We start from the raw sequence: 72,089 nt of genomic DNA on the forward strand, positions 1-72,089 counted from the left end.
AATGGCCACTTTACTATATTAATCCTACTGATCCATAAACATGGGATATCTTTCTTATGATATTATCTATAATTCTCATTTCTCCAATGTGCTTAGTAGCTACCAAACTCTTTTATTTTTTGTGGGGGTGGAGTGTTTTAGGTAGGGTTTCAATTGTGATTAACATCATGACCAAAGGCAACTAGAAGAGGAAATGAAATGTTTATTTCACTTCCTCTTTCAAGTCACACTTCATCACTGAAGTGATTCAGGGCAGGAACTAAAGATAAGAACCTGGTGGCAAAACCTGAAGCAGAGGTCATTGAAGAATGGTACTTACTGGATTGTTCTCTTTGACTTGCCTTCCATGCCCCATCATATTACCCATCTGGGGTGCTGTTCAAATCAATAATCAATCAAGAAAATGCACAGCAGGCTTGCTCACAGGTCAATCTGGTGAAGGCATTTTCCTCAATTGATGGTCCCACTTCCACAAGGCCTCTAAATTGTATTATGTGACATATAGAGGCCAACACAGAAATCACATAACAATCACATTAATATATACGAAGGGAAATCTAACATCCACATATAAGCAATAACATAAAATGTTTGTCTTTTTGCACCTAGGGTATCTTAATGACTCTGAGAATGAACAGGATGATTGAATCTGGCTCCATTCATTTAACCCAATTTTTTTAAACAGATGAATGACGTTACACTTTGTAAATGTAGCAAATTAACTTATATGGGTGAATTTTGTGGCATATATATTTTTAGTTTTATGACTATCCAACTCTACTGATTTCCTTAAATGCCTGTACTACTTTGTACCCCTACCAGAAATCTCTTTCTCTGCATTTTTATCACCATCTAATGTTGTTTTATTATTTTTTCTATTCTTACTTACGAAGAATAAAATATGAAAGTAGTTCTATTTCACATCTTAGTGACATTGAACATTTTTACACGTTTTTCAACCGTTTATGTTTCAATTTTGAGAAAAATTTATGTAGGTCCATGTACCATATAGCACTGATGTTACATGGGCAGCAATGATTAGATTGGACTCAAAGACTGCTCTATGAGATGGACCGTACATAGACATGGTATGGAAACATAGCAATACTCACAGAGATTGTGGCAGTATGTACAACCTCTGCATTAGATCAAACAGGACAAAATCCCATCAAAGCGGAAGGGATATTTGCCAATGTCTCACCCATCACCAGACAACTGTTGGCAACAGATAGATTCCAGGTGAAAAATAATCAGTTTTCTTAAGTGTTGTGTCACTGAACATATCTACCAAACAAGAGCAGTTCATAGTCTTAGGAGTGGTTACTCTAGATAAGATGAGTTCTATGTTTTTGTTTATTTTTTTACCCTTTTAATTGAGAAGTAAAATATGAAGTTGGATGTGTAGAACATGGAGGAGGATCTAGAAAGAGTTCAAAGGAAAAAATATATGATCAATAATTTGTATACAATTTTCAAATAATATAAAAATCATTATAAGGGGTAAATGATTTTAGGCATCTGCTTTAAAAATAATACTCCACTTTAATCACTGCTGAAACTTGAAAGCTTCCTAAGTTTTTAAAAATGAAGCTTCATAGAGAACTGATTCCTTCCTAGTAACTTTTTAAATGCTCAGTAGTAGCCAGAAATGCCCTTTCTATATAAAATCTTTCACAGCCACAAAAAAAAATGTGTATAGAAAAGGCAGGAAGTCAAAAGAAAGCAATGGAATATTATGGCCATTAATTCATAAGCAAGTGGGAATTGCATAAAAGCAGGACCACAATTTACATGTCAACTGCAATGAGCAAAGGCATATGAACTTACTTGGAAGTGGCTCATTTTTTTGATTAGCAAAAAGAAGTAGTTTGTTTGAATTAGTAAACTTTCATTGTAGTTAAACAGTGTTTGTTAAACTTTATTGCCAAATGTAGTTTTTACCTTCACCAAGATAGTGAATATAAATGTTTTCTATATATATTTGCTGAAGGAAAATAAATTTAGTTGTATTTGTTCCAAACTCAGCTATAGAAAAACTGTTATAGCAGTTTATAAAGTTGATAAAAACGAAATGAAACACAGGCCTGAATATAGGCAGCTTTTCATTTTTCTTTTAGGCAAAATTATGTTTTCTTCAAATCTATTTTCCATTACTTCCCTTCATTTTTTTTTCTGTGTACTTCCTACCAGTTTTCTTCCAACTTCATATCTTGTGATTTTACCTTTTGGAATACATCCATTTAGTGCAGCTGGTATGGGTCACGGGGTTAGCATCATCTTCTTGAGCATGGGTAGCCTCTCAGTGGGTTAATTCTTCTATAAAATGATCTTTCCTTCCTCGAATAGTCACCATTGACATTTCTAACTTCTTAAATGTGAAACTTCTTGGAGCACTAACTCAGAAAACTAGCTCAGCAAGTTGTAGGCTTTCATGAAGTCCCTTTTCAGCAATGATGGGTTTTTTGCTGCATTGATCATACACAGCACTTATCAAAATATTCACAGCTGTGATTTAATATGTGCAGTGGACAAGTTATATACAGAAAATATTATCTTACCACAGATATCCATTACCTTTAGCCCTGACATTATTTCAAGTTCATCTTCAATGATAATCCCTGAGCCTTTTGAGAAGACATTTGTTGGAGGCAAACACTATTTTATGTATTTTACTGTTCCTGTTATCAATTGTCAGTTTCTGTACAAATACACATGTGGCTTCCTGACCTCATGTGTTCCTGACCAGAATGCATTTCCTAATTTGTGAGGTTGAAGTTGACAAAACAACGTGTTCTCTGGCCTCTATAACGGTACACACACCTTACACATGCAACACGCACACACATACACAAACACACACACACATACAGACAGACTTGAAAATGCCTGAGATCATCAAAAAAAAAAAAAAGACCCACTTGCATGATTTTTACTTAGTCATCAACTATGAGTCAATGTTGAATTTACAACCCCTGTTTGATATCAGACCACCTTGGGAAGTCTACCAGTGTAAAGGAATTCCCTGAAAAGTAGAAGCCTGGGAACTGTTGGTCATGAGCTTTCCCGATGGCAGATTTACAGGAAAACTGACCATTTACGGATGGATTCTCTAAGCCAGTTTCCAAGATTTCCCTAGAAACCAAGGAAAAAAGAATTAGTAAAGAAAAATGAACTTGATTTTGTTTTTTACTTTCTGCCAGAACTGCGGAGAGTTAGTTTAGGGTGGAATGTATGAAGTGCATGTTTTTTTTTTCTTTTTTTTTCTTTTTTTATTGAGAAAAGGAGAAAAAAAAAAAACAAGTTTCCACCTCCTCCCAGCCTCCCATTTCCCTCCCCCTCCTCCCCCCCATGCCCCCTCCTCCCACCCTTCTCCCCCTCCCCCCCCACTCCTTTCCCCCTCACTCTCCAGTCCAAGGAGCAGTCAGGGTTTTCTGCCCTGTGGTAAGACCTAGGACCTCCCACCTCCGTCCATATCTAGGAAGGTGAACATCCAAACTGGCTGGGCTCCCACAAAGCCATCACATTACATAGGATCAAACCCCCGTGCCATTGTCCTTTGCGTCTCATCAGCCCTCATTGTTCGCCATGTTCAGAGAGTCCAGTTTTATCCCATGCTTTTTCAGTCACAGTCCAGCTGGTCTTGGTGAGCTCTCAATAGATCAGCTCCACTGTCTCAGTGGGTGGGTGCATCCCTCGTAGTCCCGACTTCTTTGCTCATGTTCTCCCTCCTTCTGCTCCTCATTGGGACCTTGGGAGCTCAGTCCAGTGCTCCAGTGTGGGTCTCTGTCTCTATCTCCATCCATCACCAGATGAAGGTTCTATGATGATATGCAAGATATTCGTCAGTATTGCTCAAGGATAGGGTCATTTCAGGTTCCCTATTCTCAACTGCCCAAGGAACTAACTGGGGACCTCAGGTTGGGCACCTGGGAGCCCCTCTAGGGTCAGGTCTCTTGCCAACCCTAAAGTGGTTCCCTTAACTAAGAATTGTGGTTCCGTGCTCCCCTGTCCAACCTTCCTTTATCCCAATCCTCCTGCTTTCCCAAGGCCCGACCTCCTTCCCTTCTAACTTTTCTCTCCCCATCTCCCCTTACCCCCAACCCACCCCACCCCAAGATCCCAATTTTCTCCCCGGCAATTTTGTCTACTTCCCTTAGCCAAGAGGATAACTATATGTTTTTCCTTGGGTTCCCCTTCTTACTTAGCTTCTTTAGATTCACCTATTGTAGACTCCGTGACCCTTATTTATGGTTAGAAACCAATTATGAGTGAGTACATCCCATGTTCATCTTTTTGGGTCTGGGATACCTCACTCAGGATAGTGTTTTCTATTTCCATCCATTTGCATGCAAAATTCGAGAAGTCATTGTTTTTTACCGCAGCGTAGTACTCTAGCGTGTATATATTCCATACTTTCTTCATCCATTCTTCCATTGAAGGGCATCTAGGTTGTTTCCAGGTTCTGGCTATTACAAATAATACTGCTATGAACATAGTTGAACAAATGCTTTTGTCATATGATAGGGCATCTCTTGGGTATATTCCCAAGAGTGGTATTGCTGGGTCCAGGGGTAGGTTGATCCCGAATTTCCTAAGAAACCAAAACACTGATTTCCATAGTGGTTGCACAAGATTGCATTCCCACCAGCAATGGATGAGGGTACCCCTTCCTCCACAACCTCTCCAGCAAAGGTTATCGTTGGTGATTTGACTTTAGCCATTCTCACAGGTGTAAGATGATATCTCAAAGTTGTTTTGATTTGCATTTCCCTGATTGCTAAGGAAGTTGAGCATGACCTTAAGTGTCTTTTGGCCATTTGAACTTCTTCTGTTGAGAATTCTCTGTTCAGATCAGTGCCCCATTTTTTAATTGGGTTAATTAGCATTTTAAAGTCTAGTTTCTTGAGTTCTCTATATATTTTGGAGATCAGACCTTTGTCTGTTGCGGGGTTGGTGAAGATCTTCTCCCAGTCAGTAGGTTGCCTTTGTGTCTTAGTGACAGTGTCCTTTGCTTTGCAGAAGCTTCTCAGTTTTAGTAGGTCCCATTTATTCAATGTTGCTCTTAATGTCTGTGCTTCTGGGGTTATACATAGGAAGCGATCTCCTGTGCCCATCTGTTGTAGGGTATTTCCCAGTTTCTCTTCTATCCTTTTCAGTGTGTTCGGGCTGATATTGAGGTCTTTAATCCATTTGGACTTGAGTTTTGTGCACGGTGAAAGATGTGGGTCTATTTTCATTCTTCTACAGGTTGACATCCAGTTGTGCCAGCACCATTTGTTGAAGATGCTTTCTTTCTTCCATTGTATACTTTTAGCTCCTTTATCAAAAATGAGGTGTTCATAGGTTTGTGGGTTAAAATCCGGGTCTTCTATATGATTCCATTGGTCGACTTCTCTGTTTTTATGCCAGTATCACACTGTTTTCATTACTGTAGCTCTGTAATAGAGTTTGAAGTCAGGGATGGTAATGCCTCCAGAAGATCCTTTATTGTATAGGATTGTTTTGGCTATCCTGGGTTTTTTGTTTTTCCATATAAAGTTGATTATTGTCCTCTCCTGATCTGTGAAGAATTTTGATGGGATCTTGATGGGGATTGCATTGAATCTATAAATTCCCTTAGGTAGAATTGCCATTTTTACTATGTTGATCCTCCCAATCCAAGAGCAAGGTAGATCCATCCATTTTTTGGTATCCTCTTCAATTTCTTTCTTCAATGCCTTAAAGTTCTTGTCAAATAGATCTTTCACTTCCTTGGTTAGATTTACCCCAAGATATTTTATGCTGTTTGTGGCTATCGTGAATGGTGAAGCTTCTCTGATTTCCCTCTCTGCTTCCCTATCCTTTGTGTATAAGAGGGCGACTGATTTTTTGGAGTTGATCTTGTATCCTGCCACATTACTAAAGGTGTTTATCAGCTGTAAAAGTTCTTTGGTGGAGTTTTGGGGGTCGCTTATGTACACTATCATATCATCTGCGAATAACGAAAGTTTAACTTCTTCCTTTCCAATTCGAATCCCCTTGATCCCATTATGTTGTCTTATTGCTATTGCTAGAACTTCAAGTACTATATTGAAGAGGTATGGAGAGAGTGGACATCCTTGTCGTGTTCCTGAGTTAAGCGGAATGGCTTTGAGTTTCTCTTTGTTTAATTTGATGTTAGCTGTCGGCTTGCTGTATATAGCTTTTATTATATTTAGGTATGACCCTTGTATCCCTAATCTCTCCAAGACTTTTAACATAAATGGATGTTGAATTTTGTCGAATGCTTTTTCAGCATCTAATGAGATGATCATATGGTTATTTTCTTTCAGTTTATTTATATGCTGGATTACATTGATAGATTTACGTATGTTGAACAAGCCCTGCATCTCAGGAATGAAGCCTACTTGATCATAATGGATAATTTTCCTCATGTGTTCTTGGATTCGGTTTGCCAGTATTTTGTTGAGGATTTTTGCGTCGATGTTCATGAGTGAGATTGGCCTGTAATTCTCTTTCCTGGTTGAGTCTTTGTGTGGTTTTGGTATCAGAGTAACTGTAGCTTCATAAAAGGAATTAGGTAATGACCCTTCTGTTTCTATATTGTGGAATACATTAAGGAGTATGGGTATTAGCTCTATGAAGTGCATGTTTTTATAAGTAACAACAGATACTGCGATGGAAACTCCTCCTTAACTTGCTTGAGTAAAAAGACTTGGTAGTAAGCAACCTGTAGACAGCAGACTCATTTAGTACAAATACACAACCTGAGTTGGAAGCAACACTGCGGTGGAAATCTTAGCGATGCAGCTGTCTTTGACTCTTGCTGTCACTAGAAAGTAATCATTTGTCTATGTACCTCAAAGGAAATGTTATCAAAACATATTTGTTTCGGAGAATATTTTCTTTGGTATGATCAGCTATGCATCTCTGGTGAATAGTTATTCGATTATGCTTCCTCTAGAGACATGGCAACCAGTCTCTTATATAATTTTAGGCTGTATTTGCTCAATTAACTTTGAAATCAGTGTTTTCAAATGGGAATCATCTTTGTGTTACAGACACAAGACAATGCTCATAATTACTTTGCATTGTCTTTATTATGAGAAAAATAAGGAGGACAATGTTACTAGTATCTAAGAAGCACCAGCTGTTTAATACTTTCATTTGCAAACATCACCTTCCAGAACAAAAAATTAATACAACTCAGAATGGTCTATTTACATTATTGAGATTTTGGGTTTTATTTAGAACACAAGATTAAATGAAGAGTCTAATGTATTATGTACAGAAACAGGAAGTTTTAGTGTTTTCAGGTCTTGGATAGGTGTTCACAAATAAATCCACCTGAACAAGCATTCATTTTTGAAGCCTAATGTAGACAGTGATAGTTTTGTATCTTTAGGAGTTTGGAGTATGTCAAATGAAATGCTAAAAAGAAAAAGAAAATAAGACTGGCGCCCTCAAACCATTTTGCCTAAGTGGTACATGCAAGGGTAATTAATTAGTTAGAATCATAAAATTTATTTAATTAAAAATAGTTTGCCATATATTACCAATACTTTCAGACGTGTGTACACAATGGCAGGAAGACTGGCTCAGAGTAATCAATGCTCCATGTATTTGCAAAGTGTAGAAGTTCTTCCAGAGCAAGTTCAGAGTGTGGGAAGTCTCTAATATTTCCTACTCTGTTCTGTACTGGGAAATGTAACTATTGCTCTATACGTTCCTAGTTGTAAAAGTGAATACTCTTTGTCATTAGAGAAAACCAAATCATGTAGCAGAGGGTCCTGAGAACCATGACATTCCAAGATAATTTAACGGTTGCAACTTTTTGAATACACACTCTCAATGTTGTTTCACTGACAGCAGGGATGCACCTCTAGCTGTTGGTATCAAATCTGCTCCTCTGGTAGCTTGTAACCTCCAAAAAGATGTCTTTGTATCCACTGAAGACCTGTATTGTTTGGTGGGTGAAGAGTCTCATACTGCAAATGTCCTATATGCGGACATGTACCATGAGTTTTTAAGTGCTTTCTTTGCTCCTGGATTCTTAATTCCAAATAATACACTCGTATAAGTAATAAAAAAGTCGGAAACTAAAATGTGGCATGCACACAATGGAGAGTTTCATAAAATCTCAAGAATTTGTAAAGAATGAAATATTTCAAGGTTTTCTATAACAACTTTAACAATAACAACTTGATTTCAAATTCTTCTTTAGATATCAGTTCCTAAAATTATTCCAGAGAACTGTGATTTCCTGGGTGTACATTCAGAGGTTCAGTCTTTGGGGGCTTTCATTACTCATAGTTCTGAAGGTATCTAGTGCAGGAGACCTGCATTGCAGGTAGCTGTGTGCTGAGACTATAACCAAAGTAAATTGAATCTCTATAAACAGGGGGAAATAAAAACAAAACAAAACGAAATTATGTTTTAAGGATTGATTTAGCAGTAATAGTCTCTTTTGAAAAGTTGAAAAGAAGCTTTTATTTATTGTGTAGCATGTACATTACAGGAAACAAACACAAGATGCCAAGAGCAGTCACCCAGTCACGAGCAGCTCAGCTTGATGCGTCCCTCTGGATGCTGCAAGTGTACATACATTTGGTAATTCTGGTTGTACAGTATGTACCATGCTTGTCCCCACATAAAGAGTCTTAATACAATAGATGGATAGAGTAGATGAAAAGAAATATATTCTTTCTTCTTTACGGATGTAAGTGACTTTTTTCAACATCTGTCAATGAGAAAAGCACAAAAAAGAATTCAACTCCAAATCTGAATTCTGAATATTTTTCTAGATTTGCAAGGAATGCAATTTCCTGTTGTTATTTCTCCTCGGTAGAGTCTTTTTTCTAAAATTCCTTATTTTTCATTCACAGTCTCTCAACTACACAGTATTTTTAGAAACCCAATATACTTTATAAGCTTTCTGGTAGTTATAATGAAATAATTTGCATTGTAAATAATAAATAACTGAAGCATATATAGTTTTCGATTGTTTAATACATAAACCTTTTTAAAGACTATTTTATGAGTTCTTCATTCAATAATTGCTAGTTAAATACCTTAAACTATTACTAGAATTTTAGGATTCATTGTTGATTATTTCAGACTCCAGAGTGATAGTCATTAAACAATAAAACCCTCTCTAATGATCATATCAATTTTGATGAATTGTACATATATCACAAACTTGTTAAAGACATAAAGGAAAGTTTGATGATATTTGAGAACAATGTGATAAATACACAAATCGTAATGAAAGGAAACAGAAAAGTTTTACACCAATGAGAAACAAGATATTAGTAAATACATATGAATAACAGCAATCTTATAACACAAATCTCAACTCCTAAAGAATGTTAATCAAAACCTGAATGAGAACTCTCTCCCTGATCACCAACTTCTGCCCTCACCTGACCCCAGTTTGCTCATAAATTCTATTTTATTTTCCTCTCTAAGGAGATCAATGCTTTTGGGAGCAATGAGACCCCAGATCCTGAATTTCTTGTAATCCCCTGATCTGAGTGCCTACAGTTGCTCTGAGCACGAGACCTTCAGGAGTTCCTGATGGCAGGAGAGTGGTTTCAGGTGGGTTTGGCTGGGGCGTGGCTATCTCTATATAATCTGCCCCTGAACACAATAAAGGGGGCATTCTTTGGGAATTCAAGGATGACCCCTCTCGCTGTCTCTCTGTCTGTGTGTGTCTGTGTATTTTAACCTCCAGCTCGCTTACCCGAAGCTCGCGAGCTGGGTGCCAGCGCACAGAGCACAGACACGGGGGTCGCGGTGCATGGCACAATGCATCTCCAAGACCCTTCATTTTTACCTAATATCTCTGGGTATATAGATTGTAGCCTGGGGCTTGATTATAATTGACTTAACAGCTAATATGCACTTATAAGTGAATGCATAGCATATTTAACTTTCTAGGTCTGTGTTATTTTGCTCATTATGATTTTTTCTAGTTCCTTCCATTTGTCTGCAAATTTCATTATGTTATTTTGTTAACAATTGAGTAATACTACATGTGTAAATGTATCACATTTTCTTTATCCAATCTTATGTTGAGTGACATCTAGGGTGGCTCCAGTTTCTGTATGTTGTGAATAAAGCATCAATCACCACAGCAGTAATTTTTAAGACCGCTCTATGTTGTTCATGTTGCTTTCAACATTAACATGCACACTAATTTCTTTTATAGATAATACCAAAGGATATTGACGGAGCTTAAGGAAAAATTTGAGCTTGAAAGCAGAGAGTTTTCTACTTACTAAGAAAAATAGACTATGTTGAAATACAGAAGTAACAACCACCATGTATTTGAAGAAAATACCTACTAAACAACAAATTATGTATACTAATGGAAAAGGCAGTGAAAATTTTATGTAAAGAAACCTAGATTCTTTCTTGGCTGTGAACCTAGTCTCTTATGAATGAACCATCTCTCCAGCTCAGCAATGGTGGAGCACATCTTTATTCCCAGCACTTGGGAGGCAGAGGCAGGCATATTTCTGTGGGTTCCAGGCAGACCTCCAACCTTATCTGTAAAGGTAGTTCCAGAACACTTAGGACTGTTACACAGAGAAACACTGTTGCAAAATAAACAACCTAAAATTCTTGATTCTGTAGTAATTACCTTTTAAAATTCTGTGTCTCAATAAATCCCTATTAGCTTCTCCCTTCTACCTCCAATCTTGTCCTTAATCTCTTTTTAAATAAAAGAATACTACTTTAAAAAATAAATGATTTGGAGATTGAATACACGTTAGTGCTTTTTTTCAAACAATATTATTTAGGAAGAAAATACATTAGTGAAGAACAAAAAAGATTGGCCAGCCAGCAATTCAGTTTGCATATATAAAGTGAAGAAAGAAGAAAAGTAGGCAGATGGTATTTCCTTCTTTCATCTTTTTCTAATTTTGTGTAGATACAGACTTTTAAGAATTTAAAGTTCAAATCCATTCATGTTATGGTCATGTTTGCTTCTATTCAATTCTAAAATCCCAATAAATTGAATCATTTAATTTCTTCCAGGATTGAAAGTTTGGCAGGAGAAGTTGGTTAAGGGACAGGACACTCAGCATGTGTCACATTGTCTCCATCCATATTCCTGAGAACCATGAGCAAGTTCTCAAAACAAAAGTAGATTTCCTCCCTGGTTTCACCAAACAAGTGAAGCTAAGAAGAAGATAGTTGTGATGTGGTGTGTGTGATTACTATAAGGTGTGTGCTTATTTCAACCCCACCAGATGAGGAAAGACGCAACAGTCAGAGAACCGTTACATCATATAGAATCACTAAAATACCTGGTGTCTGCAGTGGTCATTTTCCCAGGAACTTCTGATAATATACTGAAAAGAGCTAATAATATGAAGGACAGGAATCATGGATTTCTGGAAGGACTCAAGACCATACTCAGCAGGGTAGGCCATTTCTACATGTCTTTGTTGATCCTGTGCCTGAAATTGGAAATTTTTAAATGCCAATAAATTCTGAAATACTTCATTTGCAAGAATAAATTTTTTTCTACAATTCACTGGCTATTATGCTAGTTAAGGTCTGCTTGCAAACCCAACTTTCTCCAAGGTTCTTTAATAATATTTTCACATAACAATGATCTCAATAGAAAGTAACTGTGCTGCATAATAATTTGAGAGATAACTTTTTGAATGGGTGGACACAACTTTTTTTATTATGATCTTGTGACAGTCATTGCCTAGCTCTTCTTCAGCTTAATACATTAAATGACATAATAATCAAGTATAAGGATTCAGAAAAAGGATATAAGATGTAGAATACATATAGCTGAAATATATAAGAAAGTCAGGTTACTTACTGTACCAGAACACATGAAGTATGAAGGACAAACCAGTAAAGCATTGAGAATATATAAAACCTAACTAACATGACAACAATCTTGACTATTATAGATGACTATATATTAAACTATATTTTTAATTATATATTACATTTTTAAATGAACTTCACAATCACAATACCTTAGTCACGATCAGAAATATATCTAACAAAATTGACATCAAATTTGTATCAGTAAACCAAGACCATACCAGTGGAAATTATTCATACCTATATCATATCCCCTTTTAAATGTAAAAGAACAGTTATAAACAATATTTGGGAATATAGACATAGTTCTTTCCATACTACATTCTGCTATTTGGGGGCACTGTTAATCAGGTCTTTCATGTTGTATCCTGTGTGCTAGGTTCATCTCAGTCAGCAGCTGGGTGAAGTGATTTTTTGAGGGTACTCACAGCAACCTTTCAGAAGGTCTTGCCACATCAAATTCTAGGAAATGTTTTGCTCTAAGGACTAGTTACTCTGAATGTATTGAATTTTATGTTGCAGTGTGCTACTTTCTTTACCATTTATTTAGAGGGAGAGAGAACATGGAGTTGGCAGGTAGAACATGGAAGACTTCAAGAAAAAGGAATAATAATCAAATAACTTGTATGCATTTCTAAGAGAATAACTGAAAATAGGTTTAAAGTTAGATAATTTCAAAAATCTAATGCTCAATCTTAGTCACCGTCTAAGCCTAAAATCTTTCTAAGTTCTTCTAAATCCTACTGAGTGTGATAAATTTCAGGGTAGGCCTGAATCTGTGGAACTGTTTCCTACCTCAGCTGGATGAAGTTCCCCAAATGGAATTTTTCACACCCTCTTAGGACATTTTGTTTCACGTCCCTTCTATCATTCTCTTTCTTAATAAATGTCTCACCAAGATGGACGGATTTAATTACAGTGGCAATAACTGAATAGATGACTGACTTCATATAACGTCACTCTAGGATGATTCCACATAACTTTGACGAAAAGTTAGGAAAGAAAAAAATTTTAAAATAAACACAAGATTGCCACATAAGGCTAAGCATAATCCTGAGTCTCAAGAATCTTTTTTGTATCATGAAAACCTGAAATTTACAGCCATATATAAAAACAAATTGAAGGCCGCGCGGTGTTGGAGCACAACTTTAATCCCAGCACTCAGGAGGCAGAGGCAGGCAGATCTCTGTGAGTTCGAGGCCTGCTTGGTCTACAAGAGTTAGTTCCAGGACAGGCTCCAAAGCTACGGAGAAACCCTGTCTCGAAAAATCAAAAAAAAAAAAAATGAGCAAAACATTCAACCAAATTATAAAATATACATTGTTTACAAATTGTTGAAAGAAAAAAAAACTGAATTTCTTTAACACTTTGAACCATGATATTCAGTAATCACAGCATTCTTTACATATAAAATTCAGCACGCTATAATTGAAGGCTCTCTCTGGGCAGTGTTTTCTTATAAAGACCTGAGTTGGATCCTCAGAAATAATGACACCTGGCATGGTGACATGCACTTGAATCCTAGCACTGTGGAGAAAGACATATAAAGATTCCTGGATGCCTGTCCATTTAGTTTAAACTAATTAGTGAGATTAAGATCAACAAGGCAATCTTTGTAAAATTATGTCAGCAGTATTACTGGCAATGGCATAATTTGCTGGTCAAAATAACTGCACACACATACAAATGCACATACATGAAGACATAGAAACACCTGAAAGCATCACAAAATCAACCAATATGCGTGTGTGTGTGTGTAGTGTATAAAATGTATGTGTGTGTATATGTGTGTGTTTACCTATTCATCAAATGTGCATTGAAGTAACAGTTACAGCCTCAGTATTACATGAAAACATCAGAAAATAAAATCTACTAACTTTAAGGAATTCCCTGAAAGTGACCAGAGGGGCAGTTGGTCATGAATTTTCTTGATCATGAGTTTAGAAAAAAGCTGTCTATTTGCAGGGGCTTCTGAAAACCAATGCTATCAGTTTCTACAATTTCATCAGAAATCAAGTAAAAGGAGAATTATTAAAGGATAAGGAACTAAATTTGTTCTTTACCTTCTTAATAAACTAAGGGAGGGTGTAAATTTCTCCCTTGACCCTGGGGAGATCCTACAATATCTGAAACTATTTAGGACACAGTTGAGATCATATCTACGTATGACTGTGTTGCTGAGAAATTGTCTCTATCATGAGCTTTAGGATCTGTGACCCCCATAGTATCCCTGCTTTCTAGTTCAGACAAACTTTTTGTACCATATAATAAATTTAAATAAAATTGATCTGCAGATTTATATTCTGGCTAGACAGAGGGTAGGAACTCATCTTTTTGGAGACTGCTGCTGAGCCAAACTGCTACATAATTGATGGATATGTTATAATGTGTCCACGGACAAAACTGATAGTTTGATAATCCAAAGCGTAGGGCACCGTCACTTTAATCAGAAAATAATCAGAATTCAGTCTAAACCATAGGATGATGGCTATCATAAGAGAACTTAGGGATGATCCAAGTATTTAAGCATCCATGATAGGCTGTGGGGAAAAAAAGTATGTCTTTGAAAACTAAATCAGTTTAGGGTGAAACAAGTACAAAGGCATCAAAGTGTGCTGTCAAAATACCCCTTTTTATTAAGAACATGTAAGGGAATGAGTTAGGTTGACTTATGTTTATATAATATAGGGGTTGCATCAGGATGGTTATAGGCAAACATGTTATTGAAAGCAATTGTAAATCTTAAGATGGAAATTTCAAAGTATTTCTAAGGCCCTCTAAGTAAAATTATTTGGTCAATAATCAACCTGTAGCCACCAGAATTGTACGATTAGACCAATTGCTAAAGAAAATTGAATATTTCTCTCAAGAAATTTTCTCAAAGAAAATTTTGGGATCCTATAATATAGAATCTATTACAAAATGGACTCACTTTCATGATGCCACCAGTCACTATGTAGATTATTTCAAGTTAATTACCTGAAATAGCTATAATTCAAGGATATGATAAGGACATCAGCAAATCTGGCAAAATGTGGAAAGTAGAGAAAATACGGCACAACAGTTACCATTGCAACTGACAAGAATCTGAAGCCACAGAATGACTATGATATATTGTAAAACAAGAAAAATAAGCTAAAAAGCCTAAAAATGTTATCTTCTGCTTTTATAAGTTGATTTTTCATAAATAAATATGATGTGCTTGTCAAAATGCCTTCTAAACCTTTGTGATTAGACCTCCTTATTACTGGAACTGTTACCTAATCTATTGAGATAAATATTTTACAATTTTAGTAGTTAATGTAATATATTTGTTAAAATACAGAATTAAAACAATCTGTAATAATTGACTTCTGTGATTAAAGGGTGAAATATTGAAAGCAATTATAATAACCAGAACCAGTAGGAAACTTTGTAGAAGGCATGGCAGACCTATAAGATCTGGAATTAGGGGAAAGTATTGTGAAAAAAGTTTTCTCCTGCTTACCTGGAAATGAGTAATCCACCAACAAAGATGGAGTTGTTGATTTGGAGAATGACTGGAACTCTATTGATAATATGGGGGGGGGGTGCAGTCTGATGACACATATTGACAAATAATTGTGGCAAATGTAAAGAGGATGTCAATCAACCCTGAGGAAAGAACGTCACTGATCTTTGGGCATTGATTCAATATGACTCCCAGCTCTGCATGGCTTTGGGCACAATCTGGTGGTATATATGGGAGGTGGAAAGTTGACGGAAGACAGAATTTGGTGACACAGCTTTCTTCAACTGAGGATCACACTGTGGTGGATCTTCTCAGAGATGCAGCTCACTATGACATTACCAAGCTCCGGTAAGTAACTATTCATTATGTACCTCTAATATATAGAGTCTATGTGAGCATTAGTGTATATTTCTTCAAGGTTGTTTCTACGGTATATTTTCTTTGGTGTGACCTATTCTGAAATTTTGGGAAAATTATATTTGATTATGCTTCATCTAGACACAAGTTAACACAGAAGTGAAAGACGTCTCTCTATTCTACTTGCTCAATTCATTTCTTCTAAGAGTTTATCAACTAGAATCTTCATTGTGTTGCAGAAACAAAACAGTTCTCAATTATTTTGTGTTGTCTTTAATAACAGGACAGTAAAGTGGGACAGTATTACTAGTATTTAATCATCATTAATTATTAAAAACCTTACAATTCAAAAGTTGCCATTTGAAACATAAAGAAAATACAAATACAACGCAAAGATGTTACAGAAAAATTATGCTATATTGAGAACACAGGATTAAATGAGTGGTCTGATTTCTTTGAGCACAAAATCAGGAAGTTGTAACTACTTTGTAAGCCAAGGTTGGATATCTACTGAAATAAATCAAATGGGATAAACTATCAAATCACCTAACTCTTAAGTAATGTATACACAGAAAAAGAGTTAGTTACAATAATAAAGTATTTTTTTTAAAAAAAATGAAAGACAATCATAAATTTTCTAGAATTTCAGATACATGCAGGTAATGACTTGGAGTCTCTGGCTCATGGTTAGACAAACTCCTTGTGTTTGTAAACCTGAGGAGCTCCTTTGGAGCAAATGCAAACTGTGAACTACCTCCCACCTTTCTAACTCTCTTTTGTAGACATCTATCTATTTCTCTGCATTTTCCAAATTGTAAAAGTGAATAGTCAGTTAAGGTACATCAACCCAAATCACATAGCAGAGGCCGTCAGAGCACATTCATAGCTTGTTTAGCTGTCTGCTACTTCCTTTGTATAGCTCATCTCATTGTCGTTTCTCTGACAGCCGGGATGTGTGTGTTGCTGCTAGTGTCAAGTCTGCTCCTTTGGGAGCATGCAGTCTCCAAACCAACTGGTATTGTGTCCACTAAAGACCTGTATGATCGTGTGGTTGAACAGTCTCACACCACATATGGCCTGGCTGCAGATATCTACCATGAATTTGTAAGTAATGTCCTTACTTCTGGATTCTTATCTAAAAGGGCCTTCAAAGAGCTGACCACTAATTAAACTGGAATGACTCATGTGTCCAATTACAAAACTTCACTTTTCCAGGTAATAGAAAGAATTGTGTAATGGAAAGAATGTGAAGCTTCATAAAAATCTCAAAAAATATTGTAAAGAATTTAATGATATTTTAAGTTTTCCTGTCCTAACTTTAGCAATAACAACTTTGAACTTCTTCATTGGAATTTGGATTTCCTGGTCAAATTTCCAGGGGTTCTGTCTTCATAGGCATTCCTTACTTACTGATCTGAAGATAACCAGTGCATGAGAAATGAAGTTCGCTGTGTAAAGAGAAAACAATCTAAAGAAAATTGAAACCATGTAAACAGTAAAAACGAAAATGAACAAAATAGCTACACATAAGTTTGTAAATAAAAGAATCACAGTTTATTGTCTCAGTAATGAGTGTCTTAGTAATACTGACCTACTGCTGTAGAAAGAAAATGTGTTCTCTCTTCCTCAGGAATATAATTCATCTATTCAGGTTGTGCGATTGAGGAAACAGCAAAGCAAATTTACATTTTCCATTGAGTATATAGATTACATATCTCAACATTTATAGGGAATATATATTCCCATAGTTATTTTTGTTATTAGTTTTTCTCATACCCTTTATTTTTCTCATAAATTTTCAGATTCACACATTTCTAAGAACCTATTAACTATTTTAATTCGCTGATAGGTAGAATTAAGTAATTTGTATGTTCTTAATAAATACCTTATGCAAGTACATCCTTCATATCATTAATAAACATTAAATATTTTCTAAATTCTTACTTCACTCTTTGCTGAATATTTCCTTAAAATATGCCTAGAATTTAATGATTCATTGCTGACTGTAACACCATGAGTGAATCCTACATTTATCACGAACTTTTTACGGCATTGACACTTGGTGATGCTTGAAAGCAAATTTATGAATGAACATAACATTTTTAAAAAATAAAAGACTAATTTTTGCAAACAAAAAACAAGATATTTTAAATATGTATAAATAATAGCAATTCTATGACTCTCAGCCTAGTATAACTGATCCTTAAAGATGTAGGTATTTACAAGTTTTGGTCCATTTTAGTGTTTTCTTTCCAAACAATGGCATTAACAAGCACTACAAGGGAAGAGAATGGAGGGTAGCCAGTTAATTTATTCATGTAAAGGAATAAAAGGTAAGCAGATAATGTTTCCATCGTTCTAGTGTTCCACATTTTGCTCTTAAATATCAAAAATCTGCAGGTTATCAAACTATCATGTTGGTTTTTATTCAATTCTGAATTCCCAAAAGTTAAATATTTAATTTCTTCCAGGATGTCAACTTTTTCAAGAGAAGTTGGTTTACTGAGAGGATGCCCAGGATATGCCACACAGCTTCCATCCATACTCCAGAGTCCCGTCAGGAAGTCAATGAAACAAAAGTATGTTTCCTCTCTCTTTTTTTTTTTAACTAAAAATGTCAAGCTATGCACATGTTAATTGTGCTGTGTGTGATTACTGAGCCCGTAAGATTTGTGATAATTTTAGACAGAATAGATAGAGGAAGATGCCGCTGTCAAGGAAGAATCACATAATACTTTTGTTAATGTTAGCACTCAGTAAAAGGCCTGCCAACTCACACGGTCCCAGAGTTGTAATTGTCCACATAAAAAACTATTTTTACCAGCACCTTCTGCTTTTCCCTGGAAAGTTTTGATCTGAACTGAACACACATTTCTAATATATTCATATAAATGTGAAGTAAATACAAATCCCTCTGTGTTTGTGATATAACCCTAAAGAATCTTCCTATGGCATCACGTGACTAAAGGAACAGTGTGTCCTCTTAAACTCCTAAACTATCCTGGACCCCTTGCTCTTTCGTCATTCTTTTTACAGTCCTGCCTCATGGATTTGCCTTTTCCTATGTCTTAATTGAAATTAAGCTGTTTAAGAGATTCCTCTGTAGAACATATAATATTCTTCTGGATGATTTATCTTTTGATAAGGTCTACATAACTCTGAAAATCTAATGTATATGTGTGCTGATCTCTTCCTTCAGGCTACGTACGTAAGCATTAGTTTTATCTATGTAATATTAATAATGTGTATCCATCTCACACATATAATTTATTCTCCAGTCATGAATTTATTCCCAACACAAGAAATTTTACAGAAGATATTTTCTGGAATATCATGTGTTTATAATAAAGAAATAAACTGAAGAAAACACTTGTACATATTATTTCCTAACCAACATAAATAGCATACTGTTGATACAGAAATAATTAATTTTGACAGTCTTTGATAATAGAACTCTTAAGAAGACAACAAACAGAGGCTCCAAACAGTATGCAGAATCCATTTCCCTTGAATATAAGAATTTACACTAATCTTCTATCATGCCATGCAGTTATTCTTAATCATTATTGCCTGATGCTCCTAGTAATATGTTGGTGATCAACACTTATCTGTCCATTTCGATTATAAACTTACTTTTCTCTGAAATTTTACTTGAGCTTCTCTCTAGTCTTTATTTTCATACTCATACAAACATCAAAGTCAACAACTATGAAAAGAACTTATTTTGCATGACTGTGTCTTTGACCTAAGAATTACCAGGTTAAAATTGCATTCTGATTTCTACTAATGCCTGTAATTAAAGTAATGCTTTGTAATAAATTTTCTTTCAAACATGTCAATAAATTGGCAACTTCTTTAGTGGCAAGAGCTCTGGGATCATGCAGATAAATGAGAAATAGGATTTTGCACAACATTTTGCTTGCATTCATCTGTTTTAATATTCTATTGTAATATAAAGTATTAAGTAAGTACATGAGAAACTAATTTTTTCAGTATTGTAGAAATTAATTGAACCACTAACTCCTGACATTTTTGGCACCTATGTTACTTGAGTCTTGTCTTTGGACACCTACTACGCTATGTAAAACCTGGTTTTCTCACAGACGGGTTAAGCCATCAAAGAGAACAGTTCTAACAAGTAAGACAAATGGTTGAAGGTTGAGGAAACACAAAATATGATCATTTGACATAGCCAAATTTATTAACATCCAATTAGTTTTATTTATCCAAGTGGAATTCACTAATTGTCATTTTATATTTATGCAATATTTCTATATTATGAAATCATTAATATAATATTAGTAATAAAAATACACTATAGATATTCTCCCTTGTTAAAAAAAACTACAAGAATCTATCTACCCATCTGTAAGTTACCTAGTTTAATATGAAGTCCAATGATGTTTGCTTAGACTGAAGACCTTCTGAAAGCAATCGTCAACATTACTAATGCCTGGGAAGAACCTCTGAAACATCTGGTGTCAGCCATACCCTCTCTTCCAAAACCTTCTGATAATATGTTGAAAACAACCAATGCTGTGAAGGCTAAAAATATTGTTCTTCTGGAGGGACTTAAGACCATACTCAATAGGGTAAGCTGTTTCTACATGGTGGGTTTGTTTTTCCTATTTATAAAATTCATGCATTATGTCATTCAAAAAGGCTTTTGAGACATCTCAAATACAAGGTTACTTAATAAGCCGATAGAGCAGTGATCTCTGTAGAAAATAGTAGTATGCCTCTTATTAATTTTGACAGTAACTTTGTTGAAGAGGGTAAATACTCCAGTCTAATTCAGAAGATCTTACACGCGTCACAACCTAGATATCCTGCACCATAATACATTAAATGAAATATTCTGCTCATGTGCAGGGATCCAATATAGTATGCAAATGTAGAGTGGATTTCCCTGTACAGAATAAAAGGATCAAGACTCTCTATCAGAACTAATATGGTATGAAGGGCACATCATGGAAAGTACTGTATGTAAAACTCCCCAAAGTGAAAGAACTCATGCTAGCCTTTTCATTGTCATTTAGTTAATTTCATGTACACAGGCAATAGTACCTTGCTGTTTCACTATTTGTCCACTTGTGTGAATGTGTCTCATCTGAGATCAGTGGAGTGTCAGAAAATACATATGCTTGCATCAATTTATGTTTAGGTATCTAATGACTTTACCTTAATTTCCAGAATTTCTCACTATTAATGTATAGTCCCCTATGTTCTACCAGAGTTAATTAAATATTTATGAGAAAGGTGCACTGGGAGATACATCATGTCTGTAAGTGCCTTCTTTCCATGGGTGAGGACCTGAATCTAGTTTCAGAATTTGTGTCAAATGTGTGACGTGGTATCTTCACTTTGTAACCCACAGATTAGGGAATCAGATCTAAGGGGGTCTGCCATGAACTGCAGGTAAAAGTAAGAGCAGGTCTCTCAAAAGTCAATGTAGATGTCACTGGAGGAAATTTACCCAAAATCGATCGCTGACATCCAAATCATATGTATGTATTTCATACACACATACAGAGAGAGAGAGAGAGAGAGAGAGAGAGAGAGAGAGAGAGAGAGAGATACAGAAAGGGATAAAAGATAATGTTAATAATACCTGTCCATTTAATTTTTAGACTCAGACTGTATATGAAGAAACTGACTCCCCTGTCTGGTCCGGACTGTCAGACTTAAAATCAGCTGATGAAGACACCCAACTTTTTGCCTTTTATAGCCTGGTCCGCTGCCTGAGAAGGGATACTCATAAGATCGACACTTTTCTCAAGGTCTTGAGGTGCCGAGTTGTCTTTAATAGTGAGTGTTTGTTTTAAAAACGAGTGCTAAATGCACATTCCTACAATGTCCTGCTGATAGAGTCCTTGTTGAACCAGAATTTTAATTCTTTTTTCTTCTCAGTTCATGCATGACTACAGTGGATTTCTTCTTGATAAATAAAATATAATTATTTTTAAACAAAATATTCGATGTGATATTTTAAGAAAGTCTCCTATTTCCATCTAATATAATATAGCTCATGTTTTTGTGATGTACATATAAAAATATAAAGTTTGACAAGCATGTAAGACAGCATAAAAGTTGCTTAAGTTTTTAGTAAATGAAGAGAGATCATTTATGTAATATCAAAGCAAGAGATTATTGCTACTCATATGATCCTAAGGAATAGATATCTGAGGTCATTTATAAAAGAAAACTATTCTGTGAGCAAATTTTTAGTCCAATAACAAGCAATACAGGTTCAATAATGTTGGACTATCCATAAGTACTACGAATTCAAATGTTCAAAAATGTAAAAGGACAGAAGTATGAAACAGATCTATATTTCTCTAGTGCCTTCCTGCCCCTTGATCATCCTTTGGACCACCTTAGGAAAGAATCAGAATTTTCCTCTTATGTAGCTAAGGATCTAAGACAATTCTAATATTTTAAAAGTCGAAAATAGAAAACATAGAAATATTTCTCACATATGTAGACACAGTGCAGCAGACCAGTGGACGTGGTGGCATGTCTCTCAGTAGTGACATTCTAATTGATGTCTCAAGGTTTCTGACAAGATTAAGAGGAAACATAGTGATATACAAGGTCAGCAAAGGAAAAGCCGAATAGATATATGAGAAGAATTAGCAGTTACTCACTTTGACACCAGAGTGGCTCTGCATTGGACTACTTCTAGGCTATTCAACTTATAAATTGCATATAAACAAATTATCCTAGCACAGGAAGAATAGCAGATATCAGATTAAAACAGAAAAAATAGTTGAATAATATTGATCTCATAAATTAATAAATCACATGATGAACCCTAGAGGAACAGCTTGAGAAGAAAGGAATTTGCTTTTTAAAGATTTTTTTCTGAAATTATGGTTATATGAATAAACAACTGTTATACTAAGATCAGTATAATACTTGATGCACTCAAATAAAAAATCCCAACACAATTCTTCACATACCTAAATGCAAAGAATATTCAACTTCATATGGAAAAAAAAAGAGTTTTAGGAAAGCTAAAACAATTCTGTACAATAAATGAGCTTCTGGAGCTATCAACATCCATGAGTTGAAGATCTTTTATTGAACCATAGTAATAAAAATAGTTTAGTATTGGCATAAAGCATTATGAACTGTCTCTTTGGAACTTATTCCCTATACTGGAATGCCTAAGAAGAACAATACTTAACCTCCTATGGAAAAACAATAATGTCGAGAATAGTTAAACAATCCTGTACAATAGAGGGAGTTGTAGAAATACCACCATCCTTGACTTCAAGCTCTATAGATTGTTTTTGGTAAGATTGGCATTTTTTTTATTTTTTATTTTTTTTTATTAAGAAAAGAAGAAAAAAAAACATAAATAAAAAACAAGTTTCCACCTCCTCCCAGCCTCCCATTTCCCTCCCCCTCCTCCCACACTTCTCCCCCTCCTCCCAGCCTTCTCCCCCTCCCCCCACTCCTCTCCCCCTCCCTCTCCAGTCCACAGAGCAGTCCGGGTTCCCTGCCCTGTGGTAAGTCCTAGGTCCTCCCACCTCCGTCCATATCTAGGAAGGTGAACATCCAAACTGGTTAGGCTTCCACAAAGCCAGCACATTAAGTAGGATCAAAACCCCGTGCCATTGTCCTTGGCGTCTCATCAGCCCTCATTGTTCGCCATGTTCAGAGAGTCCGGTTTTATCCCATGCTTTTTCGGTCACAGTACAGCTGGCCTTGGTGAGCTCCCAGTAGATCAGCTCCACTGTCTCAGTGGGTGGGTGCACGCCTCGTGGTCCCGACTTCTTTGCTCATGTTCTCCCTCCTTCTGCTCCTCCTTGGGACCTTGGGAGTTCAGTCCAGTGCTCATGTGTGGGTCTCTGTCTCTATCTCTATCCATCACCAGATGAAGGTTCTATGATGATATGCAAGATATTCGTCAGTATTGCTCTAGGATAGGGTCATTTCAGGTTCCCAATCCTCAGCTGCCCAAGGAACTAACTGGGAACCTCATCTTGGGCACTTGGGAGCCCCTCTAGGGTCAAATCTCTTGCCCACCCTAAAGTGGCTCCCTTAACTAAGAATTGTGGTTCCGTGCTCCCCTATCCACCTTTCCTTGATCCCAATTCTCCTGATTCCCCAAGTCCCCCCTCCTTCCCTTCTACCTTTTCTCTCCCCATCTCACCTTACCCCCATCCCACCCCACCCCCAAGATCCTAATTTTCTCCCTGGCAATTTTGTCTACTTCCCTTAGCCAAGAGGATAACTATATGTTTTTCCTTGGGTTCACCTTCTTACTTAGCTTCTTTAGGTTCACCTATTGTAGAATCTGTGGCCCTTATTTATGGAGAGAAACCAATTATGAGCGAGTACATCCCATGTTCATCTTTTTGGGTCTGGGACACCTCACTCAGGATAGTGTTTTCTATTTCCATCCATTTGCATGAAAAATTTGAGAAGTCATTGTTTTTTACCACAGCGTAGTACTCTAATGTGTATATATTCCATACTTTCTTCATCCATTCTTCCTTTGAAGGGCATCTAGGTTGTTTCCAGGTTCTGGCTATTACAAACAATGCTGCTATGAACATAGTTGAACAAATGCCCTTGTCATATGATCGGGCATCTCTTGGGTATATTCCCAAGAGTGGTATTGCTGGGTCCAGGGGTAGGTTGATCCCGAATTTCCTGAGAAACCGAAACACTGCTTTCCAAAGTGGTTGCACAAGTTTGCATTCCCACCAGCAATGGATGTGTGTGCCCCTTACTCCACAACCTCTCCAGCAGAGGCTATCATTGGTGTTTTTATTTTAGACAATCTGAGAGGTGTAAGATGATATCTCAAAGTTGTTTTGATTTGCATTTCCCTGATCGCTAAGGAGGTTGAGCATGATCTTAAGTGTCTTTTGGCCATTTGAACTTCTTCTGTTGAGAATTCTCTGTTCAGATCAGTGCCCCATTTTTTAATTGGGTTAGTTAGCATTTTAAAGTCTAGTTTCTTGAGTCCTTTATATATTTTGGAGATCAGACCTTTGTCTGTTGCGGGGTTGGTGAAGATCTTCTCCCAGTCAGTGGGTTGCCTTTTTGTCTTAGTGACAGTGTCCTTTGCTTTACAGAAGCTTCTCAGTTTTAGTAGGTCCCATTTATTCAATGTTGCCCTTAATGTCTGTGCTTCTGGGGTTATACATAGGTAGCGATCGCCTGTGCCCATCTGTTGTAGGGTACCTCCCAATTTCTCTTCTATCAGGTTCAGTGTGCTCGGACTGATATTGAGGTCTTTGATCCATTTGGACTTGAGTTTTGTGCATGGTGATAGATATGGGTCAATTTTCATTCTTCTACAGGTTGACATCCAGTTGTGCCAGCACCATCTGTTGAAGATGCTTTCTATCTTCCATTGTATACTTTTAGCTCCTTTATCGAAAATGAGGTGTTCATAGGTTTGTGGATTAGAATCTGGGTCTTCTATATGATTCCATTGGTCGACTTCTTTGTTTTTATACCAATACCAAGCTGTTTTCAATACTGTAGCTCTGTTGTAGAGTTTGAAGTCAGGGATTGTAATGCCTCCAGAAGATCCTTTATTATTTAAGACTGTTTGGGCTATCCTGGGTTTTCTGTTTCTCCATATAAAGTTGATTATTGTCCTCTCAAGATCTGTGAAGAATTTTGATGGGACCTTGATGGGGATTGCATTGAATCTATAAATTGCCTTTGGTAGAATTGCTATTTTTCTTATGTTGATCCTCCCAATCCAAGAGCAAGGGAGATCTTTCCACTTTCTGGTATCCTCTTCAATTTCTTTCTTCAATTCCTTAAAGTTCTTGTCAAATAGATCTTTCACTTCCTTGGTTAGAGTTACCCCAAGATATTTTATGCTATTTGTGGCTATCGTGAAAGGTGATGCTTCGCTGATTTCCCTCTCTGCTTCCATATCCTTTGTGTATAGGAGGGCGACTGATTTTTTGGAGTTGATCTTGTATCCTGCCACATTACTAAAGCTGTTTATCAGCTGTAAAAGTTCTTTGGTGGAGTTTTTGGGGTCTCTTATGTACACTATCATATCATCTTCAAATAATGAAAGTTTAACCTCTTCCTTCCCAATTCAAATCCCCTATATCCCCTTATGTTGTCTTATTGCTATTACTAAAACTTCAAGCACTATATTGAAGAAGTATGGAGTGAGTGGACAGCCTTGCCGTGTTCCTGATTTTAGTGGGATGGCTTTGAGTTTCTCTCCATTTAGTTTGATGTTAGCTGTCGATTTGCTGTAAATAGCTTTTATTATAGTTAGGTATGACCCTTGTATCCCTAATCTCTAAAATACTTTTATCATAAAGGGATGGTGAATTTTGTCAAAAGCTTTTTCAGCATCTAATGAAATGATCATATGATTTTTTTCTGTCAGTTTATTTATATGATGGATTACATTGATAGATTTTCATATGTTGAACATGCCCTGCATCTCTGGGATGAAGCCTACTTGATCATAATGGATAATTTTTCTAATGTGTTCTTGGATACGGTTTGCCAGTATTTTGTTGAGTATTATTTTGTCGACGTTCATGAGTGAGAATGGCCTGTAATTCTCTTTCTTGGTTGAGTCTTTGTGTGGTTTTGGTATCAGAGTGACTGTAGGTTCATAAAAGGAATTTGGCATTGACTCTTCTGTTTCTATATGGTGAAACACATTAAGGAGTATAGGTATAAGCTCTTCTTGGAAGTTCTGGTAGAATTCCGCATTGAAACCCTCTGGTCCTGGGCTTTTTTTTTGGTAGGGAGGTTTTTGATGACAGCTTCTAATTCGTCGCAACTAACAGGTCTATTTAGATTGTTCACCTGGTCCTGGTTTAACTTTGGTATATGGTATTTATCTAAAAACGTGTCCATTTCTTTTACATTTTCCAGTTTGGTGGCGTACAGGCTTTTGTAGTAAGATCTAATGACTCTCTGAATTTCCTCTGTGTCTGTGGTTATGTCCCCCTTTTCATTTCTGATCTTATTAATTTGCATATTCTCTCTCTGCCGTTTGATTAGTTTGGATAGGGGTTTATCAATTTTGTAGATTTTCTCTAGGAACCAGCTTTTTGTTTCATTGATTCTTTGGATTGGTTTCTATGTTTCTATTTTGTTGATTTCAGCCCTCAGTTTGATTATTTCCAGTCTTCTACTCCTCCTAGGTGAGTCTGCTTCTTTTTTTTTCTAGAGCTTTCAGGTGGGCTGTTAATTCTCCAATGTGTGCTTTCTCTGTTTTCTTTAAGTGGGCACTTAGTGCTATGAACTTTCCTCTCAGGACTGCTTTCATAGTTTCCCATAAGTTTGAATAGGTTGTTTCTTTATTTTCAGGGAAGACTTTGATTTCTTTCTTTAATTCTTCCTTGATCCAGGTGTGGTTCAGAAGTTGACTGTTCAGTTTCCGTGAGTTTGTAGGCTTTCTGCGGGTAGCATTGATGTTGAATTCTAACTTTAATCCATGGTGGTCTGATAAGATGCAGGAGGTTACTAATATTTTTTTGTAACTGTGGAAGTTTGCTATGTTACTGAGTATGTTGTCAATTTTTGAGAAGGTTCCTTGAGCTGCAGAGAAGAAGGTATATTCTTTCCTCTTTGGGTGGAATGTTCTATAGATGTCTGTTAAGTCCATTTGATTCATTACCTCCATTAATTCTCTTATTTCTCTGTTAGATTTCTGTCTGATTGACCTGTCCATTGGTGAGAGAGGAGTATTGAAGTCTCCTACTATTAGTGTGTGCCGTTTGATGGCAGCCTTGAGTTTTAGTAATGTTTCTTTTACGTATGTGGGTGCTTTTATATTAGGGGCATAGATATTCAGGATTGAGACTTCATCCTGATGAATTGTTCCTGTTATGAGTATAAAATGTCCCTCTCCATCTCTTCTGATTGATTTAAGTTTGAAGTCAACTTTGTTAGAAATTAGTATGGCCACACCTGCTTGTTTCTTAGGTCCATTTGCTTGATAAGCCTTTTCCCAGCCCTTTACTCTGAGTCGGTGGTTGAGGTGTGTTTCTTGCAAACAACAGAATGTTGGATCCTGTTTTCGTATCCACTCTTTCAGCCTGTGCCTTTTTATAGGTGAGTTGAGTCCATTGACATTAAGTGATATTAATGACCAGTGGTTGTTAACTCCGGTCACTTTTTTAGTAGTAGAGTTTGTCTGTTTCCCTTCTTTGAGTTGTGCTGGTGAAGGGTCTCTAGATGTTTGAGTTATTGTGGTCATTGTTGGACTCCTTGGTTAGTGATTTTCCTTCTATTACTTTCTGTAAGGCTGGATTTGTGGCTACGTATTGTTTAAATTTGTTTTTATCCTGGAATGTCTTGATTTCTCCATTTATAGTGAACGAAAGCTTGGCTGGGTATAGTAGCCTGGGCTTGCATCCATGGTCTCTTAGTTTCTGAAGTACATCTATCCAGGACCTTCTGGCTTTCATGGTTTCCATAGAGAAGTCAGGTATAAGTCTGATAGGTTTACCCTTATAAGTAACTTGACCCTTTTCCTTTGCAGCTCTTAATATTCTTTCTTTATTCTGTATGTTTTGTGTTTTGATTATTATATGGCGAGGAATTTTTTTTTTTTGGTCCAATCTATTCGGTGTTCTGTATGGTTTTTGAACCTTCAAAGGAATATCTTTCTTTAGGCTGGGAAAGTTTTCTTCTATAATTTTATTAAATATATTTTCTGTACTGTTGAGCTCTACTTCTTCTCCTTCTTCTATCCCAATTATTCTTAGGTTTGGTCTTTTTATTGTGTCCCAGATTTCCTGAATGTTTTGTGATGAGAATTTGTTGGTTTTGCTGTTTTCTTTGATCAGTGTGTTTATTTTCTCTATGGTATCTTCAGTGCCTGACATTCTTTCTTCTATCTCTTGTAATCTGTTGTTAGTACTTGTCTCTGTAGTTCCTGTTCGTTTACCCAGATTTTCCATCTCCATCCTTCCCTCGGTTTGTGTTTTCTTCATTGCTTCCATTTCATTTTTCAAGTCTTGAATCGCTTCCCTAACCTGTTTGATTGCTTTTTCTTGTTTCTCTTGGTTTTCTTGCGTGTCTTTGAGTGATTTATTCATTTCCTCTACCTTTTTGTTTGTAATCTCTAATTGTTTATGGCAGTTTTTCACCTCCTGTTTAAGGTCCTCTATTATTTTTATATAGTTCACTTTTGAGTCTATTTCTTCTAATTCTTCTGGAGTAGTGTGTACAATTCTTCTTATTTCGGGATCCCTGGAATCTGGTGGTGTCATGTTGCCTTTCAGGTTGTTGGAGGAATTCTTGCATTGGTGCCTTCCCATCTCTTCCTTCAAATGGAGCCAGGAGAGGCCTGGTGTCTTGGTCCAGTCTTTGCTGTGATTGACTCTCTGGGTGTATCTCTTCAGTGTAAAAGCAGGAACCGTTCCAGTCCAGAGGAACTCCTCAGCACCAAAACATGGACACCTGGTAGTCCAATGACCCGAGGACAAAAGGGGGAGCTTGGGGGGCAGGGTGGGGACGAGTAGAACACAGGACACCCTGCTGCACAGGCTGAAGGTGCATGTGCTCCCTTACTGGGGGTCCTTGAGGCCTGCTCCTTAGGTAGGTTCTCACCTCTCTGGGTGGGTAGCCTTAGTGTAGGAGCAGAAAACTGTTCCTGAGCAAAGGACCTTGCAGAAAACGAAGACTTGGGGGGGGGGTCGTGTGTAAGAAAGACAGCCCTGCAGAAGGAGCTGGGGGAGGGGGGGGTTGTGCTCTCTTCTGGGACAATCCGCCCCTGGATAGCACACACTCACCCGTCCAGATGGGATTCCTCAGCAACTAAACAGGGCCGTCCAGTTGCCCAATGATCCGGGGACAAAAGGATGAACGGAGCAGGGGGGGGGGGGGGCGGTATCCAGATGAGCACAGGAGAGCCTGGTGCATGCATGAGCTGAAGGTGCCCGGGCTCCCTTACAGGGGACCCTGAGGCCTGCCAGGTAGGCGGGCACTCACCGCTCGGGGTGGGTAGCCTTAGTGTAGGAGCTTAAAACTGTTATTGAGCACTGGTCCTAGCATACAGCAGGGCAGGGTTGGGAGGGGTGCTGGGGGGCTGGGTCATGCGAAAGAAAGCTCCATTTTCTGATATCTTCCCCCGTATCTTTTTTCAAAGTCTTAAAATCCTTGTCATAAAATTCTTTCACTTGTTGGTTAGTTACCCCAGGATAGTTTATATTATTTGTGCATATTGTATAGGGTATTATTTCTCTGATTTCTTTCTCAGCCCATTTATAATTTGTATATAGGAAGGATACTGATTTTTTTAGTTACTCTTACAACCAGCCCTATTACTGAAGCTGTTTGTTAGCTGTAGCAGTTCTTTGTAGAAATTTTTGGGTCCCTTATGCATATTATCATATCATCTACAAATAGCAAAAGTTTGAATTCTTCGTTTCCAATTTGTATCCCCTTAATCTACTTTGTTGCCATATTGCTCTAGCTAGAACCCTGAGTACTATATTGAATAGATATGAAGAGAGTATACAGCCTTCTTTTATCTCTGATTTTAGTGGATTCACTTTGAGTTTCTTTCTGTTTAGTTTGATGTTGATTGTCAACTTTCTGTGTATTGCCTTTATTATGTTTATGCATGTTCCTTGTATCCCTGAAATCTCCAATATCTCGAATCTGTCAAAGGTTTTCCAGCCTCTAATGATCATGTGTTTTTTTTTCTTTCATTTTGTTTATATGGTGGATTTTATTGACAGAATTTTCTATATTGAATCATCCCTGCACCTCTGGGATAAAGCCTACTTAGTCATGGTGGATGATTTTTTTTATGTGTTCTTGGATTCAGTTTGTCAGTATTTTATTGAACATTTTTGCATCAGTGTTCATGAGGGAGAATTGTATGTAGTTATCTTTCCTTGTTGCATCTTTGGTTGGAGTATCCATGTAATTGTGGCCTTATAAAAAAGAATCTGTCAATATTCCTTCTATTTCTATTATGCAAAATAATTTGAGGGATATTGGTATTAGCTCTTCTTTGAAGTTCTGATAGAATTCTACATTGAAACCATCTGGCTATTATTATTTTTTTAGTTGGGAGATGTTTAATGACTGATTTTTGTTTTCTTATGGGATATAGTTTTATTTAAATTGTTTATCTGGTCTTGATTATATTTTGGTATTTAGTACCTATGAAGAAAATTATTCATTTCTTTAGATTTTTCCAATTTGTGGAGTACAAGTTTTTAAAGTATGACCTAGTGATTCCATGTATTTCCTCAGAGTCTGTTGCTATATCCCCTTTTTAAAGTTTCTGATTTTATCTATTTGGATAGTCTCTCTCTTCCTTTCAGTTACTTTTGGTAAGGGTTTGTCTATCTTGTTGATTTTTTTCAAAGAACCAACTCCTTCTTCCATTGATTCTTTGCATTGTTTTCTTGTTTCAATTTTATTGATTAGCCGGGCGGTGGTGGCGCACGCCTTTAATCCCAGCACTCGGGAGGCAGAGGCAGGCGGATCTCTGTGAGTTTGAAACCAGCCTGGTCTACAAGAGCTAGTTCCAGGACAGGCTCCAAAACCACAGAGAAACCCTGTCTCGAAAAACCAAAAAAAAAAAAAAAAAAAAAAAAAGTACATTCAATCATATTGATTTCAACCCTAAGTTTGATTATTCCTTGTCATTTAGTCATCTATTTTCCATTCCAAGGAAGATCCATTCATTCCCCTGCCCCAGAGTCTGTGGTTTGTAGTATGATTGGCCTTACTTCACAGTTAATATTTAATTATGAATGAGCACATACTATATTTGTCTTTCTGGGTCCGGGTTACCTCAGTCATGATGTTTTCTTTTTCTAGTTTTAGCCTTTTACTTCCAAATTTCATGATGTCTTTATTTTTGACAACTACATAATACTCCATTGTGTTAATGTACTACATTTTCTTTATCCATTATTTGGCTGAGTGACAAATAAGTTGCTTCTAGGTTCTGGCTATTACAAATAAAGCTGCTATGAATATAGTTGAGCAAGTGTTCTTGTAGTATGATTGAGCATCCTTTGGGTACATTCCCATGAATAGTATTGCCGGTTCTTGAGGTAGATTGATTTCCATTTTTCTAAGAAATTGCAATATTGATTTTCAAAGTAGCTGAAGAAGTTTGTACTTAATAACTGGATGATGACTAGAGGTTGTTAAATATCCTGCCTGTAAGAGAAAATGTCAGAATCACAGTAATCCAAATGTGTGGAATCCTCCTACATTGGCCCTAAGAAGGATCGTGATTTGTGATAGGTGCTGAAGGAATATAAAGCCATTCCCTCTTCTTTCCTAATACATCTTGGAACATATAAAAATGGTGGTACTTCAGGAAAGTGCAGTAACATACAACTTGTACGGTCTTATTACCATGAAAATTTGCTCACTGAATGGCTTGTCTTTATAAATTATCCCAGATGTCCATCCAAAAGATTTACTTTGCAATAACAATGGATTGCTTCAGTTTAAATTAATTTGGTCTTCTTTATTTACTCTGATTATATGTTAGTTGCCTTATTTTCTCTTAAAACAGTGTATTTGTAAAATTTTTTCAGGACCATCACAAAACAAAGGATTGATTGTATATTAAATAAACACAAGAAACTGACCAATTTTCACTTTGAATTGGGTATTTCTAAAAAATATTTTTTGAGAAGAAATACATTGTAGCAATGGATGCATTCAGCTTGGCCAAGTCATTAAAAAAAAAAACAAAACACTAAAAGTTTGGAAGAAACTGAAAGTCTGATTGACCTAGTCCATCTCAGCAGCATGGTGCAGGGATGTGAGTGCAATTAACAGTTATTCTTTTCCCCCATTTTTATTATATTATTTTATTACTTAAAAAAATTAGAGAAATTTTTAAATTTGAATATATTTCAATCACATTTCCCTTGCTACAAGTCCTTCCAGATCCCCTTCTTCTCCTTAGCTACCCAACTTTAATTGATTTCTCAAAACACAAACAAAAACCATATACAACAACAAAGCCCTCTCAAACCAAGAAACAAAAATAAATCAACCCTAAGGGGGGAAAAACCCCACCAAAAGGTAACTAAATAAAAGTGCACATATAAAAAAGAAAACAAAACTTTGAGCTGGGCGGTGGTGGCACATGCCTTTAATCAGCAACTTGGGAGGCAGAGGCAGGAGGATCTCTGTGAGTTTGAGGCCAGCCTGGTTAACAAAAGATAGTTCCAGGACAGGCACCAAAGCTACAGAGAAAGCCTGTCTAAATAAACAAAAACAACAACAACAAAAAAAAAACTTTAGAGTTAATTATATATTATTCTATTATTCAACTACTCCTGAATGAAGACCTGCTCTGAAGTGGTCAATATATTCAGTGTCACTCCATTGGTGAAAACTGACTTCCCTCTCCCCAAAGGTGTAAGTGATAGTTCAGTTAATAGTCTTTATTGTGGTGACAGGATTCCATTTATTTATTCATTCAGGTTTTTTTTTAATATAACAAAATAAAATACAGACCAATGAAAGGAAAAGGGCCCAAGAGAGGGCAAAAGGATCAGAGACCCACTCATTCCCACACACAGGAGCCCCAGAAGAACAATACAATGGAAGCTGCAATGTAAATGCAGAGAATCTGGTACAGCCATACAAGCCCTGTGCATGCTGCCTCAGTCTCTGAGTTCATGTGAGCTTTTCTCCTATTGACGCAGAGAGCCTTGTTTTCTTAGGGTTCTCCATCCCCTATGGTTCTCACACTCTTTTGCCTCCTCTAATGCAGGGTTCCCTGAACTCTGAGGAGAGAGATTAGATAGAAACATCCCATTTAGGTCTGAGTTCTTCAAGGACTCCCAGTCTCTGCATAATATATGGCTGTGGATCTTCGGAATTTTTTTTCTCATCTGGTGCAGGAGGAAGTTTCTCTGATTAATAGTTCTCCTTAAAGATGACTCGGGCCTTCAGGACCTTTAGGTAACTTTCAACCTTTTGTGTGTCCCTTTTCAGGCAACGGCAGAGGTTATACATAACAAAAAGGTGAGTGTCTTCATCAGATGACTGAAGTTCTCGAAGTCCTGACCAGTGAGGAGGAAAATTTTCTACAGCTCCGGGCTGGGTCTACACAACAAATGGATAGAAAACATTAACATTCTAAGGATTTATTTCTCCTCCCACTTTATGCATATATGAGTGCATAGATGTGTATGTGTACAGGTGTATTTGCAAATGGATTTGCTGATCAGTAGTCAGTCTTCAGTAAATACCCTCCAATGAGATCACTTTTTTTTTACTTTATTCAGAATCCACTTTAAATCTCCATATGTCTTCCTCCCTAAAGCTGCCCTTATATGGAGAAAATACTACACCCCTTTTTGACAAGAATAATGAGATTAAATCGGGTCCTAAAACATAGAAAGATATTTACAGACATGAGATATATCCTCAAGCCCAGCAGATAGTTTTCTAAATTTTAAATTGTTCAGTAGAAAATAGAGGTATGTAAACTAGTTATAAACCATGGCTTTTCAGACACATGGGCCAAGTAGCATAAAGCCATTAATAATCTAAGTGTAGAAGTCTGATGAATGTACATATTTGGGGCATGCTGTTGATCCCAGATGAAATATATCAATATACAAGTAGGCAGATGGAAAGCCCCAAAGTTGTACTTGGCTCCACACAGAGGTTTGAATCACAGAAAAATGGACCAGCAAGTGTGAATTCTTTCAACTCAAGGAATATTACATATCCTTAATACTTTCCTTGATGTGTCTTTCATAATTCATGATTCTAGTAGAGTGTCCTAATCTTTTAACTTTCAACTAAATATATTCTTTGTACTCTGCATTTTCTGAATCCTTAGACATGATAAGCTTATTTCATTCAGTGTTTTAAGATGCCGTCCAGGAAAACCAGGAAATAGCTGTCATAAGAAGACCATCTATATTAAGCAGGGGTGTCCACAACACCCGAAAAGCTACTTTCCAAATTACTATGAAGAACATTGGCTTTTTGTTGGTGGTGTTAGAACCACTTGTTTACACAGTTTTCAGTAAACACCTCGAGTGTTAGATTTACAAGTGGTCCCTTACTTGCTCAATTGTCAATGAATGTGATACAAAAATTTCTGTCTTGCAAATGAATTATTTAAAAATTCTCATTGTCCAAAACACCACTTTCATAAATAACATAAACAAAGAAATGTGAAGAGACAACTTACCCTGCTCAGTAGGATCTCAAGTCCCTTCAAAAGTTCTATAATTCCATGCTTCACATCATTGATTCTTTGCATCATTTCATTAGACTCTGTTGGGAGAGCAGCCGTGGCAAGTATCATGTGTATCAGGGGATAGTCCCAGGCACGTGAAATTGCTATGACTGCTTTCAGAAGGTCTTCTGTCTAGGGAAGCATGATAAAAGCCACTTTAAATGAAGTGAGATTCAAGAGGGTAGATATCTGTTGATTTTACCCAAAGATGGTGAACTATAATATGTATTTCTTATTAATACATATTTTTCATAGTATCTACACATAGTAGAATTATAAAATTTTAGCTACTGTACTATAGTTTGTAAAATAAAATTTTCTTTTATACTGACAGGTCAAAATAATTGCTTTTTACTTTCCCTCTCTATTCAACCAACCATCTCTGTGGTGGCTTGACAGAAAACGGCCCCCAAAGAAAAAGTGTGACTTTGTTGGAGTAGGTATGGTCTTGTTGGAGGAAGTGCATCACTGTAGGGGTGGGCTCTGAGGTGTCACATATGCTCAAGCTATGCCCAATGAGACTGTTCACTCCCTTTAGCCTTTGGATCAAGATTCAAGGACACTCAGCACCAGCACCACAGTCTGCCTGCACGCTATCTTATCCCCCACCCCAAAGATGATAATGCATTAAACCTCTGTAGCAAGTTACCACAATTAAATGTTTTCCTCTATAAGAGTTTCTGTGGTCATGGTATCCCTCCACAGCCATAGAAACCCTAATAAAATATGTTCTTTTGTATTACTAACCTCTCTGTGAGAAAGCTAGGCTTTCTGGGACTCAGTGACTTCAGGACTTGGTTTTAGATAAAATAGATAACAACACTGTCAGGTGAAAGTGGTCCGAATAATTTCCACACTAATAAATCACACTGGTCTCTCATAGATCACTCTGGGCTTTTGTATTATGGAAGACTATTAAAACAATGGCATATTGATGGAAACACAGCTTTCAAAACCATATTTTTCTACATCTTCATGACTCCCCATTATATGAGTACACATATAAATTTATGGTAAATCAAATCAAACCCTATTTCACATGGAGAGTGAGAAGTTTCCCTTCTGCTAACACAGAACTATGTGTTTGTACAGACCTCATCAAACAGGGGCCATCCTGTGACAGAAGATAACAGGAAGAAGAGGAGCCTCTTTTACAGCCTCTTTCCTCTAATGAGAAGAAGGCAGAACAGTCAGGGAAGACTGCACATAATGAAGAAACTGCAGTGGGACCAAGAAAGTCTTATAAACTGAAGTAGCATGCTGCTAGAGGAGGGGCCTTTAGTGTCAGAACATAAAAATTACTGTATCTGCATTTCTTCCACATGTTTGTGAGTGTATACCCAAACAAAAGTGTCCAATTCATATCAAAGCTTCCCAGAGAGTAATAAGACCAACCCCACCATGACGATGCTAGAAATTGTGCTCGGAATTTCTGAATTTACTGAAATGTAAGTTGGCATTGGCCTGGTGGGTAAGTTATCAACTGTGAGATGTGTGAATTGTTTGCTAACTGTTGCTTCCTCCTCCATGCTATGGATCAGAGATCATCCATATTTGGCCCCTGTAACCCACGTGAAGAACAACTAAACACTGCTCAGTTTTATTTGTTTCAGTGAAAACCAAGGGGAAAAAAACCTACTTTTGTTTCACGGATTTGCTTAATATTCTCTGGAGTCGTGATAGATGCAGTGTGGCAGTCGATGGGCACCTTGTCGTTTAACCAACTTGCTTTAGCAAACTTTATATTCTAAAAGAAATGATATGATTCAGTGTATTGGTTTTCAGAATTGAATGAAAACATATATGACCATAGCATCAATGTTCTTGACAGAACTTATTTTTTAAAAAATCAATGAGAACATAAAAATTAAAACACAGCAATAAAGCAATTATGTTTGCTCATTTTCCCCTTTAGATATCTAATCTCATTTACTGACCTCCCAACCTCTAACTCTTCTCTTCTTTAATATTCTCTTATTTGTTTCTTAAAATGTTATTGTTGGGAGAACAGGCACCAAAAACCTTACAAACTCCAAATCAAAAACTTACAGTGTTAAGTATAGTTTTCCCTAGGATTTGAACTGTGTTATAAAATATTAACTTTTTGCAAATTTATAAATGTCTTGTTTATCCATTGACTCAAACTGATGTTCTTCTAATTCATAATTACAAATTTATCTTTATTCTAACATTCTATCATGTCTTTATATTTGAATAATACCATATCAGTGGTGAAAGTAAAAGGAAGTAATGTTGATACAATCAAAATATAAAAAAAAATCTAGCCTTATTTTAAGAATGTATTTCCCAAAAAGTGAAGGAAAATGCGCACAATATTTAAAGTTTATATAATAATCAGTTGTGAATTATATTTCCTCAGGTATTTATTTTTTAAATACAATTTTTTTAATACTAGTCATGAGAACATTTGGAGAAGGTTAATGGGTTTCTGGGAATGCCATGCAGTGGAAAAATTGTGAGAGACAATCAGAGAAGGAAATGAATAAAAGGAGTTTTCACCAATGAGTGAAAAACACAATGGGGATGTATATTCTTTTCAACTCTAAAGACCAATTCTCCCAGATCTTTATCTTGTATTTTCCTTCTTCACAGAACCCAGAGGTCACGTGTCATCATTAGGAAGGGAGGAAACATTCTACACAAGCTCTCTTTTGCACACAGATGCTACACACTGAAAATATTAAACAATATTTCTTCACATTTTGGAGTATCTGAGAAGTTGGATATCACCCCCTCCCAATTTACATGGTTGTCATTATTTAACTTTTATTCATTCATTCAATTCACAGCAATGTAATCATCCTACACTGAATATCTGCAGAGGGTGAGTTGAGAATTTCCGTAGAGAGTGGAGTCCTCCATAAAAGATCAAGAAGTCACAGTTCCATCCTGTGATTCTTTGGGGATCGGATGTTAAAAGTGAAAGTTCAAATTATGTTTTTATTTCTAAAATATATTATTTAAAAAATCGAAAAATTATTCCATTCTTAAAAACGCTTGAGATTTTAAACAACCTCCCAGGTTCTCCAATTCACATTTTATCTGCTTCTTTCTATTACCTATAAAATTTTGTCACATCAATGTCAGATAGTGGTGACTTCTGATTTAATTAGTAGCATTTTCTGCAGTCCCCATTAGAGAGAAAACAAGAAGCAAGCGAGGAACTTACAAATTCGTGGTATATGTCTGCAGACATGTCATAGTTGGTATGAGACTGTTCAACCACATGATCATACAGGTCTTTAGTGGACAAGACATCTGGTGTGGAGGACACATTCTCCCAAAGGAGCAGATTTGCCAACAGCAGCAACAGACACATCACCGCTTTAAGAGAAATGAAATGAGAGAATCTATTCAATGGAGTCTTCAAGAGTTAAATTGTCTGGGAATGTTGTTTCTTCTGTAGGCCCGCTGCTACACGATTTGGCTTGATATAGGTGAAGGGGGAATATTCTTTTTAAACTGGGCCAATATGGGGAAATAAATTTATTTCTCTGACACACAGCTTTGAACCAGAGAAATCATTCCACAGTTAGGGCTTGCAAGGTGAACTTCTCAACTATGCAAATACGTGGAGCTTTAATTAACCCTAAGTCAGGGTCTTCAAGTCATTTTTGGCAATTGTCAGAAAGTCTTAGGGTTTTATGTTCACTTTCCATTTCAGGAAATAAACTTGACAGCTCAAACTAATCCATTTTCTTGTAAATACCCCTTAAATGTTAAGATTGTTAGCTCAAGAGTGCTTTTATTTTTTTCACGTCCTTTAACATGTTCTAAATTGGTAAAAACACAAATTTGCTATTATCAGCTACATTAGGCTTCATAAATGAATGTTTATTCAGATTGATGTATTAAGCAAGCGAATACATATCTAAACCTTGGTAATCAAACATAATTATAACTTCCTCTTTCTGTACCTAAAATAATTAGATCATTGAATCTTGTATTCTTCGCAATGAACATTTTCTCTGTAACGCAAATTGGTCAATTGAGCTGTGTTATGAAGGAGATCATGCAATGGAAAATGTTTACTACAAGGTACCCCTTAGATATAAGTACTACTGTCCCCCCTTACCTATCAATATTGTCTATCAATAAAATGCAAAATGAAAACCACTGGTCTCGCACTTGACTGAGTGATTACATCCTAAAACATTCTCTACTCTCTGTTGTCTTATCTCCAGGTGAGGCATAATCAAACACTGGTTCTTAAAAGAGCAAACCTGATCACACCATAGAAAATATACTGTTGACTGATGACAACTTATGTTGGAGAGGTTATGGGGTAAAGGGAACACTCCTGCATTGCTGGTGGGAGTGCAAGCTGGTACAGCCCCTTTGGCTATTAGTATGGCAATTTCTCAGAAAATTAGGAAACAGCCTTCCTCAAGACCCAGCAATACCACTTTTGGGTATATACCCAATGGATGCTCAACTGTATCATGAGGACATGTGCTCAACTATGTTAGTAGCAGCACTGTTTGTCATTGACTGAACCTGGAAACAACCTAAATGTTCTGTGACCAAAGAGTGAATAAGGAAAATGTGGTACATTTACACAATGGAGTACTGGACAGAAGAAAACAAAAATAATGACACCGCCGGGCGATGGTGGCGCACACCTTTAATCCCAGCACTCGGGAGGCAGAAGAAGGCAGATCTCTGGGAGTTCGAGACCAGCCTGGTCTACAGAGCTAGTTCCAGGACAGGCTTCAAAGCCACAGAGAAACCCTGTCACAAAAAAAACCCCAAAAAACAATAATAATAATAATGACACCTTGAAATTATCAGGCAAATGGGTGGAGCTAGAAAACATCATATTGAGTAAAGTAACCCAGACCCAGAAAAACAATTATCAGACGTACTCACTCATTAGTGGTTATAAATATAAAGCAAAAAAAAGAATCAACCTACAAATTGCAATCTCAGAAAACGTAGACAACAATGAGGACCCTAAGAGAGACATATGGGAAGTAGAAAACGACAAGATCTTCTGAGTAAATTGTGAGCATGGGGACTGTGGGAAAGGGTTGAAGGGGAGGGGAGCCAAAAAAATGTATAGTTCAATAAAAGAAAAGAAAAGAAAATATACTTTTCAAACATACCTTCATGAAATAATTCATTGAGGAAGCTTAGGGGAACATGACAGAGGGCTACTTACAGGAGCAGGGTTGAGCTGAAGTCAGCTGCATCTCTTAGAACTTAGATCACAATGTAGTCTCCAATTCAGGAAAGCTGCTGTTTCACCTCACTACTGGTTTCATTCAATGTTCTACGTACTATATATACAAACAGAATTACTCCAAGCTATGCAGAGCTGGGGGTACAGATAGAATCAATATCTACACATCAGTGACCCTTTCCCTTCCGGGAATATTGACATCCTATTTACCTTTAACACAGTCCTACTTATATGTGCTACTTTGATTTCCCCCATGTTATCTAGAGGCTTCAAGTCATTCTGGAAATCTCCAAGACCATCTCTGTTTCATAGTTACTCATTTCCAGATTAGTAGTAGAAATGGAATTTTCACCCAATATTTTGCCTTAATTTATGATCTTATGTCTGTCATATTTTCTCCAGAGATTCTTGAGTGTTTCAGGTGATGATAAATCCTGTTGATGTTTATAGGAGCATGAACCACCATATCTCAGCAACAGTCAATAATCCTAGATGTTTTAATCAAACACAAGTCTATTTCCTTAGCCATAAACACTGGGAAATGTTTCTCTCAACAGATAGGTAACAGTTCTGGGAAATCAAAAGATCTGAAGAAAATTGTTTAAAAGACACTTTGACAGATCCCATCATTTAACAAAACTTTGATCAGATCCTTATTGGTGGGTGATGACTTTCTTAAACACTGTTATTTTTTCTGTTTGCTTTTCTTACTGTCTTCAAATATAACATCTGAATTTTCTCATGTGAGGTGAGCCTTAAATCAATTGTTGATTGCAGTTTGCAATTGTTGTGCTGCAGTTTCTTTAAGCAGAGAAAACTTTGCCAGGCTTCCCTTACGATGTTGCTGAGCTATACCAATTATTGACAATGATCCTGAAATATTCTATTGAGGTTTTTTTAGTGTTTCAGATGATAAATGCTTTTGGTACTATGGAAGCCATTGTAAGGGATGGAAATTTCTTCATCATTATAAACTCATTTTTTCAAAAAAATTATTTTGCAACAAAGTATTCTTCAGTACCTTCAGTAATAGTGTCTATGCCTTTAATTATGCTGTGTAACCAGCAACAGTTCAGAAGTCTATGTAGATTAGGGACATCATGTGCCTCCTTTTCTAAAATCTCCTGAAACAGACCTTATGCACTCGCCATTATTCAATGACTTTATAAATGTCAGGAATGTCTACTCCTATGTCTGATGGGTACCTATGTGCAAATTTTTAAACTGTTAGATTTATTGGCTTTCCAGATGCATTTTCCCACTAATAATTCATGTAGATGATAGAAATTTATTTATATATAAATAATGGAAACTTATTTACCAGTTTCAAGAGAATGAAAAATTGTCACTTAATTAATATTTTGTAGGAATAATGATACAGCTTTAAGAACGTCTCCTACAGTATGGTTTGTGCTCAGTCTGGTATCAACTCTTTCTCTGAAAGCAAGTTGCTCAGTATGGAAAACAGTGCTCTACTTAATTTTCTGTAATCTGCTATCACTCTGTCTGAGTTTCTTCATATTGTCATATGGAGTAAAATGATTAATGTAAGGTCTTGGGAGTCCAGAGGAGAATTGGTGAAGTCAATTTTTAGAGCTATTTATGGTTAATACATGGTTGTATGGTAACACTTTGGGATTGCTTAGTGTACTGTCTAGAAGCAACTCAGTTCCATAGCACTTGGTTTATCCAATTCTGTACTAAAAATCTGTCTCTTAGAAATGGTCTAACTTTCCATCTTTTGGGTAGACCAGATGGACTTCTTAATAATGACTTCTTTCTTCAATTCTAAAGTTCTTTGCCCATATTAAACTTTTTACACTTTTTGGTTTCTTTGCCATCTGCATTATTTATGAGCCTTGAGCCTGTTATTTGTGACAAAATTTGATGATATGATGATGTCAGTGAAACATTTTATAATAAATTAATAAACGAAGCATTGACAGATTGCCTTTTCAGACTTCAACATTTTCAAAAAGTTTGTTTTTATTCTTTGAGAAGAGACCCATGCACCCAAGCATGCACTGAAAGCCATAGTACTAGTAGAAGTTTTGAAGAACTAGACTGTTAAGAACCATCTCAGAAGTACATGGAATGAATGTGGGTTTAGCAGTTGTTGTTATGGACAATTCTGCATCTCAGGAGCTTGAGATAATTATCAACCTTATGGGAATCCCTGCGCAGGCAGCGGATCTTGTTGTAAAGAGCCAAATCTCTGGATTCTTCATCAATTCCCTGCAGGGATGGAAACTGCGACCAAACGGAGTAGATCTCATTTCCTTTGGCTTCAGGATAGGCCTAATTAGAAAACAGAAAATTCAAATTCATATGTTAGAATTTTTATATCTGTATTTCATCTTATGGTTGAATGCATATTCTGGAGGAAAGACCAATGTAAAATTTTAGCCAGATTCATGGATATTTTTAGGCAGGGTGCAAGTCTGTCAGGCATCTTAAAGTTTGAAGCAGAGTATATAGATATGTTTTGTATTAGGCATGTGATCTGAGTTGAAATTTGTCTTTTCCATGTATAAGGTTGATAACCAGGTCCTCAGTTTTTACCAAGGTATGGTGAAAGACAGAGTGTCTGCTCCCTTACCTAAAGTGCTTCTATGTATTAACAACAACCTTGTGCTTTGCTGCTTCTGATAATGGATCACTTGTCATCTTACTGTTTTGAACTGAATTGCACACATTTGGAAACTTAACAATGACCAAGAATACTTAATGCCTTATCGTGCCTTGCTATGAAATTACCACTAAGTCAGAATGTAGCCTCACAGAAATGAAGACAATACCTTGAAATCAGAATGTTTACTGCATGTGTTGCTGGTTTAATGGTTTTATTTGTATTTTCATTTGTGTGTGTGTGTTCACCAGAAGTACACATTTTCATGGAAATTATAAAAATATAGCATGCACACCAAAACATATATGGTGTTAATATACACCAAATAGCTGAGAAGAAATCTAAAGCAAGTAGTATATGTACTCCTATTTATTTTTATCAAATGTATTTTATCTTTGTGATTTTCAAAAAGATGATTTGGTATTAATCTCACTAGCACTGACAATTATCATAACTGGAGAAATTCAAAATACAAAATCAACTTTAATTATGTCAAATGATTTGGACATATCAAATTCAATGACATGAGTTTGATATAGGAAACCAGAGTGAAATAACATGTAGGATGAGCAGTTTAAAGAAAATGTACCTCTTTTGAGAGTTTCTGGAACAGTATTGATGACCCATCCTTAGCTTTCCAGTATCCTATGGGCAGGGCCAAAGATGGCAGGAGAGTTTCTAAGTTGATTTTGATTTTCTTTTCTCTCCCTTAACACTTTACTTCTCTGGTGTATTTGTGAAAGAGGTATATAACCAGAATGTCAATACATATACATGAATTCTCTTTAAGAATGCTTTATCTCGTCAATTTTTTTAGTCTGTTTTTCTTTTATTGTGGAACATTTAACCATAAGTGTCTAAGAAACAGTAAGCTGTTTGTGTATTACTATAAAGCATCAGGAAGACCACACCCATCCAACACTGTAGTAGAAGTCCAGGATTTAGAGATATTAGAATCTTCTGTGTAGGAATTTAGTTCTTGTTTTAATAGCATTCTACAATGTAGAATGCCTGAGCTTCGTTCATACAAAGAAGAGTTTTTCATAATTTGTTTCTCACTGTAAGCGTCAGCTAATGCATAAATAATGAAAGAAATGAAGTTTCAGGGAACTGCTCACCTGGCCAAGTATCTTCTCAATTCCCTCTAGAAGGCGCTTGTTTTGTTCCCCAATCTCTTTGGCTCTTGATATGATAGCATCAGAGGCTTCATGAATACCATCTACTTCAGTTACTAGTTGAAACAGAGGGCCGTTCCAGGAGTGCACCAAACTAAGTATCAGGTTCAGAAGGACTTCCGGCTAAGCAATCATGTTGAACAATAGTTAAAGAAAGTGAAATACGGCTGAGTTAGTTACATATGGCTTTTGTTCACAAAAGTGGAACTAAAATATTTATTTTATAATTATGTGTGTACTAATATGTTTCTAGAACACAAATGTTATAGAAAAGTCAAGGTTAACTATTGGCATATACTTTGAAAAAGGCAAACAAAAAATGTCTTATTTAAATTACTACTTTGTTTTTCTGTATGTGTGTTTGTGTGTGCCTAGTTTGTGTGTGTGTGTGTGTGTACATGCAGGTATGTATGCGTAGGCTTTTGGAAGCTTGGAAGCTAAAAATCACTGTTAAGTGCTATCGCTCACATGCAGTTCACTGTTTTGTGAGACATGGTATCTCCCTCGCCTGGAAATTTCCCAGGAGCCTAGGCTGACTAGCTAGACTGTCTTCACCTTTCCAGGGCTGAGACTCTAAGAATGCAGCCTCAAGCTTTGTTTGTTTGTTTGTTTTTGACAGTAACCTTGGTGGATTTTTTTGTTCTGTTTTGTTTTGTGTCTTGGCTGACCTAGAACAGAGATTAACCTGTTTTTGATTCCTGAGTGTTAGAATTAAAAGCGTGCACCACCACGCCAAACTACTTTCATGACTGGATTTTTAAAGTTTTGAGGATCAAATTCAGCTTCTCATACTTACATGGAAAGAAATAAATTTAGTTATATCTCCTTAGCCTTTAAGTTACTGGCTTTTCTACTAAGACAAAAATTCTCTGTGCTACATAGCCCTCTGCAATTTTACCATCTGACCTCATCATCAGGTCTTTTTATTTTTTCTATTTTATTACCTTGTACTTCCCAAACAAACAAACGTTTGGTTGTACTCAGTAGGTACCAGAACTGAGGAGGTTCCAGGAAAACATCAGGGAAGATACATACCACCCTTATCAATGATTAGGAGCCCAAATAATTTTCACACTAATAAATAAAACTGATTATTATGTGAATATATTATTTTTATCTTATTATATTTTGTTAAAAGAAGATACAAGAAAAAGTGCATGACTCCCTTTTCATCATTTCTAGAAGAATGGCCCATTAGTTGGTGTGTACAGTGAAGAATAAAGACACAGTACTGTATTTAAATAAAAGCATAAGTGGAAATCACAATGGAGTTTTGAACACCCAGTGTTTGCTCACTTCCCAAACTGTACAATAAACTCATCCCTGATTTGAAATGCTTACTGTCAAGATGTTTGTTGTGTATTCGAGTGGTAGTGGAAAGGAAGGGTAGAGCGCAATCCAAGGAACATTACAATAGAAAAGTATAGAGCATTTGAGGGAAAAGAGTAGGGCAAATTGTAATGGCAACATGGGTTCCTGGGAGCACAACAGCACTTGAATAAGAGAGCTTGAGTTAGATGAAGCCACCACTCCTGTTCTACCAGCACCGAAACTGACACAAACTCAGTATTACCTCTTGGAGGCCAAGTTCCTTATCTCAGCAAGTGACATAATAATACATTGCAACGTGGAACTTTTTGTAAGGAAGAATTCAAGCAATGTAAATAGTGTGCTGTGTGGAGAGGCTAGCAATGGAGCGTCTTTCACCAAATATTTTTTTTTGGTCCTCATCCTGTTATTGCAGTTTCTCTTTGGTTATCACTATAATATTATTGAGAATAGAAAGAATATGGAACTCAGATGTGTCTAATAAAGTAGGGAACATATTGTACTTTGGTTGTATATAATTACATATATATCACATAAATTTATATATAAATACACTATATATATATTGATATTGATTGATTGATAAAAGATGAATGTCAGTAATTAACCAAGTAGACCAAAACATCTTTTGAGACAAGATCTCTCTCTAATGTAATCATCTTATGTATATATTTTGATTTCAGACATGTTGAGATTGGTTAAGACATGGTTTATAAAATTGATAATTAGACCTGCTATAACATTAAGATGTTATTATTATAAGAGATCCCAGACACAACGGTGAGAAACACAAGCATGTATTTTCCTGATACTGCTTCATGAGGAGACTTTCAGTTAAGGTACGGAAGAAGGCAAAGAAGTCTGGGAAGAACGCAGGTGTTGTTAGAGAAGTAGAAATAGGGCCAGGAGAACTTGAAAGTTAAGAAGCGAAAGTGTAGTGGTCAGTAATGGATGCTGCCTATGGAGGAGTTCCTGAAACAACAAACAAATGCAAATGAGTTCTCATTTCTTACATATGTATGAATGTCAATATATTCATGATCATGAAAATAATTTCAAAGTTTCCTCCAGAATAACAAGCGATGTCATTTTCATGGACAGCTCATGGCTCGGTTACAATGTTATTAAGTATGTCATTTTACTCTTATCCCTTCTCCAATGTGTATTTTATTTGGCAAAAAATTCTTCCTCTTTTCCGTTTTTCATGTGCAATTATTATACCTATCTCAGTATTCTAATAACCTGGAGAACACCAAAAAACCTGTGTACTACGTCAATTATGTCCGGCATAAAATCAGGTGAGGACTCACAGGGACCTGCTGGGCTTCTTCCTTGTCTTCCGGGGTAGCCAGGGAAGAAGTGGGGCAGTCATTGATGGCTTTGGCAATAAACTCATGGTCTTGAGCATACCGCTTTTCCTGTAAATGGTAGAAACATCACATCAATAACGTTTAGGAATTAAAAAATATATAACCAGAATATTAATGCACTTTGTATATATTTGAGTTTTAAATTAGCGTAACACTTTTAATTAAGGAAGTAAATAGCATTATTTTTACTTATTTCTTAAGTATATCCCTATTTTTCTTACCATCAATGTCTAATATTCCAACCAAGTCTATACTGTCTTGTTTCCTTGTCCTATCTTTTTATAAATTACTATTCAGAAATAAGCATAAAAGTACCTAAAATATAAAAATTTATTTAAAATGTCATTTTTCATATTTGAGCAAAATGCCATATCATGTTTTATCTATATTACTTTATTTAATTTTCCCATGACTTCTGATTGATATGATTCTCTTAAGTAGTTATTATAAAACACAGATTTTTATTCAAGTGCTTGTGAACCTATATACTTGTATAGTACAAATTCCTTCATAAATGCTGAATATAATTATGTGGAATGTGAAAACATAAACTGGAAATGCTGAGCATATATCTTTGAAAAATATTAAGCAATAAACATTTAAGATAAAAAGTTATCTATTTTTTTCTTTTGAGACAGGGTTTTTCTGTAGCTTTGAGGCTTATCCTGGAACTAGCTCTTTTAGACCAGGCTGATCTTGAACTCACAGAAAGCCACCCGCCTCTGACTCCTAAGTACTTGGATTAAAGGCATGAGCCACCACAGCCTGGCCTAAAAAGTTATCTAATATATCAATTGCAATTAATGTTTAATCATTTAGATAATTTTATTATTTATTTATAGTATAAAGTATCATCAAAAACTAAAATTACAAAAATTCTGAAAATTTAGAAGAATTTCTAAGAAGATTTCAAAAGCAAAGTATGATCCGTCAATAACTCAAAGAAATGCCAGTGAGTACAGAGAACACTATGATTCATATTTATTGCTAATGATGAGTTACTTTATGCATACACATTGATGTACTAAAACTGTCACTGGCCGTGAACTTGTAGGCTAACTCAAAGAAATAACAAAAATCCTCTACAAGATCTTCAGCAGCAGAAGACCCTTTTCTACTTCTGAACCACCTTTCCTATTGTCATTGAAGCCACGCTCTGACAGTCTTTTTTTTTTCACCTTAAATTATTTATTTATTTATTTATTTTTCTATTTTTATTTTTTTTAATTTATTTATTTATTAAGGATTTCTGCCTCGTCCCCACAACCGCTTCCCATTTCCCTCCCCCTCCCCCGATCAAGTCCCCCCCCCTCATCTGCTCGAAGAGCAATCAGGGTTCCCTGACCTGTGGGAAGCCCAAGGACTGCCCACCTCTATCCAGGTCTCATAAGGTGAGCATTCAAACTGCCTAGGCTCCCACAAAGCCAGTACGTGCAGTAGGATCAAAAACCCCTTAACACAGGACTCTTAGCACTGGGGGCTGTCTGAGCACTGATTGTTTTATTTCCCTTTCTTCATGTGTGTTTGCGTTAGGTTAATTCTAGCCCATCCACAAAGTTTACTAATTCCATGATGTTTCCCTTCTCTGGGCATCTGCAGAGAACTAAGTGAAAAATGCCCCTGGAGCCAGGACCCACACATGCAAGACTAGGAGTTTAAATATTTTCCCCAACTATACTGAGGGCTTTACATCTCAAGTTTAAGTTTAGAAGCATATATTACAAAAAAAAGGAAAATCATTTCCCTTTTGCAAATCTTTAATATTTTGTGAAATTGCCTCGTTCTTGTTCTACTTTTTATTAGGTAGCATTTCTTTTTCCCATGAAGATGCAGTCTTTGAAGTTTGGATCATTATTTTTTTTTTTTACTTTGTACTGTAGCAAAAATGTCCCTTTCAGCAGATGCCAGAAGTGAGTGAAGTACTTACAAATTCAATGAACATATCTGCCGACATCATATAGACGTAGTGAGAGAGCATGATCACCCGGTCAAACAGCTCCTGGAGAGTCATCTGGCAGTTCCCACTGTGACAGATTGGCAGGGGGTGCACGTTTTGGCAGAACAGCAGGTTAGACATCACAAGCAGCAGGAGTGTCCCTGCTCAGGAAACACAGACGCCAGTGTGAGATGATTGTGTTCAACTGAAAGGAAACCTTAGCTGTCTCTAGCACTTTACACGAAAGGTTGTATCTTTGGGGAAAGAAGACTAAGCATCTTCCACGGTGCATGCTTACCCATATATTAACACTTTCACAGATATGTAGCTTGAATCGGTTGGCTCTTGTCGTTTTGTTTTGGCTCAGAAGTGGTTGTGCGCTTTGTAAACATTTTGAGCATAAATCACTGGGCACAAATCAGTCCAAACTACTGTATTAAGTCAATCTCTGAAGACAATTTTATGTTGTGGTAGTTGCTTCTGGTCTTAAGTAGTCACATTCTCTAACCAAACTGCTATACAATGTTACTAAATAGCCTATTAGCTGAAAACATAAAGTGCAATTGGAATATAGTTCTTATAAAATACTTCTAATTTTCCAAAAACGTACTTCAAATATAATTATGTAATGCAAAATACATAAATGTGTGTGTGCACGTGCACACTCTTGCACTTATGTGTGTATTAGGAGACTTGGTAGTTTATAAGTGTGAGAGAAATATGCTTTGCATATATGAAGCTATAGCAGTAGCTCTTGTAAATTCATAACTAGAAAGATAGTCTCTAACTCTAAGTACACTTTTTTGAACATTTATCATTTGAGGGATTTTCAGTCTAAGATCAGATAAAATAGAAAAAGAGTTTGTTATACATATTACAAAACATATTTTATGGTACCACTAATGCTTTCATTTTTTTAAAAATGACACCAAGAAAGCAATTTCTTAGTACTAGCCTCCTTACTTTCCCCCCTTCTATTGAAATATCATTTGGCTTCAATTAGATTGTTAGAACAACATAAAACAGATACCTACTATCATTATGTGGATTATGCCTGCATCACTGAAAGTTTCACCAGATTTATTTAAACTGGCCAACTTATTCAGAGATTTGGCAACCAGACAATATTTACTGCTTTCTTCTAGAGTCTGACAGGTGGACCCAATGTTCCTGTGGTCTGTGACGGTGCAAGTTCTCAGTCTCAGCAACACCAACTCTGTGAGTGGGGTTTCTCCTTGATCTCAAGCTAACTTTGCACTAGAGGATATTTAAGATCATCCATTCTTTCTACATAGTAGCTGCCAGTAGCACCCTCCTTTTACCTTTCTTACTACCATTGTGTTAGCACAAATGGCCTCTAGATATTGTCACAACCCTGGAAGGACACTTCTCCCATTAGAAAGCCACTGATATAAAAGTCTGTTATATTAAGTATGAATAATTTTTTTAATCAAGTAATAAGAGAGACTTCTAAACTCCTTTAATTCCAAGACAACTACATCTCTGAAAAGGTGGTGACTCATAGCTGGAGTGCAAGGTAGGTGTCCTATGATGCTCCCATTACCTTCTGTGGGAAATCAACAACCCTACCACCCTTGCTCTAAACTTAATTTTCTTTATTTTTATTACCTGTTGCTATGAATAAGGGATTAAGTTATTTTGTACATCACCACAGCTTTCTTGGGTTCGTGTTGGCTTTAGTCATGCCCTGTCTAGAGCAGAGCAGTTATTCCCATCTCCCTCTAAAGTGGAAATCTTCATTAGGTAAATTTTTACACTAGACAACCCTATATCCCCTCCGCCAAGAATACAGAGAAAGCCAATTACTCACTGAACTGTAGCACATACCTTTTCGATCTGACCCTTGGATGTTCATGGTGGAGATTATTGCTGAGAGCACCCTTCACCAAAGAAGGCCCGAGAGAACCACATCTTTCTCATCCACAGATATTGGCTTTATAAACCTTTGATATCTTCATGAATATATATCATCAGGCAGTTTCTTCCCCTCCCTGTCATCTATTTCCGTCATTAAGATTGCCCCATAATTTTAAACATCAAGTGGTATTTTATTTCTTATTCATATTCAGGAAGACATATTGGCCAGAAATGAAGGATTTTGATTAATTATTGCAAAAGGAAATGAGAGAAATGCTGGGGATGAGACCTTGAATCTAGTCTGAGCTAGAGAATCTATAAAACTTATAGAAGGCGATTGCTTTAGAATTTATCCTTATTTCTTCACAGAATCTACAACATGTATAGTGGTTTTGGGCTTACAAAATAGCTTCAGACAATGCAGTTTATAAAGTTTGTCATTCAAGAATATTGGGTGAAATAAAAGTTTGAATATATATGCGCTGAACACAAGAAAATGTGGACTTAAGTTTGAAAGAGCAGAATTTTCTGTTCTCTCTGACATTCTGAGTCCCTATAACTGGGCTTTGACTTCCAACAACCTATTTTGTTCTTTTAAAAGTAATATGAATGATGGTGATGACTTTTGGTTATAACACACAGTTTTATATGTTCATCTCTTGATTTTAGTATGTGAAGTTGTATTTTTTACTTAATGTATATAGTAAAAAGCAAAGATTTGGGGTGACTCTATGCAAAGGCAGTAGACACTCTTTTATAATGAAGTTAGATGTAAAGACGAGAGTTGCTTGAAGACAAACGGGAAGACTTGTGAAGACGGAAAAATGCCAGTTACAATGAATCTATGTGTACTCATATCTAAGGAGAACCAGATATCACTCATTCTTTTCTCAGTTTATCTAGGAAAGATGTATAGTCGTGTTTAGGTTAAAATATAGTTATGCATATTCACACACACTTGTTTTCATGTAGACACAAGTACACAATAAAATCAACCACAAATCTAGACACAATCTCCTCTTACCTGGAAGATACAGATAAATAAACTGTTATGAACTTAAGATCTACCATCCTCTTCTGACCCCAAACCACTCTAGGGCAAGGTGACAAAAATGCATTTTCCATGCACTCAAAAGTTCCATTTCACCTTTTAGAGATTACCTAAATAATATTATTATATTGAATAAAAATGAAGTTGCTGATGACTTTCTTTAATTTTGGGGATCATGCATCTGAAGCAGTTTGTGACCTTTAGTTTTGGCTGTATTGGGTATGGGCTAACAGATGCAGTAATTTTTTTTTAACCAAATCATAACATTTTTTTATGTTTTCCTTTACTTTATTTTAAAGCAATTTAAATAATATTTGCTACATATATATATGTATATGTACACACATATCTATATCTATATCTATCTATCTATCTATATATATATATATATGTATATATACATGCCTGTGTATAGGTGTGAGTGTGACTACAGATACCACAGATTCAAGAAAAGGGTGTTACATGCTTTAGAGCTAGAGTTGCAGGTGGGAGGAAGCCTCCAGAATAGGTGCTGGGAACTAAACTTGGGTCCTCTGAATAGCCATTTACAGGGACTGTTGACCTTTGAGCCATCTCTCCAGCTTTTCTCCTTACAGCTCCACATATGTGTGCCTTAGTGATCTACCTAGTTTGTGCTCTTATGGGAATGAGAAATCTTACTCCAGAATACCATTCTGAGTTGCTTTCTTGATAAGTGTCTTAGTTTTCTTCCTAATTGCCTTAGTATAATCAATGTCAGGTTTCAAAGTAGCAAAATCAAGTGTGCATCTCACAGATCTATTTATCTAAATGTAAGTTTGACATCTTTCCTGCATGTATGCTGAGAATCCATCTATCCTCTCAGACAAAAAGTCTGAATTTTCACAGAAGTAAAGGTATGAAATCCTGTGAAGCCCTCTCCTTTCACCGCATAAACTCCAGCAGAAGGAAATCTTCCCTAAAACAGAGGCTGACAACATAATCTTGAAATTTAAATGTGTTATCCCTTTTTTGGAGACCAGAAAAGGAGAAAAAGTGAGAGACGTTCATTGATTTACAGGACTGCAAAGCAGCACATTCCTCCCTAAAGTTTACAATTTGCTGCTCTCTGTTTCATGGCTTCACATTTCCTGTGAATGGAGATTGTGAAGTCTAAACAACTCACAATCATATGTATATAAAAACTCACAACTATCCCAATTTTGCAAGCACCTTTTGTGTTTCTATTTTCACTTAATATTTGTATATGCTATTTTGTGAATATTCTGTTTGTCAAAGTGTGCCCTTAAATGAGAGAAATGAAAAACAAGGGACATACTCTCATTTTTCAAAGTTCATTTGCTCTCACTTTGGATTTTGATGGTTCCTGGTAAAAGTGGGCTGACAACTAATTTCTTTCAAAGACATCAGATTTGCTTAGACCTTGTATTTTATTCATTTTTTATTTATCCGTTCTGCATTTAGCAATAAACTTGTTTTTCTTCTTCAATTTATGATATAACAAACACTTCTAAAGTATTATATCACCTGAAAAAAACGTAAGATATAATGAAAGAAGAAAAAGAAATAATTGCTTAAAATTCTCCTAATAAACTTAATGAATGTATCCACTGGGTATTTTTTAATTTACATTAGTAATTTATTGCTTAACAAAAGAAATTTGCTAATTATAAATGGTATATGATTTATGAATTTGAAATTGTTAAACATCTATCTTTCAAAAGTTGGTGTAAATCTTCTGACAAACTAATCATCATTTTCAGCATAATAGGTCAAATCATATAAAGAAAGTCTTGGAGAAAGAGCCAGGGCTACTTTCTCTAATGGTCTTTTTTTTCAGGGCAGTCAAAAAAATGATCAGTTAATTTTATCTTATTAGTTAGGTTATCTCCATGAATATCTATACCTTTTTCTTTCTAATTGTCCATGCCCAATCTAAAGTATATTTGAAAAGAGTTCACTTTCATCATCAATCAATCGTGTACTTGTCTATCTATCAGTGATCATTCTCTATAATTTATCTATGTATTATGAAGACATGTGTTGATATCTATCCATAATATATCTATTTCAATATAGTCTATTATCTATCTCTCATCCATCTACCTATATATTGTTGATGTAGTCCATTGTCTATCATCTTCAAGATAATCTAACATCCATCTAATCTATTTGTCTTTCTATTTGTTAATTTATCTAATCTATTTATCTTCCTATTCTTAGATTGTTTGATTTCCATTTATCAATCAATTTGCTGTTCAATCTACCCAGCCAACCAACTAACCAGACATTGATTTATCTATCATTATTAATCTAATGAGAAATAAGACTCTGATCCTTGCCTAGATTCAGACATAAATTTTGTAATTCAAAATTGTAATTAACACTAATGCCAGCAGTTACAACAGAATGTTACAGCAAAAATTGAGAGTACTAAGGGGACCAGAATGACAGGCAATAATTCTTTGCTGCTGGATCGAGAGATTGTAGGTAGGGAGGGAGCTTCTGTAGTGGGAGGGAATCAGGACACTTGTGAGGAAAAGACACTATTGTACAGAGAACTTCTTCAATATTATAATAACTCATAAAGCTTTATATGTATTGACACCTTTCCTCCACCTTCCTTCACTGATAATTCATAATGAGAAGTAGGGCAAAATCTTGAAATGAAATGCCTTCTTATCCAGCCTGTTGCTCATTCATCCTGAGGGTTTTTAAAATTAGCTTTAAATACCTTTTCTGTATTATGTCCTGTATCATATTTTTTATTTAAAATGTCTTTACTGCTTCTTTAAGACTTTGGTTTATTATATGTAGTTATGCTGATCACTTTCATCCCTCTCTTCTATCTTTTCCCAGACCTACCCTCCACCCCTTAAAACACATAAATTTTATGATTTTATGTGCCCCATATTTTTCCCTGTGGTTCCTCCACTTGCTCATCAAAATTCTTGAGCTCTTTTTAAATTTCATCATTTTATGTTTTTCATACACATCCTAATGAGTCCATTGCTTTTATATATATATATATTTAGGGTTGACCACTTGGGATTGGATAACATATCAGAGAGTTCATTTCCGTAAAGAACTGACTCTCTCTCTCTCTCTCTCTCTCTCTCTCTCTCTCTCTCTCTCTCCAGCCATTAATTGCTAATAGCTCCTCAGTTAGAAGCTGGTCTTTGTGAGATTTTCCTTGTTCACATGAACTTGTAAGCTCGAATTGTCATTCTGCAGGTGTTGTTTAGGCCATCCTGTTTTTGTGACTTCATGAGTGCAGTTTGTCACTCACAGAAGACAGTATTTCACAGCAGGTATCCTAGTCCTTTGGCTCTTACAATCCTTTAGCTCTTTTCCCCACAAACCTTAGGTGTATGGGTTTTGCTGTAGTTTCATCGGCTGAGGCTCAGCGTTCCATTGTCAATTATTCTCTGCATTTTGACCATTTGACAAGTTGTGACTTTATTTTATGTTCTTTCTATGGCACAACAGGAAGCTTCTTTATAAAAAGGGGAGGGCTATACTCCTCAATAGGTATGAGGGTAAATATTTGCATTGCAGTAACTAGTTTAATAAGTAGCAATGGCTTCTCCTTTAATATCCATGGCCTCACCAGTTTATCTAATTGATGAAGCACTTTTTTTTTCTTAAGCAATATGTAATTTCATATTCAGATAATAGCTAAAGCAATAATTGCTTAACTAAACTCCTTGTCATTTGGTATTAACATGAAAGAAAATACAAATATAGATATGAATTAATTCCTTGATAATGAACTCTATTAGTTTACAACTGGTAAAATATATAAAAATCAGCATCTTTAAATGATAGGGCACAAGAAAAGTTTTAAGGTCACGAGGAAGACATCTAAGGGAAGAAAGATCAGAGAATCTTGAAGGTGCCTGGTTCTGCTGAAATGAATGGATATTATGCTCTAAAAGTTAATAAGTACATCTGTGATCAAAAGTAGAGAGCAGTATGGTTTTGTTGATTTTGTTGTTTATAAACAGATATCAAATAATACAGTCAAAATGATTTTGGGAATAAAAGATTTCACAAGATAATGAGAAATAATGCTTATAACTTAAAAATTTTTAAAGAGATTGTAAGCTTTCCACTGGTGAAAATATGAAACATTCCATTTGACAAAAGTTAAAGAATATAATAAATAGAAGGAAAATACACAAAATTAGAACAAGTTCAAATATATGGGGTTTCTTTAGTTACTAAGAAAGAGGATGTGGCACTCTCCTTAAAACACTTCAAAATTCAAATTCATGTCTGCATTCAAGTAACAAAACTTTAGGGAAAGAAAGATTTCTTGCCTTGTCCACTCTAACTTTATGGCCAAGATTCTTAAAGTGCAAAAAAGAAAAGTATATACAATGCCACTTAATTAACTTAATGTAAATGTTAAATTTTAAACAGCCTTTAGAAATGGCAAAGGAACCTAGAAATGTGTGTGTTTATGCTTAAGTAGAAGGATGGGCAGACAATTGTGTAGAAGGATAACTGGAGAAGAAGTAGTCTGTGCTAATAGCAATAAATGTAAGTGAACTTAGAAAGGTTCACTGCTTGCTTGGTTCTTAATCATATCACTGTCTTTGAGTGCCAGGGAGGTGTCCCTGGAATACAGGGTCTTGTGACCTACTTTACAGAAAGTTCTGGGAATTCCTTTATGTGCTGCTTCAGGGGACAGGGATGAGAGAAGTTCTAAGAATGGCCTCTCTGCTTCTACATTCTCTTAAATAAGAGGCTGCTGTAAGCAGGGTAGGGCATCTTGGGTTCTTTGGATGTAAAACTGGTTTTCCAAGGACAAGGAGTTAGTGAGTACTTTGTGTTTCAGTTGGGACACATATGGATGCCTCAGAATATTTTTTTTATGATACTGCTGCCTTTTGATAATTAAATGCCAGATGTGATGCTAATTTTCCGACACACTCAACCTCAGAGCAATATTATGCTATCAATTCCTAGTCGGAATTTATTAAGAAAGCCTGATCTATAGTGAGGTGCCTAAGAAATGTTAAAGTTTACCATGCTTAAAGAACCTAAGAATAAAATGATTACTAATGAAATATTGCTATTCCCATGCTTCTACATAGATCCCAGAGCACCTCTCAGTACTCATATGAGAAGCTTCTTCTTGTAATAGATGATAACAAACAAAAAAAGATCCACAGCACACAGAGACTGAAAGGCTTTGGAATGCTCATTCCTAAATGGGTTGTTTTGATCAAAGCCCTACCCTCAAGACTGAGGGATTGATATAGAAGAGGAGATGGAAAAATTTTAAGAGCCAGAGATGATGAATGGCTCCAAGGTAATAACATCATCAAGACACAATGGGATTGAAATACAACGAACTTAGAGTGTCTGTGACAACACCTACAAGACAGCATAAAATGTACTTCATGTGTTTTTGTGATCTTGTTTCTTCTGGTGCTTTTTGCCTTATTGATTCTCCTTTTTAAAGATTGTTTTGCTTTTCATTTTTGTTTTATCATGTGCTGGTTTTTAATTTGAGAGAGAAAGAACATGAGGCTGAGCTCAGAAGGAGGTGGAGAGAATCTGCAAAGCATCAGGAAAAGGGAAATAATATGGACAAATTATAGTCTATGAAAAAATATACTTTTAATAAAAGATATAAACCAAAAGGGAAAAATATTAAGGTATAAAAATAGTCAAATGAAAAACTACATTTAAAATTGCTGGAGTCACACATCTATTAATGACTAAAAGTGTTAAGTTAAAATACATACAAAATCAGTGTAGAAATAATGCATACATGCTGGGTCATTATCTTTGTTAAATTTTGGTCAGGCCTACATTCTTGGGCTTGCCCAGCTATTTGGTATCCAAATCATCATATCTATAAATATGACCCCAAATCTGTACCTTCCTTTCTTAGTGTTCTGAGTTCCCATCCCTCTGACAGATATTTCTACATCATTAAACAAAATACTGAATTACTAAAGAAATGTCATTTTCACTCTTAAGTTCATATATTAGCACCCCAGCTGGTATCTCAGTGTGTCCTTGTCTTTCTCTTGCATCATATTCATCCTGTTGAGAGGTGGACATTATTTTGCCCCTAAAGCCTCCATGAAACTCTTGTTAATCCTCTCTTGGGTTTAGCTTGACCTGAATATTCATACTCGACTTCTCTTCTCCTTCATCTAAACAATACAGTTACAATCTTTTCATTCATCATGCAGAATATCATTCCCAAGAATAACTTCTGAGCCTTCCTATTTGTTTTAGAGTGTGGTATTCAATGAGTCAGAAGAACAGTAGGATAAATCTGACCAAATGCAGCATTTTATGGACAAGAAAACGAGACGAATTTACTCAGTGTCTTATAAACTGACATTGTAAACACAAGTACAGCAGTGATACTTATAGCCTTGTATCGTCAGGCTCATCCGCACTGTATATGGCTGTCAAAACATTGTATATGGAAGTCTTTATGTGGAGATGGAGATGTGACCTTGAAGGTATACTGAAAACCATGTTGTTACCTCCAGACAAAAATGTCAAGGTAATTAGATTAGCAACAAGCAACAAGAGAGAAGTGCCTTCAAGGAAACATTGCCCCTGTCAAAGGGAATGAGAGTACAATTCTAAATTATGCCATAAAAACAATTCAGTTGTTAGACAGTTTTTAATATGCTGTGTAGATAAGTGATACAAAGCTCTTACTTTTTTTTTATTACTTAAATTGGTCCTGGACTTATCTTCCATTTTGGTCTCTGGAAGTTATTTTACTAATATGAGTCTTGCATATGTCATAAAATCTTCATTTAACTTCTCTACCTGTCACTTCTATATCATTAGTAGGATGAAAGTCACAGGTATTTTGCAGATTAAAAAGAAGATAAAAGGTTACCTGTCAACTACTTGAGAGAGGCAGTATTATTAACACCATTATCGGTGACTTGGCATTTGGATATTCCCTCTTCTGAGAGCCATTTTGTAGTCATGTCTAAGAAGTCAGTGGAATAGATAAGCAATGGGTGTTTCTTCCTGAAAAGGGCATTCGTTTCATGCAGTGAAGAAGAGAGTGGATACAAGCTCTAGTTTCTGGCAACTTCCAGGAACAAATACAGCATCGTTGCAATAGTGAAGGTCAGAGATTAGTGATGTGGAAGCAGAAACAGGGTTGTGTGCTTCCATGGTTTGCTTCTAGAAAATTTCTTAACTAAGATCACATTAAATACTAAGGAAAGCCTATTTGATAATTTAAAAAAAAATGAGAGAAGAAAATAGGGATGATCAAAGTAGGTGATATACAAGATTGCATAAATGAATTTCATTATTTTGAATAATAAATATATTAATGAGGTAATATAGACAACAGATTTTATGTTACATTTCAGAGCAATAAACTGTAAAATGAAAATATTTTTGAAGCATACAGGACCACTATTTTGAAAACTATTCTCTCTTTAAATAAAATTTATTAGTAGTGCAATTACTCATATGAATCAATATTAACAGATCTTCAATCCCAGACCCCGATGGATAAGTTTGGTTGTGTGTTTTTGTTTTTTTTAATTTTCAAGAAATGTGATATCATACTTTCCTCCATGCATTTTCTCTGTTGCCAGCTTTCCAACATTATAATAACTATCAAGGTAATCCACTTAACATTAAGAAAGTTTGATATTGGCTCAGAGTTCTGGAAGCTTCCATCTCTGCTTCTCCTGCTTCCATCTCTGGGGCCTGTTGGGAAGGTAGCAGCATTGCTCAATGAGAATGCTTGCAAGGCAGAACAGACCTCTCAGCTGGTGGCTAGAAGGACAAAAAAAGGAAAGAAGAATGCTAGATCATTCTATCCAATTTAAGGGTAGGTTCTCTAGTGTCTGAGACTTCCCACTGGACACCCTGATAGTAGTGTCACCTGGCCATGGTGTCACCTGGCCCTGTCACATTTGATACTTTTTGAAGACCCTTAAGAATCCTGTCAAATCAACTTCTAATTTTTGTTCAAAACATTAAGAACTTTTTAAAGATCAACAAACAAGAAGGTTAAAAACAGTCACAAATTGCTTGTTAAGCTTCAAAGGCTGAAACACATCTAAAGTGAATTCTCAAGTACTTTTTGTTTTCTAAATTTCAGTCGTTCAAACCTATTATTCCAGAAGGCAGACCAGAATCATTTGAAATATGAACACTGCCATATTGTTACCAATGTTGCTTGAGAGCTTTAACTGTAAACAGCATAGAAGTAGTTTGCTCCCTACATACATATTGTAGCAGGGCAAGACACACACACACATATATGTATATATTTGAATGTGTGCATGAGCAGAATCATGTAGACGGTTGAAATAGCTTCAATTGTATTGCAAACATTCACTTTGTTTAAGATTCATTAAATTGTTTGCCAGTGGTTTGACATTTTCAGCTGTGTTTTAAAAGAAATATTCATGGTATTTGGAGAATACAAGGCTGTTTCTAGCAATGCAACTAAACATGAACATGATTCTGGTGGATCCTTAGGTTTTTTTGAAAAAAGGTTGAGGACACAAAAGTAGAAATAAAGCAGCTTTTCATGAACCTAAAATATGCATGTCACAGATATGGTTTTGAAAAACAGACTTTAAAAAAAATACAAAGGTGCAGATAGCGTCTTTTCATCCGTCCCATTTCCACTCAGTCATTCTTGCTTCAAAGGTTAAATTCAAATGAACACTTACTAATTATTTGTGTTTTAAAGACATTCATTAAAAGTAGAGTATACCTTTCTCTTTAGCCACTTCCTTAATGAATATATTTGCATTCAATAATAGAAAAGCACCTTTAGAGATTTCCTGCTCATTTTCTCCGCCTTTATCCTGAGCATCTGGATTTCCAAGGTTAAGACCAAAGGCTTTGTGAAATGTCACGGCTTTGACCTTGTGAAAAACAAATCAAGCCTTATAGTTTATTTCGGTGCCATTTCAAGCTTAGAAATTTGATCCCCTTAAACATGTAGCCAAGAGTGTTGTTCTGTAGTTTTATGGAAGGTTTTACCCTGTGTATTTGTGTTTCTAATATTCACCTCTCAACACAATTTATAAGAATGACATTAAGATTGTTTTATTTTCATTGCAGTCCAAAATTGTAAGGTAATAGCTTAAGCCTTATCTTTATAGAAAGGTTTTTATGAGTCAAAGTCAAGACTTTAAATAAATAAAAAGATAATTTTTCAGAACAAGTTCTAATCCACTGTTGGGGAGTTGTGTGTGTATATGTATATATATACAAATATACACATAAGGGGAAGTGGTTTAGAATATAAAAAATACAACTCATTATTTTCTCTTTTCATTATCTCTTTTGATTGTACCTTAGGTGGTAAAGAGACCCAGGAACAGTGTTAGTCAGACTTAGTATTTCAAAAAGTATATTTCTTAATATCACATTTTCTGCCCATGTCTTCTCTCAGGTTTTATATGAGGTCAACTATTCCTCTATCTATCATCTGTTTACCCATCTATTTACATATATTTATTAATTTTATGTTTATATGTTTTACTATTTAGTTTAATTGAATAGATTTTATATATTCATTTATTAATATATGTAAAAGAAATACATAAAATAAAACATAAATATATTTTAAACATTTTACTATATACTTACTTCTGTCATTCATGTATCTGTTACTATCGATCAGATTATCAGTCAGTCAATCTTGTTTTTAATCTATCCATTCATCTATAATCTACCTAACCAATCATTTATTGAACATCATGTAGCTATCATATGTTTATATATTTCATCTCCTCATCTATCATCTATCTTTCTATCATCTATCATGTCTTCTTTTTTTTTAATCACCTTCCTTTACTTTCTTTTTTTTTAGTATTTATGGTTCTAATATAATTATGAGAAATTTAGTGTCACTGTCTACTGTATCCTGTATATCTTCATCGGTCATTTCTTTAAATATAGATGTGTTGAATATAGTCTGCTGTTTACAACTTAGAATTCCCCACTCTACCTATTCAGTCTTCCAGACAGCATTTTCAAACACACACACACACACGCACACGCACACGCACACGCACACGCACACACACAACCACTTTGAGAAATACTTTTGCCTGCGTTTTTTTTTATTTTTTTATTAATTTTTTTTTATTAAAAATTTCTGCCTCCTCCCCGCCTCCCTTTTCCTTCCCCCTCCCCTTACTCCCCTCCCCCTCCCTCTCCAGTCCAAAGAGCAGTCAGGGTTCCCTGTCCTGTGGACAGTCCAAGGTCCTTCTCCTCCATCCAGGTCTAGCAAGGTCAGCATCCAAACAGGCTAGGCTCCCACAAAGCCAGTACATGCAGTAGGATCAAAACTAAGTGCCATTGTCCTTATGTAGCAGAGTGACGTACTAATTTCTTTTGAACAGAATTGGAAGGAAAAGTCTAATAACTGTTGTGACTGAGTCTGTGCGTCACTGTCTCCCTGGAACTATTAGAGTTTCTGTCATGTGTTGGGACTAATGAGTCCTGGCCTTCAGCTGCTCTTCCCTCCTAGAACGTTCTAATTAAAGTTACTAGAGACTGTACCTAGCTTAGAGGATCAGAGGATGATCACCTGTTGGCCATTGACTACAGTGTATTTAATCCTACATGGTGCTAATAAAGAGGGGCCTTTGGTATCAGTGTTAAAAGGTCTGCGTGTAGGTCTTTCTCTGCGCGTGTTTTCTCAACCTCCAGCCCCTTGCCCGAAGCTCGCGAACTGGGGTCTAGCGCTTAGAGTGCAGATGGGGGCCGCGGTGTACCGCAGTCATGCATTGACAACGCGTGCTGCTTATATTGATACAGGTGTAGATTAGATTTTGTTAACCGTGCACTGTGAATGCTTATTCCGTGAAAACTAAGTGCATCTCTTTTCTACTGTTTAAATGAAAGAATGGCCACCATTTTGAAAGGTTGGTTACATCAGTTTGAACCCTTCGGAGTTTAATAGGTGTTGTACATTTTAAAACAAATACTTCTAACTCCTCTCAGCCTAGTTAGCATTAATATTTTTATGTTGCATCTAAAATACTGAAATGTTTGAACCATAATCATCTATTGACATCCTTTGTGTTTTGCGCTTTGCTGCTATACAGTATAAGGACAGAAATTTTACAAATCACAAAAGAATGCTGCTTTAGCTTTAAACAGCTATGTCTATTTTTAGTTTTAGAATGATCATAGAAGAATAGTATTTGGTATTTCTTATATTTTCCTCTTTTTATAATTTCCTGTTTATTATTGTTGTCATTTTTATAAAGAATTTCTTTTCACATGATCTTTGTTAATGTTTTCATAATTACTCATTTTTTAGGATTTGTGATAATCTTTTATTTTGGTATATATTTTCATTTTGTATTTACATATTTTTCATCCACCCTTCCATCCTTCTCTCCTGTCCTTCTTTCCTTCTCTTTTTTCTCTCCTACTACCTTCCTTTCTCCTTTCCTTCCTTCCTTTCTCCTTTCCTTCCTTGATTTCTCCTTTCTGTCCTCATTTCCCTTCATTTTTACTTTTTTTATTTGATATAGATTTTCTCTATGAATCCAGGTTTGTTTTGAACTCATGGTCTTCCTTTTACGGGCTTCTAAATTCTAGAATTACAGGGTACACTTCCATGCCCAGTATTGCTTTTATTTTTGAAAAACAGTTTTGCTGGTATTAAAAGTATCATATTTTAATTTTCAGTTTTGAATATTCATGGGTCTTCTATGTGCCATGTGTCCTCTTTCCTCTGTAGTTTTAGATTAATCACCAGTTGTTAAACTACTTGTAGTTGACAAGAGTAAAATGTATTAATTTCTTTTTGAGTTCTGAAATTTCTTGTTAGTACCACACTGTTGTTTGCACATTATCTTTGAATTCACTTGCTTTTGTTTAATTAACATAATTTCCTCTATAGATTTATTATATTCACCAACTTTCTACTTTTGTTCATTATTTTTTTAAAACTTTTTGTCACACTTTCTATTCATTTGAAATTGAACTTTATGGGCACTTAGTTTCTGGACCTTTTCAGTTTCTTCAAGGTCTTTATTCCTCAACAATACTTTCTATTATTTTACCTTCAAAGTCACTGACCTTTAATTTCACATTTCCTTTTTATGCTAACCATCTATAATTAATAAAAATAAATACTATACTTTTCCAGAAATTTCAATTTCAGTTTTACCTATTTTTTTTTGCTGCTGAGATTCCTGTATTTTTATGTTTCTATGAGCATTTTCTTTTTATGTCAATTGATCATAAGTCTTGTGTGTTCATGAGGGCAACTGCATCATCTCAAGACTGACTTATGCTGATTGAGGTTTTTATTCCAATAATGCCTATAGTCTTCATGTTTCCACATATCAGGTAATTGGATTGCTCTCTTTACATTATAAATGATATGCTGATTTTGGGTTTTGTTATGGTACATGAAGAATGCCTCTAATTGTTGATTAAAGAAGATAAGACCCTAATGTTTAAATCCCATCCCTCATCAGCTCTTCAAATCAAATGTTTATGGTGCTTAGTCTGGTTGCTTTGCATTTCTCTGACACACACAGTTCAGCCAACTATATGTGCATGACTCAAGATAACGCCTCTCCGTCTATTTTCTTTCTTGACTTTGTATTTCATGTTTTTATGTCTAATGACTATGAGGTTTCCATCAAAGATTTAGCCACTCTGAATGGCATCATTATTCTTTCACCCAGGCCAGAACCACGAAATAAAGGCAAAAATTCCTGACTTATGCTTACAGGGCATCTTATGAAAGTCTCTGTGTGTCATTCTCTATATTGTTCAAGTTGGGTTCATAAATTTCAAGTTGCATAATTATTTTCTTTTTTTATTCTGCCCCTTCCTGCTGTCTTTACTTTGTTCCATCCCTTTCCTTTTACTCTTTTCTTCTCCTTCCTTATGACTTTATTTTACTTGATCCCTTCATTTTCTGACTATTCTTGTTATTCTTCTTCCTCTTCCTCTCCCTGTATAGCATTTTCTTTCTCCAGTATTCAGAATAGAAGATTTTATTTGAATACAAGAATATAAAGGTAATAAATCTTCCTTTTATAATCTAACAAAACACATAGTTTTGGTATTCTACATTGAAAAATATAAATATTCCCATGGTTATTATATAAATCACTAACTCTTTTAAAAAGATAAAGATAACTGCAGTTAAATAAACATAGATTCTATTAGTTTTTGCAAAGCTGAATGCTCATTTTACTTGTTATAGAAGGAATACAAGAAGATAATCAAAAGTCCACTTCTATCTGAAATACCAGCTCTCTTCTTTGTTTTAAATGCTCTTAAGTTCAGTATTTGATTTCAAAGTTATCTTTGAGAAAGAGGCAAGAAAATATGTGCACAGATGTTGTTGCAGTCAGGTCACCTTAACTTTTCATGTTGTTATAAAGTTCTCAATATTGAAACATTTTAATCCTAAAATTAAAAAAAATACTAAGTACCTTAGAGAAAAAGAATAGTGTAGTCAATGAATTCTAAAGCTAATACGAACCCAAGACAAGAATTTAATCTTAACAAAGCTTGATAGATGAGAGTTTCTCTTCCTGAATGAGAGTAAAACATAATTCTTTGCAACTTGCTATTGGATGAGTGACAATTAGATAAGCCAGATTTTATCTAGTCTTAGTCTAGTGGAGAGTAGGTATACACCATCCAAGACAAAATTTTTCCTACAATTGGTCAATGGAAGCAGAGAGATGGCTCTCAGAAAGAATAAGCAAATTTAATAAATTATTTCTTAATCTGACTTTATTATAGCAAACAAAGGGTATAATAGCTTTTTATGTGTATGTACATCTTTTTTGTATATACATATAATGCATTTTATGAATTCACACTTCTGTTTATGCAGAACAGTTTAAACCTTATACAAATTAATTTTTTGTGGATAAGAGGAGATATCCTAAGCTCTTGGTGATGGATGGTCAATTATTTACTGGCATGAGTAAATATTTGATTTTCTTCCTTGAAAATATTATCTAATATGATACCAATGTGGTTGTGAGTGGGTCCTTTTGACCATGAGCTGGGGCATCAGTGATGGTTTAAATGTGTATGATCTTCACAGTTTAACAGGAATTGTGGACTAACAAGTGGCATTGTCTTTGATTCAGTTTCAGTGCACATTGTCATCATGGCCTTCTACCACCCCAGATTGGTACTGCATTTTCCACACATTCTAAGAGGTGTTGATCCCAGAACTGTGAAGATGTCAATCAACTATTTTCATTTGTTCTGGGTTCACAGAAAACCTCAGTTTTCAGGACCCAAGCCTGGACTATATTGACTCCTGCACATCCTATGGTCCTGCTCCCAAACCTGGACCATTGACTTCTGAACATCCCATAAATCTGCTCCCAAAACTGAACTGTTGGTTGAGTCCTGAACATCCCATGGTTTAGCTGCTGACATCCTATTTTCCTGTTTCACCTCTGTTTTTTTTTCTTTTCATCAAACTAAAGGAGCCCTTGATATTTAGATTTTTCATGAGTGTTTGTCTTTCATTTTCCTGATATCCACTCATGCAGTTTGCTTCTGAATTCCAGTATCTACATGCATAGCAATTAGTCTCTTTCCTCATCTATAATTTGTTTGTTGACTTCATTATACTTTTAATGTATTAAGCTTTCCTTTCACTACCAGTCACAAGTTAAGCTGGTTTGTCACTTGTGTCTTGCACTCAGATTTGCCTGAAATTATGAGGTGTCAGCTTCATCATTGCGACACTCCAGTCCTCCTTAAATTCAGTGCTAATTTCCAATTCCATTCCTTACCCCTTCTCCATTTTGGTCTTTCTCTATTCATTACAACTTCAATACTTTGATCCTCAATTTTGATATTAATGCTGATATGCTATAAACATAATGGACTAGTAGTTAAAAATATAAGAGGACTAATCAACATTTTACTTCAAAACTATAATTGATTTGCTGCTAGTTTCTTTCTATATAGATAGATAAATATATATCCATAACAACATTGAAGTCATCTAGCTCACTATTACTGAAAATGTGGTTCAGTTTTGAAATAGAATTTAGAGAAACATCAATATTGCATTGTTTTTTTCTATGTCTTGTGAGTGAGAGTATTGACTATAGCTCAATTTCAGGCAATTTTAGAGGTCTAAAGGATGATTGCCATTGAGTGAAGGATGTATATTCTGAGCTGTGACCTTCAGAACAATAGATTAAGTTGAAAGAAATCAGGCAAGGCAGATGCCCAAGTCTTTTATTGCTCTAGAGGGAAAATCTAAATATATTTAGTTTTTAAACTCATCAGAATTGTTCATTTTCCTCTTACTGTTTGTTACACTGAGTGTTAGTATCTATGTGGGAATGGAGAACTTTCCCATGAGTGTATCTGAGAAAATACAGACTGAAAAATTATGAAGTTGTCTAAGTGCCATTTAGTAGAAGAGTTCGTGGTTTACACAGCCAACAGTAGAAAGAAATGATGAAAGTCTGTCTCTGGCACCCATGTTTTTGGATCTTCCGAATACTTTGCAGTGCCTTCATTTTAGTGGCTGCCAATGGGCCAGAATCCATTAACATGGTCATTAGTGTGCATGGCAGATGGTCCTCACAAGAGCCGGATTCACTTATCACTTGAAACAGACTGTTAGCAGTAGAAGCTACCCATGCTCTCCTTTAGAGAAGATCCTAAAGGCTGAGTTACTACAGATGGAGAAGTTAGCTTGTGCAAGCTTAGGGATCCATTTATCCCCCCAGGACTAGATAGATGGAGAGTCTTTGAGCTGCTGGTGAATAGGAAAAGTTGTCATGTATGTATGCTATTTTAACCCAGCCATGCGCATGTGTGTGGGTGTGCATGCACACACATGTATGTATACAACTACGATGGCAGCATAAATTAAGACTCTCATTTTGAATTTTACAAATAGTTAAAGATCTAAAAATTAGACATATTGCTACTTACCTTGTTGTTAATTACACTCTTAACAGAGTAAATTTGAAGGAGGGCAATTTAGGGCCCATATAACAAAGCTTTGAAATCATGATAGAAATTTTCATATTCTTGATTCTAAAAAAAACAAAGAAAATTGGATATGTTTTAAAACACAAACATGCATGCGTCTTAACCAAGGTGCCATTATTTTTTCTCTAAGACAATCACAGCATTTGTAACAAAGAATTGCTGAAAGCATTCATTTTGATGTTTGTGTGTGCCTGAGCACACTTGTGTCCATGAACACATGTGCATCCACATATGGAGGCCAGAAGTTGACACCAAATGTCTTCCTCAATCACTCTCTACCCTATGTTCTGGGAGAAGTTCTGCCATGGGCCTGGAACTCATCGACACAGAAAGCCACACAAAAAGCCTAGCCGGCAAGTGTAAACTGGGGATCTGCTGGATGAACTGTCCAGCTGTGGGATACAGGTGTGCATCACCACGTCAAGCCTTTACTCAAGGCTGGGCAGTTCAAATCAGATTCTCATGCCTGCTCGTGCTGCAAGCTCTTTATAGGGTAAGCCATTCCTCTAGGCTAAGGATGGATGCTTTCATCTGGACAAAACTTTCTGTTGCCTGAGCACTTCACACCCTAAAAACTTTCTGGAACCCCAAGTAAAAGATGGATAAACTTCCTGTCTGTGGAATATTACCATCTATGACACTGTTTTGAGTTCCTTGGATGTTTTTTGCTCTGAAATGGTTTCTAGTAACACTTTATTTACCACATAATACATATTTTGTATTAAAACAAATTTACCATTTCTTGGTCTATAATATGGAAATTTAAAAGATTTTCCAGTAGTAAAGGTGTATTAATATTATTGTTATTATGACTATGTATTGGGTGGATGTGTTGTGTTGATATATGTTAATGTGTGTGTCTGTATATGCATACACTGTGTACGAAGGTCAAAGGAATGCTACTATTAATAGATGATTTTATTGGGTATAGTAATTTCGGTTGATCATTGTGGTCTTTCAAAATTTAGAATACATCCTTCCACGTCATTCTGACATAAAGATTTACTTTTGAGTAATCAGGTGCTATTCTGATGGGCCCTCTTTAATAAGTGACTTGACTTTCTCCATTGCAAAGTTTAATAAACATTTTTTATTCTACATGTCTGATCTTTTGCCTATAATATGTTAGGGGTGCTTATTTTTCTGATCCAAATGGAAACAGAAACTACAAAATCTAGTTGGATTTTGTAGACCTATTCTACCTGAACGGACATCCTTCTCCATTAAGTTGAGAAATTTTCCAAAATGATTTTCTTGTTAATATTTTCTATCTCTTCTATGTTTATAGAAATATAGAAGAGGGCTGAAGAGATGGCTCAGAGGTTAATAGCACTGGCTGCTCTTCAAGAGGTCCTGAGTTCAATTCCCAACAACCACATGGTATCTCATAACCATCTATAATGAGATCTGGTACCCTCTTCTGGTGTGTGTATACATAAGTAATAAAGATTTTTTTAAAAAAAGAAAGAAATATTGAAGATATTTTCTATCTTCTTCCTACAATCTAAAAGATTAGGTCTTTCCAGGTATCCCAATGCTCCTTCACTTTCTGCTAATATTTCTTAGTTTTTAAATTCTTTTTAGTAGCTCTTTTTTTTTTGGTTTTTTTTTTTTTTTTTTTTTTTTGGTTTTTCAAGACAGGACTTCTCTATGTGACAATCCTAACTGTCCTGGAACTGCAACTAACTCCTGTAGACCAGGTTGGCCTCGAACTCATGGAGATCTACTTGCCTTTGCCTCCTGAGTGCTGGAATTAAAGAAGTGCACTATCACCACCCAGCTCTTTTTACTAGTCCTTTAAGTTTCTTATGCTTAGAACATTATCTCCCTCTCAAACTCTTTCCAGATCTACCCCTACACACTCAATTTTGTGTCTCACTTTCTTTATACTTTCAAGATCAATTTGTACTGCTCAGGTATTCCTGAATATATGGGCTTCAGCTGAAAAGTGGATAACTTATTAGGGCCTACATGTTCTCAGAGAAAATTGCCTCTCCTTTTCCCAGCAGCTAAGAAGTACCAATAGCCCCACAACCAGCACTGAGATTGTGGGCTGTAATTTGATTTTTCTTTGGGCTACCATCTTACAAAAAATGACATAGAGTCTTATTATTAATTACAAAATCTCATCCTTAGTTTAGGCTTGTCCCTTTCGCTCTTATCACTTAAATTAACCCCTGTGTTGTAATCTGCACTCTGTCATGGAGCATGGCTCCTCATCTCATCTCTCCATACGGCTCATGCTGCTTCTTCCACAGCTCGGGGCAACTCTGCCTTGTTCTTCCCAGAGTTCCTTCTCTGCCTGGAAGTTCCATCTATGCCTCCTGCCTAGCTATTGACCAGCCTTTTTTTTTTTTTTAACACCAATTATAGCAATACATTTTCAAGCAGTGTATGTGCTGAGCTCTTCTCTCTGTGCTGTAATTTGTGCTGTCATAGGCTTGCACGGGTTTTGTACCTGTCTCTCATGCTGCAGGCTCATACATGCAGCCACTCTGCTGTGTCCATAGATAATATTTACTTGTCATCTGCATCCTCTATTTCTCACATTCTTTCTATGAACTCTTCCTCAATGATCCCTGAGCCTTGCGAGTGGAGGTCTAGGTTCTATATCTGTATTTCTAACTGTAGACATGGGTTTCTATCCCGCCCAGTCCCACAGCTCTTCCATCCCAAAAAAACACACATTAATTATAAACTGGTTGGCCTAGTAGCTCAGGCTTCTTATTAACTCTTATAACTTACATTGGCCCATAATTCTTATCTGTATTAGCCAGGTGGCTTGGTTCCTTTCATCAGTGAGGCATTCTCATCTTGCTTCTTCTGCATCTGGGTGATGACTGCAGACTAAACCTTTCCTCTTCCCCAAATTCTCCTATTCTTGTTGTCCAGCCTGGTTACTCTGCCTATACTTCCTGCCTGGCTACTTAACATTCGGCGTTTTATTAAAATGCAAGTGAGGCCAGGCGGTGGTGGTGCATGCCTTTAATCCCATCACTTGGGAGGCAGAAGCAGGTGGTCTCTGTGAGTTCAAGGCCAGCCTGGTCAACAAGAGTTAGTTCCAGTACCGGTACCAAAAACTACAGAGAAACCCTGTCTCAAAAATCGAGAAAAAAAATGCAAGTGACAGGGTACAGACCATTGTCCCACAGCATATAACTATGTATATCTATCTATTTACATGTGTGCTTAGGTGTATGTGTGGTGTATATGATATGTGTGTTCCCTTTATGGCTGAGCATTTTGAATTCTTTTATTTATTCTTCTACACCTTGGCCAGTTGTGAGCCTCTGTTGATCACTATCTACTTTAAGTATATATTTACACATTATTGAACCAATAAGTAGATGTTTTCAATCTAGACATTATAGCACAGTGCAGAATTCATAGCTGGGTATGATTGATGGCGACTTTTCTTCTCTAATACTTAATCCTTTCCACTCTGTGAAAACTATCCCAGACATATCAAGCTTCAAGGTCCATACCAACGTGAATTTTCCATATCTTATAGCTCAAGTATATGATATCTTCAGAAATAAGATATTACCATCAAACTTTTCAGAATAACCAATAGCAATGGCAATAGTGTGTAGTGATCTTGGTTTTATAGAAATTCACTGACCATCAGCTCAGAGAGAAGCCACCAATTCCCTAGGACTGGAATTTTTATTTATTAACTTATGTATTAGTCAAGCTTTGTTGTTGTTGTTAGGTTATGGTATAGTCAAGTTTTTCTTTTTTTAAATTTTTACTTTCAGGTGGTGGCATTTGCAATCTGTACTTCAGAAATATATCCTAGTAGGACAGGGGATTCGTTTTCTTCCATGAGAACAGTGTTTCAGGCTAGAGGCTCTACTGAGTCCTCCTCTGAGGGTGGATTATCATCTTGTGTTAGCCAGGGCCTCCCACCCATGTTGCAGCGTGTCCTCTGAGCTATGGAAATTTTCACAAATCTTTAAGACTTACTGAGAGTCAAATCCGATTCCAACTCTGGTTTCTTGATTACAACTGCAGTTGCTGGGAAATTTGGAATGTCTCAAACAGCTATGGGCCTAAAATGGAGTCACATCTGGTCCCTACCCTCATCCACATCTTCCTTTGAAGTTACTTTGAGTGGTGGAACTCCTCAAACACCATTGGCACTTATTCTGGTTCCAGACTAGTCCACCTCTTAGTTTCTCCACAACCATTGGAGGTGCTCAGAGATATGACCCTTATTTACTGGGTTAGGGCAGGATATTGGGTTAAGTTCACTGGCTCAGCCTCTTGGGCTTATGATGTTTACCAGCACAGCCACAAATTATTTTTAAATGAGTAACTTTAAATTAAAGCGACAAAAACTTTCCATAGGTTCCTTTTAAAATACTTTGGACCATTTCAGAGCTGCCAAATACCTCAGGAATGACCTAATCTTACTCCTTTTGCTTAGTTTCAGAATGTGAACCACATCAGACAGCGATGAGTCTCCATTTTCCAAATTCCTAAAATGGTCAAACCACAGTCTCTTCTAACGATTAATCCACTACATTGCTCAACAAACCAGAATGCTGGAATTTTTTAAATGTATACCTTCAAGTTTAGGCTCACCCTGGTTTTGGACTTTTTGTATTCTACAACGTTAATAATGCTTACTCCA

General features: G+C 36.0%; 3 protein-coding genes across 4 annotated transcripts; 1 reads left to right on the top strand and 2 right to left on the bottom strand.

Annotated features, from left to right (window-relative positions):
* Nucleotides 1–15,642: 15,642 nt before the first annotated feature.
* LOC121433971 (prolactin-3D1-like) lies at nucleotides 15,643–21,507 on the top strand. The gene is made up of 5 exons (XM_041632650.1): nucleotides 15,643–15,673; nucleotides 16,629–16,786; nucleotides 18,154–18,261; nucleotides 20,095–20,274; nucleotides 21,313–21,507. Exons 1-5 carry the CDS (start codon nucleotides 15,643–15,645, stop codon nucleotides 21,505–21,507), a joined length of 672 nt encoding a protein of 223 aa, XP_041488584.1.
* A 12,049-nt stretch (nucleotides 21,508–33,556) lies between these two features.
* Nucleotides 33,557–38,235, bottom strand: LOC121433972 (prolactin-3D4-like). The gene is made up of 4 exons (XM_041632652.1): nucleotides 38,086–38,235; nucleotides 36,535–36,642; nucleotides 34,848–35,027; nucleotides 33,557–33,745 (listed from the first exon to the last, which is right to left on the bottom strand). Exons 1-4 carry the CDS (start codon nucleotides 38,233–38,235, stop codon nucleotides 33,557–33,559), a joined length of 627 nt encoding a protein of 208 aa, XP_041488586.1.
* Nucleotides 38,236–42,204: 3,969 nt separating this feature from the next.
* Nucleotides 42,205–50,413, bottom strand: LOC121433906 (prolactin). 2 transcript variants are annotated; one of them, XM_041632574.1, is made up of 5 exons: nucleotides 50,386–50,413; nucleotides 48,529–48,698; nucleotides 46,542–46,649; nucleotides 43,846–44,025; nucleotides 42,205–42,396 (listed from the first exon to the last, which is right to left on the bottom strand). In XM_041632574.1, exons 1-5 carry the CDS (start codon nucleotides 50,411–50,413, stop codon nucleotides 42,205–42,207), a joined length of 678 nt encoding a protein of 225 aa, XP_041488508.1. The 2 variants fall into 2 exon arrangements, with proteins under 2 accessions (XP_041488508.1, XP_041488507.1); XM_041632573.1 differs by having other exon boundaries at nucleotides 48,529–48,701.
* Nucleotides 50,414–72,089: the final 21,676 nt, after the last annotated feature.

Source organism: Microtus oregoni, unplaced genomic scaffold, assembly GCF_018167655.1.
Source record: "Microtus oregoni isolate MIOR12 unplaced genomic scaffold, Mior012 000042F_ref0000377, whole genome shotgun sequence".
Classification (NCBI taxonomy): domain Eukaryota; kingdom Metazoa; phylum Chordata; class Mammalia; order Rodentia; family Cricetidae; genus Microtus; species Microtus oregoni.

Coding starts and splice junctions, on each gene's coding strand:
- LOC121433971 (XM_041632650.1), top strand. CDS start 15,643: ATGCAGCTCACTATGACATTACCAAGCTCCG. Junction 18,262..20,094: donor AGGAAGTCAATGAAACAAAA/GTATGTTTCCTC, acceptor ATGTTTGCTTAG/ACTGAAGACCTTCTGAAAGC. Junction 20,275..21,312: donor TTAAGACCATACTCAATAGG/GTAAGCTGTTTC, acceptor TTTAATTTTTAG/ACTCAGACTGTATATGAAGA.
- LOC121433972 (XM_041632652.1), bottom strand. CDS start 38,235: ATGTGTCTGTTGCTGCTGTTGGCAAATCTGCTCCTTTGGGAGAATGTG. Junction 35,028..36,534: donor AGCAAATCCGTGAAACAAAA/GTAGGTTTTTTT, acceptor ATGCTTCCCTAG/ACAGAAGACCTTCTGAAAGC. Junction 33,746..34,847: donor TTGAGATCCTACTGAGCAGG/GTAAGTTGTCTC, acceptor TTTGTTGTGTAG/ACCCAGCCCGGAGCTGTAGA.
- LOC121433906 (XM_041632573.1), bottom strand. CDS start 50,413: ATGAACATCCAAGGGTCAGATCGAAAAG. Junction 46,650..48,528: donor CAGATATGTTCATTGAATTT/GTAAGTACTTCA, acceptor TACCATTTACAG/GAAAAGCGGTATGCTCAAGA. Junction 44,026..46,541: donor AAGAAGCCCAGCAGGTCCCT/GTGAGTCCTCAC, acceptor ATGATTGCTTAG/CCGGAAGTCCTTCTGAACCT.